Raw genomic sequence first — 60,948 nt, 5'->3', positions numbered from 1 at the left:
GTTTATGGCCCATGAGAGCAATGTGAGTGGGTGCACCACTGCGGGGAACGCGGTCACACTGTCTCTAGAGCCTGATGATGTGGTCTATGTCGTTCTGCCTGTTACCCGCAGACTGTACAACAACACGCATCACCACAACATGTTCATATGCCACCTGCTGTTCACAACTGAGTAACATATAGTACAGTGTAACAGTACTCTTACTTGTGTAACATATAGTACAGTGTAACAGTACTCTTACTTGTGTAACATATAGTACAGTGTAACAGTACTCTTACTTGAATAAAAGTTGGGGTTCCTCTTCTCACTGTGAGTGAGTCTAAAGTGACTTGAGTTTTATGTTACAATATGAATGATCTGAACATTTGTGTTTCTTGCAGCTCCTGCAGATATGATTTAGTTTATTTGATTTTTGTGTCTGTTTGAAAATACCAGATTTTGTGCTTTATTTATCATTGTGTTCACTTTAAATTATATATCAGATATTAAGTCCAGACAGTTACTCTTTAAGTTACTCTTACTTGAGTAGTAGTTGTCCCAAATACTTTATACACTTACTTCCACCAGTATTGTATTGGACCACTACCATATACTTCTACTTGAGCCCATATTTTTTGGCTGTTGTTTCCACCTCTGCGCTGATGACATGTCCCGCGCTCTCCTGCAGGGGGCAGTATCACACATATAAACTCTGCCACTTCCTCTTCAGACCGGAAAAACACCCCAAACCCGGAAGTAGCGTGGCTCCGATCTGGCTCTGGCTCGTGTTTATCTATTTTAGCTCGTTTTCTGCTAAATTAAACTGAAAATTAAACAGTGAAAGATGGCGATCGACAACGCGAAGCTCTCCAAAAACCTGCTCCGGATGAAGGTGAGAAATAATAAAACATCTACATTAGAACAACGCGCAATTTATCTGTGTTTACGTCTCTGCTCCACACCAGGAGAGCCTGGTATTTATGAACAAATGCCATTTTCAAGGTTTATATTAGATTTTATTTAGATTGTATTTTCTGTATTTTAATGTTTAAGGTTTTTGTCATTTAGTCCTCTAAATGCATGGGTAGGATTTATTTTTATTAAAAGCTTGCAATGCCAAAAGGGAAACAATTAGGTCATAAAGTTGATGTGGGTCAGAGGAGCAGAGGAGAGGGTCAGAGGAGCAGAGGAGAGGGTCAGAGGAGCAGAGGAGAGGGTCAAATGGAGCAGAGGAGAGGGTCAAATGGAGCAGAGGAGAGGGTCAGAGGAGGAGAGGATGCAGAGGAGAGGAGCAGAGGAGAGGGTCAGAGGATGCAGAGGAGAAGAAGATGCAGAGGAGAGGGTCAGATGGAGTGGGGGAGAGGGGTGGATGATGTAGAGCAGTGGTCCCCAACTTTTTTTGCACCACGGACCGGAACAATGTAGGTTTTATTTTCACGGACCGGCCTTTTCCACGTGACAGATAAATATGGCAAAAATAACTTAAGTGCATAAAAAAATACAACTCACCAAACCGCTGCATCAATGGGAGGTCTGCACTTGTTTCTTCTTTCCTTCTTGCTCATGTTTGTTTCTTTCAAAAAACTCAAAATCTTATCTTTTAATCCCAGGTGCTTAGTCTCCATGTGCCAAAGCAGTTTGGGATTTTTATTATATATCTACTGTTAAACCTTTCCTGCTTTGGTCCCTTGACCGTGGTCGGGGGACACAGGGGAGATCCTTCTTCTCCAGGGCCGAAGGGTCACTCTTCCTCTGGGGTTTAACTCCCTATTCTTAACCTTCAAGTTGTTTGGAGTGTGGTGCGAGCTCAAAGACCACCCCAGTCTGTTGCTCAGGAGTTGGTGGCTTTATTATCTGTACTGCACTGTAATAACGCATCACTTCTGCTCTAACTCTCACACTGTCTTTTTCCAAATGTAACTGTAGACTCTCACACTCGCCGCTTCTCCGTGGGTTGAACCACACTACGCTCCACATGCACGCGCATGTCAGCTCTCACTCACGCACCACACTGAACTAAAGCACATAAGAGCTAGACACACATCTCACAACACTACGGACGAGCTTATTAGCGCGTCATGAGGGACGGGCGAAAGTTACGTCGGAGAAGATGCGGTCGCTGATAAATTATTTACTGTTTTTTTGCTGCCCGGTAGCAAATGCGTAACGGCCCGGTACCGGTCCCCGGCCCGGTGATTGGGGACCACTGGTGTAGAGGACTGACTCTAGTCTTGTTTCAGTTCATGCAGAGGGGACTTGACGCAGAGACAAAGAAACAGCTGGAGGAGGACGAAAGGAGGATCATCAGTGACGAGCACTGGTACCTGGACCTGCCCGAACTCAAGACCAAAGAGTAAGTCACTGTTCTTCACAAGGGTGAAGAAAAAAATACAAGAATCCCACACATTTCAGAACATGTTTGTAGAGGTCTAAACTTTTACACAGAATAAGACCCCATGGAGACACAGGGAGGGCATCTGGCACACAGGTCTGAACTAGTTTCGAGTTTTGATTACACGATTAATCGCCATTGAATTTGAACTGTCACAATCAGAAAATACAACAACAAAATATTCTCTTATTCTATCTAAAATCTGCAACCTTTACAAACGTGCTGTTAAATGGGATTCTTGGATTAGTCCGTATTTTCCTGGACGGCATTATTTTTGCTACCGTATCCCTAATACAGAATAATCTTTGTGTAATGTGGAAAAATAATGAAAAGATCAAATGTTCAGTAGATAAAATTGAGCTTTGACGCTGAGGATGAAAGATGAAAGCTGCATAATAATCTGTATGTGGGCTCTTGTTTATGGGTGCCATTTTGAGGACTTTTGACTATACAAATACTACTTTTTCATAACGCAGAAATTCCTGATTATTTGTGTTTTCAGAAACCTGATTGCTGAGGAGAAGAGCATCGTTCCCTGTGAGGATCTGAGATACGGGCGGGTCTCATTTATGGGGTTTAACCCAGAAGTCGAGGTCTGTCCAGGGTAGTTGTTTTATTTTTGATTTTCTGTTACATTTTTATAATTTATTTTACCATTATGTTGTGTTTGCAGAAGTTGATGGCTGTGATGAATCCTAAAGAGGAGACTGAGGAGGACGAGGAGGAGGAAGACTTCAGGAAAATGCAAACAGACGTCACAGATGAAGACATGGCCCTCAGGTAACACACAGGGACTGGAGACGGATGGATTTTACAGTGCATTTATTTATGAGAGCAAATGAATTAGTTTAGGTCACGTTTGTTTATTTTCAACTGGTTAAAAAATGTTAAGAATAAAACATTATAGTAAAGATTTGAGGGAGTTTAACATGTGGTAACCTCGATATAAAATGCATACAGTCTCTGAAAAGATGCAAACACATGTATTTGTATGTGTGAAAATACAAGTCAAGATTGTGATACGCGAGTTACAATTTTCTATTTTGCCCATAGACCAGGCATGTCAAACATACGGCATAAATTTCTGAGTATGTCAAAAAAGAAGAGAGTCTCTAGCTCATTTCTATCAAAAGTTGTGATTTTTTAAAAATAAATACAAACCAAATGCTCCCTCCGGCCGCTAGAGGGCAGTAAATGTGTAAAAGCGCTCACATCCAGCATGCGGCACTGACACGAGTAAAAATAAACCGGGAATCTTGCTTCACCATTCACCACTACTAAACAAGTCAACACACCCTTCCCAAAATGGCACTGTCAAAAATAAGAAAAGTAGACACGGAGTGCAGAGTTTTCCAGGAAAAATGGACTGAAGTATTTATTCACAGAAGTGAATGCAAAACCAGTGTGCTTGGTATGTAAGCAGCAAGTTGCAGTGTTCAAAGAGTTTAATATTCACTATGAGACTCATCATAAAGACAAGTATGACCACTTGAAAGGACAAATAAGGAAAGACGAGATAAACAAATTGGTCGCTGGTCTGAAGAAACAGCAGTCTACAACAGTCTACTTTTATGCGCAGCCGCGATATCGCTGATGGGGCTGTAAGAGCCAGCTGCATTATTGCCAACGAGCTGGTGCAGGCATCCAAGCCATTTTCTGATGGGGAGTTTGTAAAAACATGCATGCTGAAGGCTGCAGAAGTCGTGTGCCCTGAAAAGCGACCTGCCTTTGCCGATATTAATCTAACGAGGAACACTGTCGCAGATCGGGTGACAGAACTCTCAAGCGACTTGAGCAGCCAACTCAAAGAGAAAATCAAGTCATTTATCGCATTTTCAATTGCAATAGATGAGAGCTCCGATGTCACAGATATTGCTCAACTGGCCATATTCATTAGAGGTGTTGATGAAACTATGACCATCACCGAGGAGCTGCTTGAATTGGTGCCCATGAATGACACCACAACAGCAGATGACATTTTCAGGGCTCTCGGTGGAGCGCTGGACAAGGTGGGAGCGGACTGGTCCCGTGCCGTGAGCCTGGCTACCAATGGTGCGCCATCAATGGTTGGGAGGAAGGTAGACGTTGCCACAAAATTCCGTGACAAAGTACAGACCGCAAATGGAGGACAAGAGTTTTGGGCATTTCACTGTATTTTGCATCAGGAGGCGTTATGTTGCAAAACACTGCAAATGGACCATGTTATGAGTGTGGTTGTGAAAACTGTCAATTTCATCAGAGCGTGCGGTCTAAATCACCGTCAGTTTGACACATTTCTCAGTGATAATGACATTCATGCTGGCCTACCATACCACACTGACGTGCGGTGGTTAAGCAGAGGGGCAGTACTCAAGCCCTTCTTTGAGCTATGAGGGGAAATTGGAGAGTTCATGGAGAAGACGCCCAGTGAAGGAACTTAAATGCAAGGAATGGGTGCAAGGATCTTGCGTTTATGGTTGATATTACACAACACTTGAATACACTTAACACTACATTGCAGGGCCGTAACAGAGTTGTCAATCAATATTACGACAGCGTAAGTGTGTTCAAGATGAAACTGTCACTGTGGGGGACGCAGCTATCCAACGGTGACACCGCGCATTTCTCTTGTCTCACAGCTGTGCGTCCGAGGGCACCGGACCATCCCGATAATGATTTGGATAAATATACAGACAACATAACAGATTTGCTGTGAGAGTTTGAGCAGAGGTTTCAGGTATTCAGCGAACTTGAGAACAAATTTGGCTTTTTTCGCTCGCCATTTACAGTGAAGCCTTCTGATATGCCAGCTGACATTCAACTCGAGCTTATTGACTTGCAGTGTGATTCCGCTATGAAGGATAAATTTGGGTCCATGGGATTGTACACGTTTTATCAATATCTCGTGCCAGGTTACCCCAAATTAACAGCCATGGCTGCAAAGGTTCTATCCATGTTTGGGACTACTTATCTTTGTGAACAGGTGTTCTCCGTAATGAACAATAATAAAACAAAGCAGCACTCAAGGTTAACAAATAAACACTTGAATGACATTGTTAAATGTGCTGCTACTCAGGATTTGACACCTAATATTGATGCACTTGTGAAGGCAAAAAGATGCCAAGTTTCAGGAGCCAGCAGCAGCAAGTAGACTGCAGGAGTGCAGTGAGAGAGAGAAAAAAAGTGTGTTGCATTCATGAATACAGATCATTAAAAATAAGATTAATCTGGTTTCATATTAAAGACAGTTAATATTGTGCAGTATATTCTCAGCTTCAGTAGGCCCAGCCTAGTAGTTTGATCTGATGTAGTCTAATCTTATTGCCCATGCACTGCTATAACTTTTTATTTTATTTATTTATTTTATTTTTTATTTCTTTTTTTTATTTATTTCAAAGCAGTATGACAATTAAGGCGAAAATATTTTTTTCATAGCTCCCACTTGAGTTTGTTTAGTGTGGTGAGTTGGTTCAGGTGTAAAACTGCATTCACTCAAATGTTAAAATAAACCAGTTGTTAACACATTCACCGCCAAACATGAAAATCATTTTTTTTCCCATTGTTTGTGAATAAATGTGTTGTGCTTAGAAAAGATCCCTTGTCATCCGTGATTATAATATGTAGGGTAAGCTACAAATGCAGGCTGAATGATAAAGCATAGTACTGAAAAACAAAGCTAAATATTTGGAGTTGACATTCTTTTACTGATCCGGCCCACCTGAGAACAGAAAGTCTGGATCCGGCCCCAGAGCCAAACTGAGTTTGACATGCCTGCCATAGACTGTATATATAAATGGACATAGCTAACCCACTAACTGCCACTTTCCAAATAGGATGTGAGCGTGGGCCCACTTTGGCTCCATCGACTCTGGCTCCAATTAATTTTCTATTGAAAAACCCTGGCCGCTCCCTCTGTAGCTGCTGTTTTCAAGCTCGACATTTTAGTCCGTTCATGTTAACCTGCTCGACATGATCCTGTTGTTTTATTTGGCTATTGTGACCATAAATCAAGATATGAATATTAATGACAAACAAATCAGGCACCTTCTTTCCCCGTGACCGCTCCCACTAGCGTTAGCAACAGGTTTGAATGACATCGTTGCTAAGCGCTTGCTCCCTGCTAAACCAGTGGTGTGAGTGGGAAGAGACGTTACTCGCTCTGGATTGGCCCTTTGTCGAAATTCCAAAATACAACTTTGCTGCAAATTGGCCCCTGCCTGCCTTGATGAGCTTCATTTGACTGGAGCTCAACACTGTGGCTGACATCATACTCACTTAGTCCTCGTCTTTATACAGTCTATGATTCTACCCCTTTTGCACATCTTTTGATCAGTTTCATCTTGCGATATCATCAAGTGATAATTCAAAAAATGTGTATATAAATGTGCATTATATTTGTTGTCTAACTAGGGCTGCCCAATTTGGGGACAACTTGTAATTGTGATTTTATTTATTTATTTTTTGGTACAAGCATTGCAACTGAGATCACATTAGATTAGATTTGCAATTTATGTGTCAATAATATAAAGAATTAACAACACCACAGAAGTATGAACTGACAAACTAAGACAAGAATCACCTTTCAGAACATGTTTGTACAGATCTAAACTACAGGGTTAACAGTTTTTATGCAGAATAAGCCCCCATGGAGACACCTGGAGGGCAGCTAACACACAGGAACATTTCAGAACATGTTTGTGCAGACGTAAGCAGTAGGCCTGTCAAGATAACTAATTCTGAATTACTCTGCGATAAACGATAATATTTAAACTCCTTCATGCCACTGACACAATAACAATAGTGCAAGATGATACCAGTGAACCATTTTCAATGGACCGTGTCATTCAAAAGGCATAAGCTGTAACAAATAAACTGTAAAATGAACCAATAATTAGCCATAAAAGGGACTTATTCACCCCTCTACAGCTCAGATCTTATCGTCTTACAACAAAAACACCCAAAACGTCCCCACTTTGTACACACGGTAAGTTTGAGCCCCAAAATATGTTGTTCCAACTTTGATATACTGAAAGATAAGTCGATATAGTGTTTTTCGTGACAGGCCTAGTTAGCAGTTTTGTGCACAATAACTCAGGACATGTTGTCGTTCATAGATAAAATTATGGTGAAAATAGGATGTGTTCAAATGGAGCTGATCTGTTGCCTTACACCTGACTCGTACAGTCATTATGTTTGCCTTTACATGTATTAAAACATTATTCCAGCAGAAGTGCCTAAATACCCACGTCTGTGCTACGTCTGTTTCAGGTACGAGAGTTTGGTGAGCAGCATGAAGAAAAAGTTTGCAAAGAAAAGAGAGAGAGCCGCCATTGATGAGGATTTAAACCAGAACGTCACAAGCACAAAGAGAGTCTTTTTGAAACCTCAGGACTGAACCAAAAACATGATTTTTTTTATGTGAAACTGAAAATAAGTTTTTTTAAGGACTGTGATTGTACAGTTTATGAATGGGTATTATATATCCCCATTTTTAAAAGATGTGGATGAACTGCAGTGTTTCTGTGATGGACACATTAAATGAACATAGGACACTTTTCTCATTGAGTTTTGAGCAGATCTTTGGTTTGGGCTTTGGCATCAAGTTGAGTTTTAAAGGTAAAAGCTCCAGGATTCCTTTTTATTCTCTTAAGTAAATTTACAAGTTGGGAAGGGGAATGTGTTTCTCTATAGGATCCAGAATACACAATGCTTTCTGAAGAAGTGAGTCTGGTCTCCCTGAGTTCAGATGGGCGTGATCGACAGGTGGATCAGTCAATCGAGGACACACATGGTCCATTCATATCAAAACAAAAATGGCTGCTTACGAGGAAAAAACAAAGGACAAAAATCTCCCGCTGGACTGAAAAACGTGGAGGATTTCTGCAGAATGAATGAGAGAAGCATTAAACTGATGAATGACCAATGAGCTCCTTTGTTTCACATGTGACACTGAAATGAACAAATCTGATTGGACGGTCATGCTTGGTTCTGTTTTGAGACGTGACAGAGGGAGTGGGGACCAAACTGATGTCTCCCTATATTTTACACAAACAGATATGAGTCTGGATTTACCAGGTGAACTAGCTCCACTTCTGGTTTTCTTAAATACTCGATTATTTCCTTTGAGCTCGAACTAAAGCCAAACCTTTACCAGCTTATCTATGGAGCTATCCTAAACTACTAAGTTAGTCCCAGCGTTCATATTTATGCTGATCTAAAGCCTGCACAGATGACAAGGCTTTAAAGCAGAGCGATGTTTAAATAATCTTTAATTTCTTATTTTCAAGACGCCATTGTGCCAATCAACTCCCATTTTCATGTCCACTAGTACACACTTCCTTCTCCAGTTTATTTTCTTAATCAGTGATACTCGTAGGATTCAGTAGCATTGCGTACTCATTTTGGTACAAATGGAAAAAAAAGTGTTGCTAGTGTGATCTGCAGCTATCCAGAATGCGTGTTGTGATGATGTTTATGGCCACGTCAGCTCCCATTGGGCACCGCAGTTTGTTTTTTCATGAATATTGCGATTTAAACAAACATTTGTACATAATGGTACTATAGAGACACAGACACAAGCACAATAGGACTGGTTTAAAAATGAAATTTATATTAAAATACCAGAAAAAAAAAACTGACATGTTTTTACCTTTATTTGATCTTTTTACAGTGAAGTCGTTGAGTTCAGTTTCAGAAATACAAAAACAGGCACTTCATAATAACTACGTGGTTCATAATAAAATAGCTTTAAATCTCTATATCTTACACATATTTACAGTCTACACACATGAAGAACACTGGTGACGGGGTTTTACACAGGACAGGAGTGATGGAATTAAAGCAAAGTGCATACAACAGATTCATATGCTTATAATTCTGACTCTGATGGATAGAATCTGCTAGATCTACAGTTTTACTTCAGTTAAGTGGGAGATTGTGGAGAAAAGTACAAAAATACAGGAAGTGGTGTTGATTTTTAAAATAGAATCCCCCCAAAATATAGATACAATTTACCCACAAAGAAGGTGGTTTTCTGACAGTTTAAACCTTCATTTACTCCATAAAGGTGTTGTCATTCATTTTTATTAGTCTAATTATAACTATTATGTAATTTAGTCAAGTTTTGGACTTTGTTCACATTATGGTTGCTAGGTAACATACCTCTACAATGTCCAACCAGGACATAAAAGCTTAAATATAATGATGCTAACTATATTTTAGATAAATGAGCAGTCTAAACTGGCATATATGCACTTAAAAGGTTTTACATCACACAAAACTGACTCTTGTGAACTTTAAGTTGTGTTATAATGTTGTTTTGTTTCCTCCTCAAGAACAGACCTGGAGTTGTGTTTTGTTTCATTCACATGTTTGAGTAACACTTTATTATTAGTCTGTCTACATCTCCAAAGCTCAAAATGCTCTGTTCCACCTTGTGATATCATGAAGCGGTAGTTTTCCAAGTTAACACCTCCTTTTACCTTTTAGTTCATTAGAGTTTTGCAATTACAGGACTGAAATCATCCAAATGATTCAAGTGAAGGTGTGTGGACTTTAAAAACACAGTGGAGCACTTCCTGTATTACCACTTGATGATATCACAAGGTGGAACAGAGTGTTTTCTGTTTGAGAGAACTCAGCCTAAATCTGCAGGGTTTGTGTGTTAAACATGTGAATGCAACGAAACACAACTCCAGGTCTGTGTGTGATGAGGAAACAACATTAAAACTGAGATCAGAGAATACAGTCATACAGTCCCTTTAAGTTGTGATTAAATATAGTTATTATACCTTTAACCTTTTATGACTTTGATGCTTAAATGTTTAAGCATCAAAGTCAGGTGGTAATACAAAACATATGGCTAAAACTAATTTGGTAGACGAGAAGTCGGCAAATACTACTTTTTGATTGGCTAGCTAGTCAAACCATTATTTGTGCTGGAGATATTAAGGGTGCACTATGTAACTTTTCAGACTACAGACATTTTCGATGCCCTAAAAATATTCTTACTCTGAGTGGGCTTGCTTTTACACAGATCTGACCTGTTACTTGGCCTAGTCTCATCACCATGGAGATAGATGTTTGATACTTTGCAACTCATGTCATCAGCATTCCAGGACCATGAACGCTCGAGTCACAGGCTCCTGAAAATGTGCTGTTTAATTCAATTTTGTATTTTTCTTGAGTTTTCAAACAATCTTAAACCTTTCTTGACAGTGTTTGCTAATGTGTCATGTCTCCATGGTTACTGCTGAACATTTCATTATATAGACATACATGTAGAACAGCCCCAGTGTGATGCCACTGCAAAGTATCAATACCAAACTGCCACTGTGGAACATTCCACGCAAAGCAATAACATCTCCATGGAGGCAAGCAGATGACAGATCTTCCATCAGAAAGGTTACATAGTGTGCCTTTATGGCTAAAATAAGCCCAGTGCAGGTTTCTTGTTGGTGAATACAGATGACAGGTATGGTTGTGTAACATTGCAGCTCTATAAAAATGAAACATGATTAAAACTTCATTAAACGGATTTCAGTCAAAATTTAAAAACTAATGTAATTTTAAAATTACGGCTTTGTTCCAAAGTTAGAATAAGTTAAAGGTGCACTATGTAACTTTTCTGCTGGGACTTCCACTACCTTGTTTTCTCCATGGAGATGTTGATTTGAATGGCATGTTCCACAGACTAGCATTAAACACATCTAGCATTTATTAGGTGTTATTGGCACTAAAGAAACACCTTGAAAAATGATACAGGCTCCCCACTGCACGGATATGACCTGTAACTAGACACCACCTACTTCTTCATGGCAATAGATAAGTTTAATGCCATACTGTGGAACATTGTAGGCAAAGCAATTGTATCTCCATGGAGATAAAGAGGGGGCAGGCACTCCCTACCAGACAAGTTAACAGTGCACTTTAATGTTGTTTCAAAGATGTAAACGTGAGTTATTTTGTTTAAAACATTAAGTGCTAGAATTATTTTAAATGATAAATCTTTTACTGAAGGTTTGTACTAAAACTGATTGTCTCATAAGAATAAACCAAACACATGTGATTATTATAAGACACATTCTACAGTGTTTTCTTTACAAAATGGTAAAAATTAGGGATTAAAACAAGATTTAATATAGCACTAAATCAGGACTAAACCAGGACTAAACCAGGACTAAACCAGGACCAAACCAGGTCTAGACCAGATCCACCTGTATGTTCCTATTGCTTAGAAAAAGGTGGTACTCAGTAATGTATGTCCGGGTTCAGTCTGGGTATAGATCTAGTTTAGTCTTAGCTTGATGCTTTTTTAGATTTCTGGGTAGAAGTACTTTATTTAAAATATTAATATTATTTTGACTTGATTTAGTTCATTTAAGGTGGTATTTGTAAAGCCACATATTTTTAAGGTGGTATTTGAATTTCCCACTTTGATTTGCTGTGTTGTCCTGCTCCACGGCGCCCCTCAGTGGTTGGAGCTGCGATCGTTGGCCACATCCTGGAGCCTTCGGAGCAGAGCAGAGCTGTCTGGACATAGGCGTTTGGGCGCAGTCTCCTCCTCTGCACACAGGGGGCGCTTTCTATTTGGACTCTCTCCAGACCGGATCAGAGTGTTTATCTCCTGTAAGCGCTGAGGACACAAACGCAGAGAGATTAGAACCAGGACTGAACCAAGACTGAACCAGGACTAACCTAAACAAGATCAAATATTTTCAAACTACTGGAAAATGTATATAAAACAAATGGGTGGATTCAACACAGGTTAGACAAACCCCATGAGGACCAAGAAAAATATGTTTGAGGGACAAATTTGGCCCCTGAGCCACAGTTTGGACACGTCTGGTCTAAACTTTAAAACATGGTAACCTTACATGAGGCGGGCTGGTGCCGATGTAGTAGCACAGCTTGTCTTTAGGTGGAGCTGTGGAGCTGAGGTTGTGAGGTGAGATGTAGATGGAGTGTTTGGAAGACAGAAGCATCCTGCGGGGGGAGCCACTCCTTAGACTGGGGTACGGCACCACAGGAGGAGAGTTCTGAGGAGAGAAACAGGGTTAGGGTGTAAGGGAGTGTGATATCACCTAGCTCATCGAGGCTAGCAATTAAAGGGGCGAATCTGGAGCAGAGTTCCATATTTGCAATCACAACTACGAGCATCATAGCAACCAAAGAGCCAATCAGGAGCCAGGTGGTTGACGGTGACGCTCTTACCCTTAGATTAGTACATGTGTCATTCAAACATGTGGCTAACACTAGTAGGAGTGACCTCAGCACAGCTCATTGCTCTGTTATTAATGTTCATATATTGATTTAGAGACAAAATGGATAAACAAAAACCCCAGGATCATGTAGAGCGGGTTAATACAATCATTTTAAGACCAAAATGACGAGCCTGACAGCAGCAGTTACGACGACAGGGCCAAGGTTTCCTTAATGTAAAGAGAATTGGAGCCAGAGTCGATAGAGCCGGAAGTACGCCCATGCTCACTTCCCATTTGGAACGCAGTGGCTAGCAGGTTAGCTATGTCTATATATATATATATATATATACAGTCTATGGTTCTAGTTTGGAGTCATTCATTTGTGCACCCTCTTGTGGTAATTGGTGAGTCTGAAGTTTGAGTAACCTGCTTTGAGTTGATTTGTAAACTATATCATATCATATTTATCTTAGCTTACTTAAATAAACATAAAAGTATAAACATGAGTGAACTCACCACAGCCGAGCCAGAGCTGGGCGAGAATCGTAGAGCAAAGTGTCTCATCTGTTTAATGTACACGTTATTGTAAAAGTGAATCAGGTCTCCTCTCTCCTCCTCCTCAGAATTAGGAGTAGTAGAGGAAATAATCATAGTAGTAGTAGTAGAAGTACTAGTAGTAGTAGAAGTATTTAAATCAGTTGGAGATGAGATGGGTTGGGTGTTGTTGCTTGGGGAAAGAGTGGCCACAGGTCCCTCTTCTGTGCCTGGAAAAACAGAAAAAATTGCCCACATTTAAATTACACATACCATGCATTATTTTCATAAGCAGACATATTTGTTTTGATACGGACGACGCATGTCTCTGATTGGCTAATCCACCTGTCAATCACACCGGTCTGAACTCTGGGAGATTCACCAGTGACCACACTCACATCTTCAGAAAGTATTAGAGAAATGTGTGTTCAGGATTATAGTTGTTTCCTTCTCAATTTATATTTGAAGTGATTTATGCATGTTTCATTGTTCCGATCTACCCCTGTTTTCACCTCCACTGGTACACGCCCACTTCCTTCTCCAGTTTTATTTTCTTTATCAGTGATGCAAGTAGGGTTCAGCTGCGTCGCATTCTGTATTATAATCTTTACAGTGGAGACATCTGTCTGTGTCAAAACCGCCCTATAGAGATACCAAAGTCTCTATTTCTATGGCAAGATATGTCCGCAACCTTGGGCCTCAATAAACCAGACTCTTTGACTCAAGACAACTTCTTTGTTTAGTTTATATTTTAAAGGCTTTGTTGTGATGTTTACGGTGATGTCAGCTTCCATTGGGCACCGCAGTTTTCTAACACAGAAGTCAGCAGTTTGTTTTATTAACAAATTATAACATAATGATCCATGAGTGTCATAGATTATAACTATAGAGCACATACAAGCACAATGGGGCTGATTTAATTTTTAAGCGTTCTCACCGGTCTGGTCCTGGCTGGTTTCATTAGAGTTTGTTTTGGTGCTCGTTGGCCTCGTCCTTTCTGATATCAGCACATTTCTGTAAACCTGAAAAAGAACATTATTATTCAATCATTTCATAGACGGTAGAATTAGACATAGTTAGTTTAGCCATAGTTAGCTTAGCTGTAGTTAGCTTAGCCTTACGTTGCTGTTAGCTTGTGGCTGTGTCCGGTAGCACTTCATGATGTTCTGGAAAGACTTGTCCTCCTTTGTCACCTGCACAAACAAATGTGTCATATTTCCAAATGCCCCAAGCCCATCTCCAGGACTGGTTTCATAAGTTTTCCCAATTTAGATCTAGTTGAGTCCTGGTTCCGTCCTGGTTTAGTCCAAGTTCAGTCCTGGTCCAGTCCTGGTGTTTATACTTATCTTCCTTCTTTGAGCTATAACTTAAATGCATTTTTTTTTTTTTTTTTTTTTTACAGGTGACAGTATTTGTGTAGCTACCTTGGCGATGACGTAGATGGCGCACATGAGTAGCTGGTCCAGGTTTCGATCCATGAGGAGCTGAGTGCAGTGGACCAGTGAAAACTCAAAACATGCCCAGATCCTCCTCCTCAGGTCTGACCCAATGTCCAGCTTTACACATAGGTCCCTCAGACGGACAGATGCCAAATGGTACACCTGAGAACACACAGAAGTCCTGGTTCAGTTCTGGTTCAGTCCTGGTTCAGTCCTAGTTCAGTCCTGGTTTAGTCCTGGTTCAGCTCTTGTTTAGACCTGGTTTACTTCTGGTTCAGTCCTGGTTCAGTTCAGGTTCTGATCTCATCTTGGATTTTGTCTGGGTTTAGTCCTAGTTTAGATCAAGCTCAATGCTGGTTTAGTCCAGATTAAGTTCATGCCTAGTTCAGTCTCGGTTCAGATAGTCCTGGTTTAGTCCAACATTCTAAAATATCAGATGGAGGGCGGATTTGTATAACTCTATGGGAGATTCACCATTTTTAAAGAACCCTCCAAACCTCCGATGTTGAACCTACAACTGGTCGTATTAACCTTATAGCTTCAAGTCCTTTCAGCTGTCAACACTCACGTCTTTGGGGTTGAATAATGGCTCCACTTTCACTTTTGTTTATTTATGCTGACAGAGAAGACGCTGAACTTTGTGCCAGTTTTCGTTTCATGTGGACAGGCTCAGTGATTACAGAGATTTAACCATAAACCAGGTCCACACATCTATATATCGAACTGTACCTTCCTGAAGAACAGAGAGAGAGACCCCTTCTTCACGGCGTTGGGGGCGGGGCTAGCGTTGGGTTTTGGTGATGTTTTGGCGGCCGGTTTGGCCACGGCAGATTGGACGGTGAAGGGCCCGGTTAAAGCCTGCGCTGTGATTGGCTGAAGAGTGGCTCCTCCCTGTGGTGTTACATTCACTGGAGCGGGGAGAATGAATGTAATACCTCCGCTCTGATTGGCTATCCCTGAAAGATCAACAAGAGTTTTTTGAATAACAGTGGAGACTGCGGTGCCCCATATTCACTAAATTACTACTCTGCATTCTCTGGTTGATCTGCACCTCTAATTTGCATCCTCTGCTCTCTCTCTGCGCCATCTGATGACCCTCTCCTCTGCATCCTCTGCTCCATCTGACCCTCTCCTCTGCATCCTCTGCTCCCTCTGACCCTCTCTTCTACATCCTCTGCTCCCTCTGACCCTCTCCTCTGCATCACCTCCTCCCTCTGACCCTCTCCTCTGCATCACCTCCTCCATCTGACCCTCTCCTCTGCATCCTCTGCTCCCTCTGACCCTCTCTTCTGCATCCTCTGCTCCATCTGACCCTCTCCTCTGCATCCTCTGCTCCCTCTGACCCTCTCCTCTGCATCACCTCCTCCCTCTGACCCTCTCCTCTGCATCACCTCCTCCCTCTGACCCTCTCCTCTGCATCACCTCCTCCATCTGACCCTCTCCTCTGCATCCTCTGCTCCATCTGACCCTCTCCTCTGCATCCTCTGCTCCATCTTATGATCTTCTCTGCTCCCTCTGACCCTCTCCTTTGTGTCCTTACCTGGCACGGGTATGGTGAGGGTCTGGCCGTTGTTGGCTGAGTAAGTTGCTGTAGCCACCACAGTTTGTCCGGAGGGGATGGAGCTCACGATGGTTGTCTTTCCTGGGGCAGAGGGGGAGAGAGAGGGGAGAGAAGGGGGCAGAGAGGCCACAGTTCTGGGTGGCACCGGGGAGGAGGAGGGGGCTTTGGGGCTGGTCTCTGGAGGATCCACAAACAGACGCCGTTTAAATGAGGCCGGAGGAGAGCTGTAGCGATCCATAAGAGTCGTGGGAGAGGGGGATACTCCTGCAACAAAAATAAAAACTTCTGATAACTCAAAACAGGATTAACATTCTGAATACTAGTCACTGAAATTCTACCATTTATTTTGAACAGGAATACTGAGAGTTCATTTGGTCAACAATGAGTTAAAGGGCTAGTACCCAAATTTTTTCCCCATTGATCTCAGTAAAATGTGTTTTGCTCCAGTGCAGATATATTGTAAACGCTGCTCTTAAGGTCAAAATAAGTCCGCTGTGTAATGTCTGCATCAAAATATTTTTAGATGCACATTTAAGTGCGCTGTTAACTTTAAAATGAACTAGTTCTGTTTTTCAAGTTTTAAGACAGAAAAAAGAAGGGCGAGGGCCTTTAAAACAACATTTTAGACGCTTTCAGTAAGTTATGCACAGCAGAGATGGAACAAGATCTCACAAGATAAAAATTGCAAATTTTTTTAAAGTTGTACTGCTACAACAGGAAAATAAAAAATAAAATAAGTACAACTATATACAGTATAACTGTATATATAAATGGATATAGCTAAGCTGTGATTTACAGCGTTGCTAAGCGCCCACTCCCTGCTAAACCAGCGGTTTGGCGAGAAGTTACCTTCAACAGCCTCACTCTGGGTTGGCTCTTTGTTTGCTATGAGACTCGCGGTCAGAATTCCAAATATGGAATTCGGCTCTAAATTGGCCCCTATAACTGCTCTAGCCTCAATGAGCTTCATTTGACTGGAGCCGAACACTGTCGGTGACGTCACACTCACATAGTCCACTTCTTTATACAGTCTGCAGTTGTGAGGCCAAAATTGTGAACTGAACCACAAAATGTATATAAATTATGTCAAAATCTCATCCTCTTGTGGATCCCATCTTGTCTGAATGTCCTGTCCCTATCCATTGTTGTTTATAACTTTTCCAGATGCATTGTGGGATGTTTTGAGAGCATTGCCTTGTTTTAGTTTTTTTAATAAAGATTGTATTTGTAAAGACTTGTATGTGTGCTGTACCTTTGCTGGTGCTGTTTGAGTTCAGGTCTGGTCCCTGGTTCACGGGGGTCAGAGGGAGGGTCATGGAGCTGCCCTCGTCGCTCTGCTCCAGGTACTGAGGAGGCATCACCTGAAACAACACTAAATATGTGAGGAGCAGTGTGAGGCAGTGATGACTTACAAAGTATAGGATTACTCTGGTTGAATCACTTTTAAGTAATAGTAATATTATGAGTTGACTGATTGATTATAATTACTAGCCTAGTAATTTAAGTACCGATAACTTCCCAGCCCAAAATGTGTGTAATCCACAGACTGTATAAAGAAGTGAGTGTGATGTCACCCACAGCGTTCAGCTCCAGTCAAAGGAAGCTCACTGAGGGCGCCTATAATCACTTCCTATTTGGAACACAGTAGCTAGCAGGTTAGCTACGTCCATTTATATATACAGTCTATGGTTTGATTCAAAGAACTGTGTCGAAAAACTGTACAAAGATAAGCAGGTATTGTAACGTATTGTAATATTTGAAGATAGATAAGATATTTTATTCATCATGAAGAAAATTTGCCAGTAGCAGCATAAAACCAGTGAAACAACTATTTATGTCTTTTGAAGCCAAGTTAACACTTTTTACACAGATAAATAAAAGTTGTACCTCTTTGCAAGACGGCACTTGGTCCCTGTTGGCCTTCAGACTGTCCCACAGAGGAGAGTCCCGGGTCCAGGCCAGATTGTCCAGGACCTGCTCCTCGACCTGGTTCAAATGTTTGACCACCTCCCGAAATAGGCTCTGCTCTGACCGCACCAAGACCTCTATCACCTGCAGCACACACAGAGAAGACACATTTATAAAAGAAAATAGAGAAGTTCAGTTCAGAACAAATGAATTAATAAAGTGCCGTCCTGTAGTGTTCAGAGGCACATATCTGCAGTCGCACTTCCCTCAGTCTACCACAGAAGTGAATCCAGTGCTTGGATTTGTAGGTTTTTGTATAGTTCTGTAGTTTTTATGCTTGTATCCTTGTACCTTACAGAAGTGTACATGTTTTGATAGTTCCTTTTACCTTATAGAAGTGGAACGCTGGAAGGCTGAAGATGTTGATGACTTTGGGGAAGTCTCCTGGAGGTCTGTATGAGAAGAGGACGATCTCAACACAACAGGCGACGAGGGAGCGTTGGAAAAGGTCTTGCTCAAACACACTCTGGAATACAAATATGAGCTTTTAATCATGTTACAATGACCTGAGTTGTATTTTGATTGGTTCATACATGTTTGAGTAATCCTGCATTCACAAAGCGCTTGCTTTAACAACCTTCCATCAACCTACAGCCCTAATACAAACAAACTAGTCCAAACTAACCTAAATAACTGAATTAATTAGAACTCCCGTACATATACTCATCTTCTTCAGTGCTATATATATGAATACAGCACATGCAGAAATGAACTATATGGAGTTAATGAACCACAGCTCACGTCAACCACACCTCCAGCTACCCAGAAGCCCTATTTATACAAGCCTATCCCAGCAACACGGTCTGTCTCCACTCTCTCGACCCCTCCGTCCCACACTGTGTCGCTTTTAGCGCCTGAGCCAGAGCCCCCATCCTGAGTCTTTACCCAACCCCCACATCTATTCATATCATCAATAAATATCTTTATCGTATACCATTGTTGTGGCATGGCCCTTGCTAGTGAATTATATGTGTATTCCTGTGTTGTACTCACAGACAGATCAGCCTCTCCCAGAATCCCCTTTTCTCTGTCGATGATGGACTCCAGTATTCTGTAGTACAGCGTCTCTGCCAGGCCAAAGTACTTCACCGCCATGTCTGAAACGTTTATTTAGACAGAGGAATTTTAACAGCAGTTTGAATTTACTTAATAAAAGGTAAATAAATGCTGTTCATTAAGCAACACTTAATGTTAAATATACAGTATATTTACAAAGTAGGTAATGAAGAAAAAGTAGTAAAGTACATTATACATTTTAGGTATCGGTATTTTACAATGGATACTTTTTACTTTTACTTCATTTCATTTGAGAGCAGGTATCTGTACATTCTACTCCACTACAGTTTTCAACTGGACTAAAAAGTAAAAAAATACTTTTCATATGATTTGAGAGGATATTTTGACCATGTTTGTGGTAACATCCTGACTAAAGTTTCCGAGTTCAAGCTTCGACTTTGAGCAAACTAAAATAAATACACAAAATTCATAAGATAAATTAAGACATTGATTTGTATTGTTACCGCTGAACAAAATATGTATAATTTTAATCAGTATCACTACATTTAAACTTTAACAAATGAACAACACTTGTGTGAAATACTTTTGCTTTTTACTGTCAAAGTACATTTTTAGACGGGTACTTTAATACTATTACTTGAGTAGATTTTTTCATGTGTTACTTTACTTGAGTAACTTTTTTACCTCTGTATCTGTATTTTTTCTTATGTACTTCTTGGCCACGGCTGATTGTCCCTAGTGGCTTAGATCAGATCTCAGAGCAGCGTAGTAAAAGCCAATATGAGTGTAAGGCATTATTATTATTTATGGAGAATATAATAAAGCTTTAGTCTTATATAGTGCATTCCTGGACACTCAAAGTCGCTTTAAATTTTTGTGCAATATTCTTTCACTCCAAACTCGGTGGTGGTAAAATACTATTGTAGCCACTGAGGTAGCCTGATGGAAGTGAGGCTGCCAAACTGCGTCATGGCCCCTCAGACCACTTTGTTTGCACACATTTGTCCATGCCCATGCCTTTGTTTACCTTTGCCCATGCCTCTGCTCTCCTCTGCGCTGCTCTCAAAATGCTGATAGAAAGTTTGAGACATCTCCTTCAAACGCAGAGTGATGCCTTCAGTGGGGTCTCTGGCACATGCTCTAAAACACAAGAATATGGTCTATATATGTCATTTATTATTGATTTATTTGATGATAAAACAGTGAAATATGCAGTTTACTTGAGTATGGTGGAGAGCTGGTGGCTGGGTCCCTGTTTGGTCCCTGACAGAAGCGTATGCAGACGCCCCACACTCTTCAGAGCAGAGGAGATGGGGGAGCAGAGGCTGTTCTCCTGTACGTACTTCCTCCCTGTGAGTGGAGTGGACACCTTCAGAGCAGACGCCTGGAAATAAACACAAGATCTTATTTAAGCTAGAGGGGGAAAAAAACAAGTAATTATTCGGGAAAAAGATTTAATAATTTTTTTTCTGACCAACACTTCAATTAGATTTGTGATTCATTTTTTAATAATAAGATTCTGTTCAAAGTTCACATTTTAAACTCATCCAGAAGAACTGACAAAAAGACTGAAATCTGAACTGACAAATAAACCTGTCTGATTACTGTATCGATATGGAGACACAGGGAGGGCATCTGGCACACAGGGAGGGCATCTGACACACTGAGACATTTCAGAACATGCATGCAAAGATCTAAACTACAGGGTTAGCAGTTTATATGCAGAATAAGTCAGAACATTTTGTTTGTGGAGGAAATTATGGTACTACAAGAATTCCAGGCTTTGAGGTTTTCTCATTGCGTCTGTTGAAATTGTTGACTTGCGATTAATCTTGCAGCCCTGACTGTGTGGCAGTAAATGAGTGACTTGTGTGTATCATGTATATTCATCAAATGAGCTGTGTGTATCCTGCCTCTTACAGTTTAAAAAAGGTCCTACAGTCACATCTGACCCTATGTGTCCAGAGCCTTAACCTGCAGATAGAGACACATACAAGTGTGTCAATAAAAGTTATATTTGATTTGAACATGTTTACCTCGTATCTGGGGACACAATTCAGTCATGTTTATGAAATTTAAAATAAAAATGTTACATACTGTTCCTTTAACATGCACTGTCCCACCAAATAAACCAATAATAATAATAAAGAGATTTTGCTAATTTTTCCCTCTGTGTGGTGTCTTACAGTGAGACTGGAGTGCAGCCTGTAGGTGGCGCTGTCCTGGTTCTCCTCGCCCTCACACAGACACGGCCCTGGGGTCCCAATGTCCTCTCTTGCTCCATCTCCAGTGAAGATCCTCTCATCCAGACCTCCAGACGCCAAAACATGCTCCTCATAAGTGCGATTCAACCCTGTGCTGTGGAGGAAAAAGGGCTGTCAAAAGTATCGAAAATCAGATACTAATTGATACTAAAACTAGTATCGAAACTAGATACTAATTTGAGCAGGTATCGATAATAAAAAAGTCACATTGACAGAACACAAATGAACCTTTTCTGAACATCTTTAAAATGATTTTGAGCTGTATCAGAACAAGTGACTAAGTTGTGTGCTTCCGTCAAATGAAGCTCATTGAGGCGAACAGTTATAGGGGAGAATTTGGAGCCATATTAGCTATGTCCATTTATATATACAGTCTATGGTATACGCCAATGGACCACTGTGGAACCTGCCTGGAGAATGAGGGATTACACAAATATGAGGCCACATGGGAATATAAAACCAAGTACAGTACTACAATTTAATTCTATCATCTAAATAAACTGTTTTTATTATCATCGTGGTATTGGAATCAGTATTGAAAATTAAGTCTATTCCTTAGTATCGAAATAGAGTTTGAAATTTTAGTATCCTAACAACAGTAGTTTTAGCACATCTGTAATGTTTTCAATGGAGTTATCGTAGCTAACTCCATTTAGCCAACAGTTCTTGAATACATTGCAGTGATAGGTCCTGAACATGTTTCTATGAATATTGGGAAAACATTAGAGACGCCTTAGACTGCCTTTATTTATGGTAGAAAAGTGTCCTCCCTCACTCTCCCTCCCTCACTATGCCCTCTCTACTCTGTCCTCCTGGAGCACTGCAGGGCCTCCCTCTCCCACATTCTGACTGTAGTTCTGAAGTTGTTAAATCAATTAATCTGACAATGATGTCTACTCCACATTTTTATCAATGGGTTTCACAATAATAGGGGTTTTTGGTGAGATTCTAATCAGCGCCATGCCATGTTCTATTTTAGAGCATTTTGTTTGTAGACCAAGAATTTCTTTAGTCCAAAACAGTTGTACCCTCTCCCACAACAGTCCTCAAAAACCTAAGAACCATGAAGAACTTTGCTTCTTTCTAGATGTTTCTCTTAAAGATCCTGTTGAAGAACCATAGACTGTATATATAAATGGACATAGCTATCCTTCTAGCTCCATCGACTCTGGCTCCAATTCACCTTATATTGAAAAACTGTCACTCCCCTCTCTGTAACTGGTGCTGTCCGGCTCGTCATTTTGGTTTTATAAATAAATAAATAAATACTTTTTTTTTTTTCAGCATTACAATATAGGAATCACAAATTGCAAAATAGTGACCTCTACAGGCCTACAAAAAGAATGCAGTTAATAAAACATTTCACACACCCATCAGTGGTACTCACAAACTGTCTCCAAAGTTCATAGGATCCAGAAACCCGGTCAGTGTGTCCTCTTTACCCCTGAGGATCTGGACAGAATAAAAAACAGTTGTTAGCATAGTTGTATAAGACAGAACATTTATATTGATACTTTGCGGTGGCATCATGTTTGGAGGGTTCTACATGTATGTCTATAGTGGAATGTTCAGCAGTTACCATGGTGGCACAATGCACACATCAGCAAACGCTGTCAAGAAAGTTTTAGACTGTGTGAAAACTCTCAAAAACACAAAATGGATTTAAAGAGCACATTTTCAGGAGCCTGTGATCAGTCTGAGTGTTCATGGACCTGTTTAGGAGTTAGATTTTCAACAAAAAGGTGAGAGTGAGTAACTGAAAAACTGTTGGCTAATGCTCGCTTGTAACTGTAATATTGATTAAGAGGGACTTAACAGCACAAATCAGCTCACCTGTTGTAGTTACAGTTAACTCAGTTCTTTATGGTCAGATTGTGCTAAAATGAAGCTCAGATTAAAGTCTAACTTGAGTAACAGACCTTCCAATATTATTGATATCAGATATTTTACAGTGCACTATGTAACTTTTCTGATGGAGGGCATGCCACATTCTTGTCTCCATGGAGTAAGGCAAGAAAGACATTATTATAATATTTATTCAGCTAGAGGTGTTTTTATTGCTAAACAAAGTACCTTGAAAAGCACACATTTGTTTGTAAGCAGGTTGGCCTCTCGACAGATCTGACCTGTAATTTGGCTTAATGTTGTTACTGTCATGTCTCCCTAGAGCACATACGTCAAACTCAAGCAATAACATCTCTATGGAGACACGCAGACAGGCTAAATCCACTTTTTTCTGTACTAAACTGTGTATATAATGTTTGAATAGCATTATCTACTGTTCCTATTAATTTATTGGCAACTTTAGTGCAAGCTAGGTACATTTGCAGCTTTCTGGTTAAAAATGCCTAAATCTAAGTTTGTGCTGCATCTAGTGACCTCTGTAGTTTCAAATACTATGTGACATTACACAAGACTGCCCTGATTACAACCTGATTTTTGATTACAACCATCTGAGCACAGAGGTTTGCAATGTGGATATCTGTTAGGCCAATCACACTGTTCCTTATACCTCCAGACCACTCCCCTCTTCCCCCCTCACTCTCCCCTTTGGTCCTCCACTCCCCTCCTCCCCCCTCTCGCTCACCTTTGGTCTTCCAGACCCCTCCCCTCCTCCCCCCTCACTCTCCCCTTTAGTCCTCCAGACTCCTCCCCTCTTCCTATTTATTTATTTTACCCTTTTGTGCATCAGCTTCTTGATGAACGGCTTCCAGAAGTGCTCTTTGACGCCTTTAGCCTCGAGGATCAGGCCATGGTGGAGGTCACACAAAGGCTGCAGGAAACATAGCGGAGCCGAGGGCCGGAAGTCCTTAGAGCTGAAGTCCTCTGGGAGACCTGAGGGGGCGCCACAGAGCAGAGGTAAAATCAGGTTTGGTGTTAGGGCTGTAGTTTAGCCGATTAGTCAGTCGATGGTAGGGGTGTGCTAAAATATCAAAACATCGATGTATCGTGATCATTTTGTTACTTAAGTAAAAGTACAGATACCAGAGTAAAGAAATACTAACTTTTTTACTAATAAGTAAAAGTATCACATGAAAAAATCTACTTAAGTAAAAGTATTGTAAAGTAATTGTCATGATCCACACCGTCTGTTCCACATTCTACCTCCTGTCCTGCTCCTTCCCTCCCTCACCTGCCGGAGCTGGGCTGAGCTCCTGGCTCCTCCTGCGCGCACCTGCAGCTTATTAGTGCAATCACCACCACCTGCCATGTATAAGAGGAGCCAGGACCAGAGACTCGGTGTGAGACCTGGCAACCCGACAACACGGTCTGGGGTGAGCTCGGTGGAGCGTCGCAGCGAGGAAGCGGGAAATTTGAATTTGTTTGGGTAGTTGGTTAATCGCCGTCGGCTTTAATAGTTTCTTGAGCTTGAATAAACTCAAATACCAGTAGGTGCTGGGTGGAGGAAGGTTGGATGGCCACTCTTTCTTGGGAAAGGGGAGGCAGAATGGCTGGAAAAAGGGAAAGAGCAGATACCTCACTTGAAAAAGACTCTGATCGGTCAATGAAAATTGTAAAAGCTACAGAGGATTTTAAAGTTATTTTCAAGCTAAAGGATCAAATTGGGGGAGGCTTTAGAGGTGTAAATCCGATTAAGGTTGTTGAATCTCTTAAAAAATATGGTGATGGGCTGGATGCCCGAGTCTTATCAAGTGGGGCACTGCTGGTTACCTGTAAAGATAAGGATCAAAGTGGGAAAGTGAGGAAAATCAGAAAGATTGCAGGACACAAAGTTGACGCTACAGTAGTTGAAAGTGAGGAGGTTATCAAAGGAGTAATCTATGGAGTGTGTGCAGAAGTGACTGAGAAGGAAATACAGAATAATGTAAAGGGTGGAAGTATGGACAGTGTTAAAAGGTTTAACATTCGTGAGGGTGGGAACCCCAATGCCCCAGTTTTGATATCTTTCCTAGGCAAAGTGTTGCCTGATAGAGTTTTTATAGGATGCCTGTCATTTCAGTTAAAGGCGTACCAGAGACCACCCTTGCGATGCTGCAAATGTCAGCGTTTTGGGGACATGGCAGCTTCTTGTAATGGAGGGAGGTGATGTGCTAAATGCGGAGGGGATCATGATCTAGTGGCATGTGAAGTTGAAAGGCCTATGTGTTGTAATTGTGGGGAAAACCACATGGCTTCTTCTAGAGAGTGTCGCCAATTTGTGAAAGCTAAACAAGTGCAGGAGGTCAGAAATCAGCAGAGAATTTCATATGCTGAAGCTTTAAAAAGAGTTGAGGGAAAATCTGGCATCCAAGGCGCAGCAAGTGCATCTCGAGTGGAGCCAGCAGGGGGCAGCAGTGTTAATCCTAACAGCCAAGATATTCTTGTAAATAAAGAGGCACTATTGGCGTTTATTGTTGATGTAATGTGTGGCGCCCAAGACAAAAAATCAAGGTCTGATATCATTAAATCTGTGTGTGAAGCGGCTGCCAGATTCTTGGGGCTAAAAAATTACTCTCCCCAGACGCTGTATGACTCAATGAGAGCTATCCAGATGGGAGCGAACCAGCATGTGAGCCAGCTCGAGAGCGAGCCAGGGAGCGAGGTATGGAGCCAGGCGACAAGCAAGGAAAACTCAGGTGAGAGAGGGCAGGAGTCAAGGGAAGAGGAGGAAGAAGGGTGTGACATAGAAGATTGGGATGATGAGGACAATATTGATGATGTTTAGTCTCCTTTTTATGGTCTGTATTCTGCAGTGGAATGCAAGAAGTTTAATTGCTAATGGGCAAGAGTTTAAGAAAGTTGTTAGAGATTTTGACGTCAAGCCAGACATATTATGTGTTCAGGAGACGTGGTTGAAACCATGTCTTGATTTCTCCATTCCAGGATATATGTGCCTTCGTAAGGACCGAGTAGATAGACCTGGGGGTGGGTGTGCAATTTTTATAAAAACAGGGATTCAGTATAAACAATGTGAGTGTGAAGTAACTTTTGAATGTTTGATGATAGAGGTATGGACAACCGAGGGGAAAATGCATATTATTAATGGTTATAACCCGTGTGAGTCATTAGTACTAGAGGAACTTGAGGAGGTTTCCAGTAAAACAGGGACTTTAACAGTGTGGGTGATTTTAATGCCCATAATCCTCTCTGGGGGAGTCAAGATAGGGACTCAAATGGGATAGTTTTGGAGGAATTTTTAGATAGAGAAAATCTTGTTATTTTAAATGATGGTAGTCCTACACGTATTGATTGTAACGTGAATAAAACGTCTTGTCTTGATCTGACCTTTGCTTCCCCGGCATTGGCTAGAGTAGGAGAATGGAAAGTGTGGAAAGATACAATTGGTAGTGACCATTATCCAGTGGTCACCAGGTTGCAAAAAGCTCTAGTAATAGATAATGGAGAAAGAGTGGCACGTTTTGATTTTTCCCGGGCTGATTGGGATAAGTTTAGGGAGGGCACATTAAAGAGATTAGATGAAGTGAACAGTGAAGGGTCCATTGATCAAATGAGTGAGTCCTTAATAGCAATGATCATTAATGTAGCTCTGGAGTCAATCCCATGCAGGAAAAGCCCTAAGAATCGAGTTATTATCCCCTGGTGGAACAGAGAGTGCAGTGAGGCAGTTAAAAAGAGAAAAGAAGCTTTTAAAAAACTAAGAAAATATCCTACTCAGGAAAATGTAACTGAATACAAAAAGTGCCGTGCAGTGGCAAGAAAAGTAATTAAGGCAGAAAAAAAGAAGAGTGGGGGGGGTTTTTTGTGGTACGCTTAGGCCCAAAACGCCAGTTAAACAGATTTGGTCAAGGATCCATAAAATGTCAGGTAAGGTTGTTAACTCAGAAATCCCAGTGTTAAAGGGTGGGAGCAGAGAGGCTGTGTCTAACAAAGAAAAAGCAGATATGTGCGTGAAAGCTTTCCAGAGTGTGCATCATTCGCATTCTTTAAGCTTAGAAAGTCTCAAATTGTCTTGCGGGAAGAAGGATGGAAATTAACAGGTAGGCCAGACCCGGAGAGTTCTTCAAGTTCTTCTCATTTAAGGAGCTGCAAGAGGCCATTCAAGCTGGAGCCAACACCTCACCGGGCCAAGATAGATTGTCCTATACACTTTTACAGCATTTGGATGAGGAGGTACTGGAGGAGGTCTTGGTACTTTTTAATTACATCTGGGAGACAGGGACATTACCAAAGAGCTGGAAGCATGCCATTGTAATACCAATAGTTAAGCCCGGTAAGGATCCCTCCTCTCCTTCATCTTACAGACCCATAGCTTTAACGTCGGTGCTGTGTAAGGTGATGGAGAGAATGGTAACAAATAGACTTGTCTATACTTTAGAAGTTGGCGTTTTTTTTTTGCAAATTATCAAAATGGTTTTAGAGTAGGTAGAAACACAATGGATTCCATAGGAGTGCTTGATCAAGACATAAGGCGCGCTATAATAAATAAGGAGGCAGTAGTGTCAGTGTTTCTGGATATAGAAAAGGCCTATGATAGTATGTGGAGAGAGGGTTTACTGATAAAGCTGTATAATGCGGGTATTTGGGGCAGGATGTTTCTGTGGATTAAAGACTTTTTAAGCAATAGGTCAATTCAAGTTAGAATAAAAGGGGATCTTTCTGAAGTTGCCGACATAATGAATGGTACTCCTCAGGGTTCTGTAATCAGTCCAGTTCTATTTAATATTATGGTAAATGATATTTTTCAGAAAGTTGACCCTAGATTTGGCAGGTCCTTGTTTGTGGACGAAAGTGCCATCTGGAGGCGGGGAAAGAATATAGAATATTTAATGAATTGTACCCAGGAGGCTTTAGATCATATAGTGCAATGGGCCAACAAGTGGGGGTTTAAAATATCAGTGGCAAAGAGTAATTTCATGATCTTTGGGTTGAAGAAGGCAAAAGTGGTGCAGTCTGTGAGTATGTATGGTAGTCCGTTAGAAAGAGTGAAAGTTTTTAAATTTTTAGGGATGTGGATGGATGAAAAATTAACATGGAATAAGCATATTGAAAAAACAGTGCGTAAGTGTGAAAAGATACATAATTTACTCCGGAGTCTAACAGGTAGCGACTGGGGAGCAGACAGATCCACAATGCTCATGATATATAGAGCAATGATTAGATCCACTTTAGATTATGGCTGTTTTGTTTATGGGGCGGCAGCCAAAACAAATCTCCAAAAACTTGATAAAGCCCAGACTAGAGCCCTGAGAATTTGTAGCAGAGCTTTTAGGACTACTCCTATTCTGGCACTTTTGGTTGGGAATGGATAAGTGTATAACAAGCAGACAAGTAAGTGAGTTTATTGCTGAAAACAAAGAGAATATAGTTCATGTCTTCACAGATGGGTCAAAAGACCCAGGCTCTAAGCAGGCAGGATTTGGAGTATATGTCATGAATACTGAGTACAGTTATAGCTGTCGAGTGAGTGATTATCTTTCTATTTTTTCGGCTGAGCTTCTCTCCATTTGGTGGGCTCTGATATGGATTGAGGAGAACAAACCTAGGGCTGTTCATATATATTCAGATTCAGCAGCAGCACTTCAAGCCATAACGAAAAAACTCACGAAAGGAGCCCGTCCAGACCTGGTGTTAGAGGTACTGTCCTCTCTACAACGGATACAGTCAGAAGGGATGGAAGTAAGCTTTATATGGGTACCTGGGCACTGTGGCATTCTTGGCAATGAGATGGCAAATAAGTTAGCCAAAGAAGCTCTTAGTAGGGAAGCAATAGATGTTAATGTTCCTTTGGGTAAGCAAGAGGGCATTAGCATATTCAAAAGCGTTGGGGATCATATGTGGCAGCGTGAGTGGGAAAGTGACCCAAGGGGTAGGCACTATTTTAGCTTAGGAACAAAAGGCTCTCACTAATGGGTAACCACAAAGACCAAGTAATTATAACAAGACTCAGGCTGGGGCATTGTGGGCTGGCAGAGTACCTTAAAGTTATTAAGAAACATCCTAGTGGAATGTGTAGTTGTGGGCAGCCAGAGATGGTTAAACATGTGCTTATTTTGCCAGGTTCATGCAAGAGAAAGAAGAAGCCTGTTCATTAAATTGACAGGACAAAACATTTTCAATAGCTACTATTTTCTCTGAATCGAAAGTTTCGTACTTAATCGATAAGGCAATAAGTTTCCTGCTCTCCACCGGGCTCTACCATAAAATTTAATTACAACTAATGTGAACTGATCCAACCTGGAGGTGGCAGCATTACGCTCTGGTTGCATACAGCCTGCCGGAAATAATTAGAAGAAGAAGACTCGGTGTGAGATCATCTGCGTATCACACCCTGTTCTGTGTCGGATCGTATGTGCATCTACACCCAGCTTGCTGGACCGTCTCAGCTCCAACCCTGCTTCCCAGCCCTGGTACTGTCTTGTTTTGTCTCTGCACTCCACGACCCCGGACCCTGGTTTGCACTCTGCGCCCTGCCCTGGTGCTGCTAGTGATGGTAAAACCGAAACCTCATGAAACATTGAACCACTTTGAGACAACTACACTGAAAATGACACACTGCTTCGAATCATTTGACACAGTCAGAAGAGCGACATCTGCTGGATTTGTCTGTGTAATGCATTTGTGTGGATGTGACGTAAAGCTTTTGTGAACCTCTACCACCCATTCCCCTTTTCTGTGACTTTTATCTGAATGAATTTTATCACTTCCATTTTATTTTTATTCTCTTATAACTTATTCTCCTGTTTAGTATAAAATTGTTTTACATTATTTTGTGTCAACTTGTGTTTAAATTAAGTTGCTTTTTCCTCTTTGGTGCAACTCACGTTTTTAAATGTGCTATACCAATAAAATGGCTACTTTCTAATAAAAAAATGTACTTTTCAAACTGGTGTCTTTGTGTCCTATACTTATATGTATGTATTAGTTTTACTCTGACTTGGCCAACTAAAGAGTTTGCAGCAACAGAGGCATTTTAAACTGGAAAAATTGGAGAATAAAATTATGTGGTTAAGCAACTGGGATAGTGATTGTGCAACTGTAGTTTTTCTGAAATTGGAACATTCACAAATCAAACACTTGTCTTTATTCGGGCTTATTAAGTCAAAGTGCTCCCGTGCATATGACCGTGCTCTTTTTGGTGGCAATAGCTGTCCCTCCATATCTGTTCCTTACTGTCTCACTCACACTCTCTTTCTACCACTCAAACTCACTCTCAAGACTTACCTACCACTTACCGATATATCACTGACCTAAAACTATGACTATGTGTATTATATAGGTCTAGGTGTATATTGATGTGAATCTGTGTATGTGGTAGAGTGTATCTTGTGTTATGTAATATGTCTGTGTATAGAAATGTATCTGTACCAGGTGTAATCTGTTCTTACCTGTTGTATCTTACTTGCTTTAATATAAACTTTCTCTTATTGAATAACTAGTATAGTGTTAGAAATGCTGTCAACAAAATCTCCTCCTCTCAAAACCCACAATTCTTAGGGGGATTCAGACTCTTTTAAAGCTCTGACACAATTATAAGCCACCCCCATCAAAATTCCCACAAAGCAGCTTGAAACCGGAGCTCGACACGTATCTCTGACACTTCTGACGTAACGAGGCCTCGGTTTGACTGGTCACGTGATTTTTGGCGTGGTGAAGCGCGTATCGAAACAACGCTCGGCAACACTTCCGCTTCATAGAGTCGGTACAGTGTCGAGCTGAGAGGCTCGAGCGTAACATCTCTACTAATCTTCCGCTCATCGGTGAGTCACGATATCATGTTAAGTTGCCGTTGTTTTAGTTAAACACACACGCTACTTTACCGCTATCTTGCGTTTGAGTATTCAAAATTCCTTGGAGGCCGCAGCTAATTCGGCTAATGCTAGCGCGTTATTAGCGCGACATATTAGCGTGTTTATTGATTAAATATGGACATTATTTGATTTATTATTCCTGCCGAATTAAAGGCCAAACCTTTAGCATTTAAAGGACACTTTCATTTATGTTATGTGGGCCCGTTTTAGTGTCCGTTTTTGTTATTTTGAGTTACTCTTTTGGCGGCCATGATAGTTTTCTACTGTGATGCATTATGAATGAATGTAGCTACATATTTTGATTTTTTTTTTTTTGCGCAAATGATATCTAAGTGAATTTGATTTGAAAATATTTGATAAGCTTTTAAAGCTATTGATGAACTGTAAGCTTTACAGCTAATTTTGATTTAAAGGTGCACTTTGACTTGTTATTGAACTCAGTGTTGTTAATATAACAATCTAGGAATTTAATTTCTAAATTTATTGAACATTTAAATTTATGGCATTTCAAAATAATTGCTAATTTATATGTATGTCATTAGTTCGGAGGCTTACAGCTCTAATTAATGATGTGAATTTAATTTGTTTTTTTCCTTTGACCATGTGCAGGTCAGGTTTTTCTTTTCCCCTCTTCAACTTCTGGTAAAAGGATATTCCACTCTTCAGTCCCGTGATGGCGAGCTAGAAACACCACATTGTGGTAGGAAATCGAACTTTATTTATTCTTGGATTAAACTTTGAACTTTGAAACACGGTTCAAAAGACATGGACATATTGCAAAGGAATGGACATTCAGTAGTTTCACGGGACTAGAAATATTCTGCACTCCTGAAGTTGTCCTTTTGGTTTGATTTTCATTTCATTCATTGCATATCTTCCTGTCTATAATATATATTAATATACATGTCTATCATATACACATATTGTTGTATCTATTGAATATTATTGCATACCTGGTTATATGTATATGCACATTGAATTATCTATAATATATTCATATTTTCATTTTACCCTGTGTCTGCTTTTCATTCATACAGTTTAAGGCTCTTTTCCGAATTTAGTTTTCTGATCACCTCTACAGTAATACAACGTTACTTAACTTAAGCAGTCAGTCCGCCTAGCCTACTTAGCGTTACACTCACACATTTGCAGTAGGCACTTCAAAAAGTGCCATCATTGGGTCCATTACAGAGCGCTTATGTCCCTCAAGCGTGACGCCCTTGACTGACAATGTCAAACGATGATGTGCATATCTGTTTTTGCAAACGATGTCATGTTTGCAAAAAACAAATGTGCGTGTTGCTTGGATACTGTAGTAAAAACGGGGGCCAAGTCTTCCTCAAGAGAGTTGGCAACTTTTATCGTGGTGAAAGCAATCGTCCCTACACACTGTAGGCCAGGGGTGTCAAACAAAAAATTCACAGAGGGCCAAAATTAAAATCTGGAACTAAGTCTCGGGCCAAACAAAGCATTTGTTGAAAAATTTTAACACATCTGCATGTTTTTCAGAAAGGGTGGATTAAACTTGATTGAGGCGACAGGTAGCAGATGCTAATGCGTGTCAGCAGAAGTCATGGGAACTGGCGCCAATGTATTTGCAAAGCATTCTGGGATTTTTAGTATTAGAGGTGCATGAGCTATACTGGCCAGCGGGCCAGCTCTAGTACATATCTGATATGATCTTGAGGCCAAATATACTTATATCAAGGGCCAAATTTGGCCCGCGGGCCTGAGTCTGACATGTCTGACCTACTGTGAGTATGACCTTAGAATGATGAGTAATTAGAACTGTTGCTATAGCGATGAACAATTTAAAACTCAACCAGTATCTTTTGAATGGGATTAAGTCCTCAAAATGTTGCACAGAACAGAAAACCTATGACTATGATTATTTTTATAACCAACTAGTCACGATTAGTCAATTATACATTTTTACTTATTTATTTTTATTTATTTATTTTCCAGGTTTTGCCTTGAACCTTATAATACCACATTCTAGGGTCCACGTATTTAAATTCTAATGTTGTCATGGCAACAGTCACTCCAGGCAACACAAAGGCTTTGTGATGTCACACAGTTCAAAGTAAAGAAAACAGTAACCTCCTATGTACCAATCTTACAGACGTCAGTATAGTTCATACTTCAACAGAGACACAGACAGGCGCATTTCAACAGAGACAAAATATTCTCTTGAGTATTTAAAAAAACAAAAACAAAACACTATATAACAAGATGTCGTGGTCAAATGTGCAGGAAGAAATTGATTTGACAGTAGACAATATAATTTCTGGCAATTTTGGCTCCTTCCAGATAAAGGAGATGAAAGGAGAAGGCGTCTTTGGGCGTATAGCCCGGTGCACCGACCTTTCAACAAACATAGATGTGGCCATGAAAATATCTAAAGTTAAGCGGTCTAGAGCAACCAAACATGAGGCCAATCTTCTCCGGGACCTTCGCCATTTGAGCAAAGACAAAAACGTGGTTGAGTTTATTACATCGTTCCAATACCAGGGCCATTACTGTCTGGTCATGGAATATTTAGATCAAAGTCTGCACGATTTCATGGAAAGCAGAGATTACAAACCTTTGCCCATTTCAGACATCTGCTACATTGCCAAGCAGCTGCTGGTAACATTCACAGAACTGGCCAAATGCCAACTTATTCACGCCGATCTCAAACCAGACAATATAATGCTGGTTAACCACGAGCTTAAACCATTCAAAATCAAGCTAATTGATTTTGGTATTTCTACTACGGTGAGAGGCCTGGTTCCTGGTTTTGAAATCCAGCCTATTGGATACCGGGCCCCGGAAGTGTCTTTGGGAGCAGAATTGAATGAGGCTGTCGATATGTGGGGTCTTGGCTGTGTGCTGGCATTTTTATATCAAGGCTCACATCTCTTTCCTATTAATTGCGAGTATGAAATGATGAGAATTATCACACAGATCCTAGGCATGCCTTATATCCAGCAAATCGTAGAAGGGCTTTTCACACACTATTACTTTGCTAAAAAATGTGGCCGATATGAGCTGTGCTCTCCACAGGAGTACACAGCCCAAACAGGCAAGTTGGTCCTACGCTGTCAGACCTGGTCCAGAAACTTCACCTGTTTGGAGGACATGATGCGGGTCTACCCCGAGCCAGTCCTCGAAGCAGAAAAGGAAGAGACCAGGCATTTTTTGGACCTTTTGAACCAACTTCTGCAAGTAAATCCGGCAAAAAGGATTACCCCGGAAAAAGCACTGACACACCCCTTTATCGTGCAGAAGGCCCATACACAGAAGAAAGAAACGTCTTTCAACAGATGGATCAAATCCGGTAGCTTGTCTGTTACTCCCAACGGAGATGGAGACGCATCATCTGTTTCAAATTTTGAGGGAAAACTCTACACTGTTGAGACTAGCACCAACAAAATGAAGGCATTTAGTATAAAACGGCCCAAAGCTACTAGGGAAAATAAAGGCGACTTGGGTTTCACTTTTGAAGATGAGGGCACTCTGGCAACCTCCAGCTTGGTAAAAACTCGAAAGATTCAAAAGCGAGTGTCCCATGTAGAAAAGGAAAACAAAGACAGTGACAAAAGCAAAGCCAAAGGGTCAACAAAAACAAAGGGGGGAAAAAAAAATGACACGCCACACCCTTCAGTTCTTGGTAGAACGGAGGCTAGTTGCTCTTTGCCAAGTTCTGAAGATGAGTGTGAAAGTTGTCCAATAGTTGACACAAAACAAAATACAGAAAATATAGTTCAAACAAGAGGGGACAAAACAGGGGGGAAAGAAAGCAGACCAGGAAAACTATACAGTATCAAACCTGTTGTACAAAATGAATCGGCCCAAAAAACAACAGGTACAAATGTGGACACAAGCAAAAGACGCAAGAAGAAATCACTACTTGACAGAATTAACAGCTTCTTTTCTAACATATTTATCTATGGTGGGTCCTGGCAGGATCCCCCTTGTGGGCAGAAAAGTGAGGTAAACATATTGCCTCCTTTCTTACTGTAATACTCACTGTTGAAATTCCTAATATTCCTCATACACAATTCAGAACTCCAAATCCCTTCATTTAGACTTTCTACAGTCTAGTTGAGGGATAAATGAAAGGCGTTCCTGTTGGGGGGTGTGAGTACTGGTCATACCTCACAACAGGAGGGTTGTGTGGACCCAGGCAGACTAGTTTGTGTGAGCTGACTTCAGATATTGATAGGCAAAACAAGGTAGATATAAATGGGTAACCAACCAGCACTGGAACCGACAACCCATGATGTGGAGCAATGTGAAAGCTCTGGTCTGGTATGTACATGTACATATATATATATATATATATATATATATATATATATATATATATATATATATATATATGCATGCATACTGTCGTAACAGGTGAGTGTAGCGGACCAAAGGATGCAGACTCGGGGAATATTTACAGGATTTATTGTAGAAAAAGGACAATGTACAACCAGTGGGTGATCCTGCAGGTGCGCGCAGGAGCCAGGAGCCCAGCCCAGATCTGGCAGGTGAGGGAGGGAAAGAGCAGGACAGGAGGAAAACCAGGAGTGGACAGTGCGGATCATGACACATACATACATACATACATACATACATACATACATACATACATACATACATACATACATACATACATACATACATACATACATACATACATACATACATACATACATACATACATACATACATACATACATACATACATACATACATACATACATATATATATATATATATGGCTGTCTCAATCTATTATTAAAAAAATCAATAAAAAGCTGCCAGATTGTATAAAAAGCCTGTGTTTGTTTCTCAGTGTCAATATATATATTTTTTTCTAGTTGTAAGTATTGCATTATGTCTCTCAGAAAGTTTTGGTTGGTTGGGGGTTTTTGCTTTTCCACTTCAATAAAAATTAGCGTCTGGCCAACAATGTAACATAACTCAAGTCTAACCCACGTGACTTAGCGGCCCCCATCTCTGCTTCCTGTTCCGGTGAGCCCCTTCAATATTACCTGGGCTGGCCGCGTCACTTTCTGTTTGCTGCTCCCTGCTGCTGCTCACTGTGGTGCTGGTTGCTGCTGTTTGTGCTCTGGAGTTGGCGTCCTAACCTTTCCGTGGCTCATTCTTCCTCAACTTACCGTCCATCTAATCTTTAGTGATGGTAAAACCGAAACCTCATGAAACATTGAACCACTTTGAGACAACTGCACTGAAGCTTTTGTGAACCTCGCTTTCCCCCTTCCTCTACCACCCATTCCCCTTTTCTGTGACTTTTATCTGAATGAATTTTATCACTTCCATTTTATTTTTATTCTCTTATAACTTATTCTCCTGTTTAGTATAAAATTGTTTTACATTATTTTGTGTCAACTTGTGTTTAAATTAAGTTGCTTTTTCCTCTTTGGTGCAACTCACGTTTTTAAATGTGCTATACCAATAAAATGGCTACTTTCTAATAAAAAAAATTACTTTTCAAACTGGTGTCTTTGTGTCCTATACTTATATGTATGTATTAGTTTTACTCTGACTTGGCCAACTAAAGAGTTTGCACCTACAGAGGCATTTTAAACTGGAAAAATTGGAGAATAAAATGTATCTGTAGTAGGTGTAATCTGTTCTTACCTGTTGTATCTTACTTGCTTTAATATAAACTTTCTCTTATTGAATAACTAGTATAGTGTTAGAAATGCTGTCAACAAAATCTCCTCCTCTCACAACCCACAATTCTTAGGGGGATTCAGACTCTTTTAAAGCTCTGACACAATTATAAGCCACCCCCATCAAAATTCCCACAAAGCAGCTTGAAACCGGAGCTCGACACGTATCTCTGACACTTCTGACGTAACGAGGCCTCGGTTTGACTGGTCACGTGATTTTTGGCGTGGTGAAGCGCGTATCGAAACAACGCTCGGCAACACTTCCGCTTCATAGAGTCGGTACAGTGTCGAGCTGAGAGGCTCGAGCGTAACATCTCTAGGTGCTGCCCGCATTGTCATCTCCGCTACGTTCCACGTTCCGCTCCTGGATCCTGGCCCGCGCCTCAGCTCTTGCTCACCGCCGGATCTCCCCTCGAACTGTACTATTTGTCATTTCTATAATAAATACTGTAAATATTCCCCGAGTCTGCACTCTTTGGTCCGCTACACCCACCGTTACAACAGTAATGTACTTAAAGTAAAAAGTAAAAGTATTTCACACAGAGAGGAGCACAAAAACACAATTAGTTAACTTCCTGTAGTGTAGATCAAATTGAAAATTCCCATAATTATATTTTTATAATATTATATTTTTTGTCCTTATATGACCTGAAGAACAACAGTTATCGATTAACCGAAGAATCTTTGGATCATTTTTATACTGTGACAAAACAGAATTAGTTAAATATTTTGTAATATTAACGTTCTCCCGGAGAAGACTAAAACATAAACTGTACCCAGAGTTACACTGCGGAACATTTGTCCAGCACACTGTCGACAACAGGAAGCCGCGGGTTTAACAGGAACACTCAAAGATTTATACAGGACTGACACTTTGAATAGTTTAGTTTAAGACATGAACAGGAGCAAGAGGAGAATTTATTAAACTAATATGATTTAGAGCAAACCGAGATAAGCAGACTTCCTAAAACTGTTGAGGTAAATCAGGAAGAATAGTTTGTAAACCACTGCTCTGTACCACACTATAGAGGTAACACTCACTATGTTTACATTAGAGTTTAGACCAGGTCCACAGACTGTATAAAGAAGTGGACTTAGTGTGACATAGTCTTCAGCTCCAGTCATATGAAGCTCATCGAGGCTAGAGCAGTTATAGGGGCCAATTTGGAGACAAGTTCTATATTTGGAATTCCGGCCGTGAGTATCATAGCAACCAAAGAGCCAATCGAGAGTGAGGCTATTAAATGTAACATCCCTTCCCTCCCACATTGCTGTTTAGGCAGGGAGCGGGTGCTTAGCAACGCTGTCAATCAAACCTGTTGCTAATACTAGTTGGAGTGACCTCGGGGAAAGAAGGCGCCTGATTTGTCTGTTATTAATGTTCATATCTTGAGTTACGGACTCAACAGTGAAATAACAACACCAGGATCATATAGAGCGGGTTAATATAAACATTTTAAGAGCAAAATGACGAGGCTCATTGCAGCAGTTACAAAGAGAGGGGTGACAGTTTTCCAGTGTAAAGTGAATTGGAGCCAGAGTTGATGGAGCCGGAAGTGCCCAAGATCACTTCCTATTTGGAATGCAGCGGCTAGCAGGTTAGCCATGTCCATTTATATACAGTCTATGACGGCTCCCAGTCTGAGCTCCTCTCATTACTTTCATTATACAGAATACTCTTGGCCACCGGTGCTGCACCTTTTGCTGTCTGAGCCCGGAGGGAGTATGCCTGATAGAGCTTCACTCTTTCAACTGCGTCTCCCTCCTCTCCTCCTTTTCTCTTCTTCACCTCTTCTACTTTCTCCTTCTTTTCTTCTACTCCTCTTCTCTTCTTCTCTCCTTTCTTCTTCTCCTCCTCTCCTCTTTTTTTCTTTTTCTCTTTTCTTCTTCTCTTCTTTTATTCTTCTCCTCCTCTCCTTCTCCTCTTCTCTCCTTTCTCCTTCTACTCTGCTCCTTTCTCCTCCTCTCCTCTTTTTTCTTTTTCTCATTTCTTCTTCTCTTCTCTTTTCTCCTCTTCTACTCCTCTTCTCTTCTTCTCCTCCTCTCCTCATCTCCTTTCTTCTCCTCTTCTCTTTTCTTCTTCTCCCCCTCTCCTTTCTCCTTCTCTTTTCTTCTTCTCTCCCTCTCCTCTTCTCCTCCTCTTCTTCTCCTGTTCTCCTTTAATTAAACTTGTGTAAACTCAGTGAGAGAGCTGCAGTACCTCTGAAGTTGGGGTTGAGCAGCTCCTTCCTGCAGGGGCAGTAGAGAGCGCAGCAGAGCACTAGGTCCACAGCACACAGCAGTAGGTGGTATGAGTTCACCAGGTCGTCACTGATCATGGGGAAGTTTCCTAAAACCAGATAAGAATATAAATCAGATACAGTGCCTTTAAGTCAGGTCTAGTCCTGAAAATGCCAAATATGTTCTGAGTTATGAACATAATACAAATATATTGTGACAAGCTGCTAGTGTAAAATTCTCTTTCCCCAATAAACATGTGACTCTTTAGACTGAAAAAGATTTATGCAGAAGGTCCAAAGGAACAGGAGCTAAACCCAGGTCTTAAATAATGAGTCCACCCTGAGGCCTCGGGGTCCAGCCGAACAGGTCTGGACTTGTCTCGGTCTAAATCGGTCCTTTTGTTATCCGCAGCCGGAGGCGCTCTCTGATTGGACGAGAAATCACCATGACAACAGCAGCCTAACTGGAGTTTTCACTGCAGCTCAAAGCTTCAAACGTATGAACTGTGCTAGTGTCACAATACAAACTTTTCAAACTCTTAAAGGCACTGTACCTGGTTTTTACTGCTCTTAAAAACATGAAAAACAGAGCTAGTTCTTTTTAAACAGTTTGCAGTGGCCCAAAGTTACTCCTCACTTACCTTATGCATTCAGAACATCCTAATTGTTCATCATGATGAGTTTATAAGTGCTTTTCTCAACTCTCAGCATCCAGAGTGGAGGTTTTCAGTCACAGTAAAGCTAACAACAACTAGTATGCTAACTGTGCCCTTCCTGATATTTTGATAATAACCTGCTTTTATTCACTCCACATTTTTCATGAACAAAATAGGACTGAAGTATGTCTGTCTGTGATTGGCGGGGTTCTATGGCTCCAGTGGGAGTATATAAAGATGGATTCTTGTGAATGTGGTTCTGACCTTTGGCATGGACAAACAGGACCCAGCAGAAGTGGAAGAGCTCGGGCACAGTGCAGGGGTGTCGTCTGAAAAACACATAGTCTGATCAGTCATTAAGATTCAACTGTTCCACACTTTCATTTTATTTATTTTTGAAAGGCCACGTATTATATTTATTATAAATAACAACATTAATCGACTAAATGTGACTAGTCAACCATCAAAATTGTAGTTGTATTTTGATCATAATCGTTATTTGGACTATGACACAGACTCTAAAGCACACAAAAAGAGCTTTTATAACAAACACAGAGGCGTTATTAAATCAAAATGTCAAAAAGAATAAACCATGTTTTCAGTATATTATATATAATAATATTCTCTCTCTAGAAGCTTTCAGTCACCATATTTTCGAGGTGGTGCTACTGAGTCGTCTTTCAATATTTTTTATCTGGATCTTCAATCAAAATTTGAGCTCACTGAACTCTAATTTTTAATACTAGTTACTTGTCTATACATTATTGTTTACTGCTTGATTTTTTCAAATGTTCTCAAAATTGTACAAATACAATATAGTCAGTGCCATCACACATGAATGAGGTGCTCCTCAGGGCTGGGGGAGCCCTGTCCTGTTCTGTCCTGTTCTCTGTTCTCTCCTGCTGCACCAACTGCTCCTCCAGTTACGACTCAACATGAATGAAGATAGAACCATCAACTTTTTGTTGGTTGGATTGTTCTTGGTTCTAACCACTGAGCCACACTGGGCATAACTCTGTTAATTTTAGTTTTTTTCTGATAAAGCTGTGGACAAGTGTTCTACCCAATGAGCCACTGCTGGCCAACTTATACAAACTTTAGCAACTGTACTGTATAAAACATGTATCTCTATGGTGAAATGTTCAGCAGTTACCATGGAGACACAATGCACACATTAGCAAATGCTGACAAAAAAGTTTTAATAGTGTGAAAATAAATAAATAAATAAATACAAAATAATAATAAAATAAATTTAAACAATGGTCCTGTTTAGGAGTTTGATTTTCAACAAAAAGGTGAGAGTGACTAATTGAAACACTTGTGACTGTAATGTTACTTGTTTAACAGCACGAATCAGCTCACCTGTTCCTAAAGTGTCTAATGTTAGCATCACACCCACAGAGAATGCACAAATCAGTAACCTTCTTTCCCCGAAGTCACCCTCTAGCATTAGCAACAGGTTTGATTGACAGCCTTGGTAAGTGCCTGCCCCCCACTAAACCACCAGTGCGGGCGGGAAGGGACATTACCTTCCACAGCTTCACTCCGGATTGGCTCTTTCGTTGCTATGATACCCATGGTCAGAATTCCAAATTTGGAACATGGCTCCAAATTCAGCCCTATAACTGCTCTAGCCTTGGTGAGCTTCATTTGAGTGGAGCCGAATGCTAGTCCACTTCTTTACACAGTCTATGGGTCAGAGTCAGTTGTATTGATTACATTGTACTTTGCCAGGAAATATCCAAAAGGTGATCCAAAAACATGATTGGCCTAAATAGTGATGTCATGTGTAGTGATGTCATGTGTAACTCAACGAGATAAGTGAAAACACATAGTTTCCATTGCACATTATGAAGAAAGAGGAAGTTGAGCAGACCTCAGAGGTTACACATCCTGCAAATACTGGAGAAACTGAAGAAGATTTATAGAACAACACTTAACCACATTATTTTAGGATAAAGCTGCACATGTCAGTGTGAAAGAAAAATGAAGAGAGACGATCCAGGCTATGTCAACGATCCAGCCACGGAGAGACACACGGGTGAGACTTCTATGTTATCCAAGGGGTTCAACAATTGGGAAAAAATATCCTCAACTAGATTTATGCAATACTCAATTTTGTTACCAAACATATAGATAATACAACAAAAAATACTCAAGTAGTAATAAAAGTATCACATGAAAAAATTTACTTAAGTAACAGCATTAAAGTACATGTTTAAAAATGTACTTAAAGAGTAAAAAGTAAAAGTATTTCTTGCAGATTTTCAGGTCTTATAAAACTTCAAATGTTGAGTGTTGTCAAATCTGAATTTTGTTCAACAGAAACAACTGAATTGATCATTTTTTTCTAGCTGTTTTTATTTGTATATTTTAGTCTGTTCATGTTAAAAATAAACCCTCAACCTTTTCATCAGGTCTCAAACAAAAAAAATAAAAAATTACTTTTCAGTCTAGTTCAAAAATATAGTGGAGTAGAAAGTACAGATATCTGCTTGCAAAAGTAGTGGAGTAAAAGTATCCATTTAAAAAGTACAGTACTCTACTACTTTTACTTTGTTATGTTCCACCACTGGATTTGTGATTTATGTTCACAACACGTATTAATTATAACATATATAGACTGAAATATGAACTGACAAGAACCTGATCCCCCTCTGTATAAAAACACAGAGGCAAACTGTCTTAAAGAGCCCATATTACAGTAATTTCTCATCTTTATCACATCTTATGTTTTTTCCTCATCACAAAGAGACCTGGAGTTGTGTTTTGTTTCATTCACACATGTTTAACACACAGACCCTGCATATTTAGGCTTATTTCTTCTCTCAAACAGAAAACACCTGGAATTGCCAATCTCTACTGAACTAAAAGTAAAAGGAGCTGTTAACTTGGAAACATGACATCACAAGAAGCATTTGAGCTTTGGAGATATAGACAGACTAATAATAAAGGGTTATTCAAACTTGTGTGAATGAAACAAAACACAACTCCAGGTCTGTTTTTGAGGAGGTAACGACATTATAACATGGTGTAAAGCTCACACTAGTCAACTCTGAGTAATATAAGACCTGTAATATTCTCTGTGCTCCACCCATTTCACACCAGGCACATAAAGTACTAATATTAGTTATAAGTACAAGAGTTTATTATAGAGTTATTTGTGTTGTTTTGCAGTGGTGCATTGTGGGAAGAGGGTGAAGGTGACAGTGCTTAGAGTGGCCATGGTTTTGGCTGTGGTTCTCATCATTGCTTATGTCTTTGATGGAGTCGCTCTCCTCTGTGAGTAGTTTCACGTTTTTGTTTGTTCTGCATAAAACTAGCAGAGGAAAAACAACATCTTTATTCATACCCAGATTTTTTCATTCATATACTGACAGAACTACAAAAACCCATAAACATTTTATATAGACAATAAGAAAAAACACTAAAAGCTGTTTTGAGCAGATGCTCTTTTGACTTCCTGTCTGAGGCCATGATGAATAATGTCAGATGTATCACCCGATGCGTGCTCATGTGGCAAAAGCTCAGAGGTCAAAGGTCACATATTAGGCTATTATCTGATCTATTTTATAATGTTGTGTCTTCATCACAAACAGACCTGGAGTTGTGTTTTGATTCACTCACACATATTTAACACACAAACCCTGCATATTTAGACAGAGCCCATCCATCCATTTTCTTCCGCTTATCCGGGGCCGGGTCGCGGGGGCAGCAGTCTAAGTAGGGACTCTCAGAGTTCCCTCACCCCAGACACGTCCTCCAGCTCCTCCGGTGGGACCCCGAGGCGTTCCCAGGTCAGCCAAGAGACATAGTCCCTCTACCGTGTCCTGGGTCTTCCCTGGGGCCTCCTCCCAGTGGGACATGCCCAGAACACCTCCCAGGGAGGCGTCTAGGAGGCATCCTGAGCAGATGCCCGAGCCACCTCAACTGGCTACTCTTGACATGTAGGAGCAGCGGCTCTACTCTGAGCTCCTCCCGTGTGACTGAGCTCCTCACCCTATCTCTAAGGCCACCTTGCGGACAAAGCACATTTTAGCTGCTTGTATCCGCGACCTTGTCCTTTCGGTCATTACCTGAAGGTCATGACCATAGGTGAGGGTAGGAACGTGGATTGACCGGTAAACCTTCTTCACTACGACGGACCGATACAGCGACCGCATCACTGCAGACGCTGCACCGATCCGCCTGTCAGTCTCACGCTCCATCCTTCCCTCACTTGTGAACAAGACCCTGAGATACTTGAACTCCTCCACTTGAGGCAGAGACTCACCACCCACCCGGAGAGGGCAAACCACCTTTTTCCGGTCAAGAATCATGGGCTTGGATTTGGAGGAGCTGATTCTCATCCCAACCGCTTCACACTTTCCCTGTTCTGCAAAATGGACTGTTCAGAACTTTTCACCATGTTCTAGTTGTTTCTTCTCATTGAGCCTCTGAAGCTGTATTTGAAGTGTTTCATGTTTGAGTAATCTTTCAAGACACCATTTTGCCAATCAACTCCTTTTCCTCCCCACCACCAGTACACACCCACTGTAACATACTTACCTTGTTGTTCAATTTTACTTTCTTAAATCGGTGATACTCGTAGGATTCTGCTGCATTATGTAGCCATTTTGGTACAAATGAAAAAAAATCTACCATAATCACTTCCTCTTTGGAACGAGGCAGCTAGCAGGTTAGCTATGTCCATTTATATATACAGTCTATGCTACAGAGCAGACTCAAGTACGAGGGTCATTCAATAAATAAGGTGAATTTTTCGGTATAAGGACTTTTAATAAAGATAGAAGCTTACTTTTTGTTTTGTTTTTTGTTTTACTTGTTTTTCACATGGATTTAATTTCTTTTGCAGATTAGAAAAAAACTTTGAGAGTTTTGGCAATTAATAAAGATGGCCGATCAAGAAGCATGCTCCAGGATTGAACCAAAAACTTGATAACTGACTGCAGTTATCAAGTTTTTGGTTGCTGAAGGTGAAAACCCGTTGAAATTCATAGGAGAATGTCAACTGTGTATGGTACCACATGTTTCAGCCAAAAAAATGTCTACAAGTGGGCTAAATTCTTTAAAGATCAGAGCAGTGTTGAGGATGAAGGCAGAAGGCAGATGAAGGCTTCCTACAGAAGTGAGGTCTCCTGAGGTGATCGAACTATACACAGTTGACATTCTCCTATGAATTTCAACGGGTTTGCACCTTCACCAACCAAAAATGTGAAAACTAACCGCTGTTCAAGCCTGGAGCATGCTTCTTGGTTGGCCATCTTTATGAATCGCCACAACTCTCGAAGTTTTTTTTTTTTATCTGCAAAAGAAATTAAATCCATGTGAAAAACAAGTACAAAAAAAAAAAAAAAAAAAAGAAAAGAAAAGTAAGTCCTTATACTGAAAAATTCACCTTATTTATTGAATGACCCTCGTACAATAGGTTTGCTTTAAACAAATAGTAAATGTTTTTCTTTGTTTTTTTCCCATCAGTGTCCGCCGGGGGAAAGAATAAAGTACCAGAAGCAGCCCCAACCAGCCCAAGTAAGTCTACATTTTAAACAGCTGCCTTTCCTTCTGCTCTGAAAACTATCAACCGACATGAGATTGTTCTCATTTTATTAATCCAGTGGCCAAACTCCAGTGTGACGAGGGCTGGCAGCTCAATGGGGAGGAGTGCTATTATTTTGTCACAACTAAAGCATCGTGGGACATGAGTCTAATCTTATGTCAGGCGATAGGAGGCGCCCTGGTGAAGATAGATACCATTGAGAAACAGGTACACACTTTAAATAAATAAATATTTTAAAATTTGAGTAGTTTCCTCAAATACTCTTCAATTTAATTTTATTCATATAGCACATTTGAAAACAACTTCAGCTGAACAAAGTGCTTTATGCAGAAAAGTCAGATATGCCAATACACAGAAGTTTGACTTTCCTCAGTGGTTTGAATGATTTTTCTTAGTTCAAGTGAAATTCTCTAAAAGCAGAATGCCAAAAAAATAAAACTGTTCTTAATAAATAAATAAACATGGCCATTTACTGCAGAATTTTTCAAGAATTTCAAGCAGGTAAAACAGTGGACACTAGAGATCTGCCCATCCCGCACAGAAGAGTCTATTTATACAGCCCGACCAGCACCTGCAATCATTAAAAACACTGTAAAAATACGTCAATAAATGCAGCTCAATTTTAGCGAAAAACGTGCTTGATACGGGAGTGAATCCGTCAATATGATGAGCCAGCTGCAGTTTTCTTTCAAAACAAAATAATACTTCATCTCCCATCTCCAAATCATTTCTTTTTGGCTTCGTTTACTGTGGCAAATGGTTGTAACTGGCTAATGTGGTGCGTGGATCATTCAGTCAAAATTCAAAACAATTTTAAAGCCTAATTACATTTTTTCTTATTTGCCTTTTCTGTAGCAGTGCCCATACCACGGAGCAGCGCCCTCTGCCTGTCAGATCCTCTCAGTCTGTAGCGCAGTTTAAGTCGACGAAAAACCCACCTCTTCTCCCTGTTGTTTGGTTCTAGCTCGGCAGTATATCTGGGCGTTTTTGCCTATGTGTGAAGTACTTTGGGCATCTTAAGTTGTATTTTAACTGTGCTACATGAATGAAACTGAATTGTTCTTTTATTATTATTATTATTATTATTATTATTATTATTATTATTATTATTATTATTATTTCTTTTTTTTTTTAGGAATTTCTATTTGCGAAAATGAGGGAGTCATATACAGGGGAAATTTGGTTCTGGATCGGGCTAACGGACTCAGAGACAGAGGGCGAGTGGAAGTGGACAGATGGGTCTTCACTGAACCAAAGGTCAGATGAACTCATTTATGTTCGTTTATTTTTATGTAATCACACAAATATTTCATGTATTCATTCATTTTTATTTTTTATTTTTTATGTTCTAACTGACGTGTGTGGCTTGCGTTTTAAAATATAATGATACTATTTCACAATCACGTGGATTTTGACTCATCATCATGTAATAACTACATAAATGAATACTCTTCTGGCTGATTGGCACACTAAGCACTTTTTAAACTTTTAAACTTGTATATTTTTAGTTTAATAATTTGGGATTTTGACTCACTAAAAAGTGCAGTGTTTACAGTTCTGTTGGCACTCACTGTTAGCGTCACTGCTTCCTGTCCAGTTTTATATCTATGAGGTTTTTGCCAAGTCAAACTAAAATGAATAAGCATTTAAAGATCAGGCAGTGGACATGGAGCTGTGGGTGGATGCCACTGACAGCATGTTAAACATCCACCCATGCATTTTCTTACGCTTTATCCGGGGCCGAGTTGCGGAGGCAGCTGTTTCAGCTGGGAGGCCAAGAGATCCCTCTCCACACACACATGTCCTCCAGCTCTTCCAGGAGGATTCCAAGCCCTTCCCAGGCCAGTTGAGAGACATAGTCCCTCCAGCGTGTCCTGGGTCCTCACCCTATCTCTAAGAGGGCGCCCAGTCACCCTGCAGAGGAAACCCATTTCGACCGCTTGTATCTGCGATCTTGCCCTTTCAGTCATTACCCAGAGCTCATGACCATAGGTGAGGGTAGGAACGTAAACTGACCAGTTAGTCGAGAGCTTTGCCTTTCGTCTCAGCTCCTTTATCACAACTGTCCGATACAGCAACCGCATCACTGCTTCCCCCTCCTAAGGCGTTGGACGGTTTGGCAGAATTGCTTTGAGGCCAACCAATAGTCCTCTTCTATGGCCTCCCCAAACTCAGCCCTGAGTTTTTGCCTCCACAACTGTGGGGGCTGCGGCACGCTTGGCCTAATGGTACCTGTCAGCTGCCTCAGTAGTCCCACAAGCTAAAACGGCCTGATAGGACTCATTCTTCAACCTGGTGGCATCCCTTACCTCTGGCGTTCACCACCAGCTTCGGGGATTTCTGCTGCGACAAGCACCAGAGACCTTGCGACCACAGCTACGAGCAGCCACATCGACAATGGAGCAATGGAGGTTGAGAACATTGCCCACTCGGACTCCATGTCCCCAACCTGTCCCAACCTCCCCCGGGATGTGGGAGAAGCTCTCCCTAGACGTTCCCAACAGACCCTCACCATACACTTGGGTCTGCAAAGTCTGTCCGGCTTCCTCCTCTGCCAGCGGGTCCAATTCACAACCAGGTGGTGATAGGTTGACAGCTCTGCCCCTCTGGCTGAAGATCAGATGATACAACGACAAAGTCAATCATCGACCTCCGCCGTAGGGTGTCCTGGTGCCTGGTGTTTGTTATGGATAAACTGTGGCTAGCACAGAAGTCCAAAAAAAAAAAAAAAACCCCACTCGGGTTCAGATAAGGGAGGCCTTTCTTCCCAATCACCCCTCTCCAGATGTCACTGGCATTGCCCACATGGGTGTTGACATCCCCCAGTAGAACAACCTGGCCCTGGCTGGTGCATTGTCTAGTACCGTTCCCAGGGACTCCAAGAAGGCTGGGTACTCTGCACTGCTGTTTGGCCAATTGGCCAACACAGTGAGGCGCAGGGACACGACCCTCTTGTTCACCGGGGTGAACTTCAACATGTGGTGGCTGAGCTGTGGCGCTATAAACAAGCCCACACCAGCTCGCCGCCTCTCCCCATGGGCAACGCCAGAAAAGTAGAGGGTTGAACCCCTTTCGAGGAGTTGGGTACCAAAGCCCAAGCTGTGCATGGAGGTGAGTCGGACTATATCTAGCTGGTACCTTTCAACCTCCTGCACGAGCTCATGCTCCACCCACCAGCAAGGTGACATTCCACTTCGCTACAGCCAGATGCTGTGCTGTGGACCCCTATGAACCCCTCTGCAGGTGATGAACCCACAAGAGGGTGGATCCACACATTGTCCTTTTGACTGAGCCCGGCCCGCGACCCCAGGCCTGGCTCCAGAGTGGGGCGCCGGCTGGACCATGCCAGGCAATGTCACGGTCCTTGTTTTACTACTCTTCATGTGTTAAACACTACACAAATAAAATGACCAGAGGACACTTCTGTGTTTAGAAAGATGTTTGTGTCTCTATGCTAATGCTAGTGCTAATTTTGAGGCATAATAAATATTAAAAACAACAGCACAAACTGAAGCATTCTACATATCAAATAATTGGGTAGTGTTTATTTTAATTAATTAGAATTTTAATAGGTTGTTTATTTTTAGTTTTCATGATTATAATAAAAGCGACTGTTGTATGTTTAAGTCAAACTCCTAAACAGGACCATGAACTCTCCGACTGATCACAGGCTGAAAATGTGCTGTTTAAATCCATTTTGTATTTTTTCTTGAGTTCTTGACAATCTTAAAACTTTTTGGTCAGTGTTTGCTAATGTATGCACTGTGTCTCCATAGTAACAGCTGAACATTTCACCATAGAGACACGTGTAGAGCACCCCCAGCGTGATGTCACTGCAATGTATCAATTATCATATATTTAAAATGTTATTCTTTCTTCTGTTTTCTTCTTTAGTTTGGCATTTTGGTATGTGTTTAGAACTGCGCATGAACCAGACAACTGGACAACGTCTCATTACCCATTGGGAGAGGACTGCGCGCAGCTGGGAATGAGGGCAGGGGCATCAGAGCACCTGTCCTGGTTTGATCGTCCCTGCAGCTTCATGACAGGGTTCATATGTGAAAAACAACCAAGACGATCTACAGCCTGTCAATAGGAACTAGACCTTTATTGATACTTTGCAGCGACATCACACTGGGGGTGTCCTACATGTATCTCTATAGTGGAATGTTCAGCTGTTTTAAGACAAGTTTTAAGATTGTCTCAAAACCTAAGAAAAAACAAAATTACCGGTAGTTTAAATCACATTTTCAGGAGCCTGTGATCAGTAGGAGCGTTCATGCTCCTGTTTAGGAGTTTGACATTTTGCTTCACACCCCCAGGGAATGTTTATGACATCAGCTGTAAAGTATCAATAGGTCTGAGTCTTTTATGCATGTAAAGGTTTATACTATCTAATAAATGAATTGATACTACTACTTTTATTTCAGTATATATTTTTTTGCTCCAGTATTTGTACTTTTACTTAAGTAATAAAACTGAGTACTCCTTCCACCAGTGAAACACCAAAAGTCAGATTTAAGTATTAGGTCAGACCGGTATCGATATTTTGGTAAAAGCTTTGACTGATAACAGATATTATGCAGATATTTTTTTATATTTTAAAAATTTTAAACAACACAAAGTTAGATTTTTATAATGTATAAATCCCTGTTTGGAGATAGGCCTATAAGCAAATATATATTATTCTTTATAGTGAAGTTTTTATCGCATATTTATTTAATCTTTAATTCTCTAAAACTTTCCTAGAGCCTTTAAAAGTCCATAACTTTGTCCTTACTGGGTCTTTTTTGAATACATTTCATTAAGACTGGACAGTTTACAGTCTGCTCTGTTAGAATACAGCAGCAGCACGTCTCTCTCTCGATCCCTGCTCTCTCCGTGGAGCTGCTTCCTTCCTGCATCTGCGAAAAGTTAATGCTGCATTCCAGTCATCCTCATATCTTGGAACTCCAATCTCGAAATGACATAATCTCCGAGTTGAACATCGGCTGCATGTTTCAGCTGTCAAATCGGAAAAACGATGACCAGAATATTACAGTAAAGATTCTATAAAGTAATAAAAACTAGGAAAGTGTTCAAAGCCAGAATGAGGATCCAGGTCAGCTACTTCAGTCACCTGCACATGGTTACTACAGTTACAGTTTATAAAGCGACGTTTGAGAGGAGCAACTAAAGGGAAAATAACACAAGTATGGTCAATATTTTAACTGTCGGATATAAAAACATGTCCAAAAGCAGGGAGCCACCATGTTGGATTTTCTAACTTGGACTCTGAAATGTTCTCTGAGTACAAATTCTGAGATCGCGGCGCGTTCCAGTCACCATGTACAAGTCGGAATTCGGAAAATCCAACCTCCAAGGTAGACTGGAACATGCAGCAATCTCAGAATTTGAACTTGGAAAACATTTCATAGTCCTAGTTGGCCAATATTGCATTCTGGTAATGAGAGGGTTATGGTGCATCCAGTCGCCATGTACAAGTCGAAACTCGGAAAGTCAAAATTGGCCAACTGGTATTGCTGCTTTTTCATCATTCTAGTGACATGATTTTTACTGGCCATGTAAACGTCCCCACTTGTTATGCTAATAGCTAAGTGCATGTGTCCCTCTCACCTCTGCTTCCTGCTGCGGTGCACTCGGGCTGGCTCTTCACTCGGAGCTTTGAAAATGGCTTTGAAAATGGGCACGTATTTCCTGAAGATGACAGCGGAGACGGTGAAGTTTCTCTCCAGTTTGTCTGTGCTCCGGCAGAAGTCCTCAGGCAGGTTCACCATGTCCTGCCACTTCTTCATCTTATTAAAAAACTCAATCAGGCTGAAGGAGAGGAGGGAGGAGGGGGGAAAAGCAGATGAAAACAACTTGTAATTCAGTTATTACACACATTTGTTATATTGAGTGCATTTGAGGTCAGACAACTAATTTCACTAAAACATTAAAACCTAAACAAAATGTACTTGTTTTGGCTAGTTTTTATTTTTACTTCCTGGTTGGGCATGAGCAGCAGATGTGACATACGTAAAGGTAATGCATAACTGTTACCTAGCAACCATAATGTAAACAAATGCCTTAACTTGTATAATTTACAAAATAGTATTAAATTACGCTCATCCATCCATTTTCTTCTGCTTTATCCGGGTCCGGGTCGCAGAGGCAGCAGTCTAAGTAGGCATACCCACACTCCAGCTCTTCTATTGGGATTCCAAGATGTTCCCAGGCCAGCCGAGAGAAACTAACCTCCAGTGTGTCCTTGGTTTTCCTTGGGGCCTCCACCCGATGGGATGTGCCCGGAATACGTTTTAGAACTTGGCGTTACTTCCTGTATTTTTGTACTTTTCTTCCCAATTTTTTCCACACAATTTCCCACTTAACTAATGTAAAACTATGATAAATATTGGCCACAGGTACTATCCAGCAAACCATGTAATTATAAGAAAAACATAAAAACCTGTCAAATGCACTTTAACTGATAAGATAAGTAAAGCCCTCTGCTTCTTCTAAGAGTTTGTGCCACACTGTGATTGATTAAATCCAACTGTCCCTCACTCAGAGCCTTATAGAGGCTGACTAATAGGATGAGTGGATGGTTACAGATTGACACCAGATCATAGACAGGGGAGGCTGTCGTTTGGTTGTATAGTGCAGTGCTTATACTGACCTCATGGGGGCGCTGCGCAGGATCCTGGTCAGAGACACGTAGTTTCCTTCAGATGTGCCTTTGCTGACAGTGGGGACCGAAGAGCGGCAGGCGACATACAGAGCACAGACCAACCAGTGTCTCTCATCTCCCTGAAACAAAAACAACAAAACATCATAAACCAGAAAAAAATGGAATGTTCCGCAGTATGGCATTAAACGTATCTAGGATCAAAACAAATCTACAAACTGGGCCTAAACCAGGACCAAAGGACACCCTATCTCCATGGAGACCCCCCCCCCCCCCCCCACACACACACAGCCTGTGCACAGCAATAAAAACGGCTCTAAATGGAAAAAAAAGACAAAGTAGTAGTTTTGAATACAATACTGTGGAACATTCTGCAAAGCAAATGTTCAATGGGGATGCGAAAACAACCCAGTAAACACATTTTCCAAACAAAAATATCGCTGTTAAATTAGAGCAAAATCTTAAAACCGTCATCCGGGGACTTTAGGTGTACCTTTTGTATTGCAGCAGTTTTATCAAATATAAGACAAACACATCCAGAAATAAACACCAGCACAACACTACTACTTTAACCCTGCAAAAACAAGTTAATCAACACATCTTCTAAACTAAAATATGGAGTTAATCGCTGTTAAATAATTGCAAAAGGTTTAAAGTGTAGTAGAGGTGTAACTTTAGCACATTAGACACAGTTGTAGTGTGTGTGTGTGTGTGTGTGTGTGTGTGTGTGTGCGTGTGTGTGTGGATGTGCAGGAGGCGTAGCTAGCTGTCAAACACTGGCGTACACATAAAGAAAAATGCAAACAAAACACCTTAAATATTCACAAAACTTCGCAACGCTCTTTGTACCTCCAGAGTGAAATTCCTGCTGATATTTTCGTAAGTCTTCCACGCCTCGGTGCTCGCCTCTTCGTCCATGTTCACAGCCCGACACAGGTCCTCAAACCCGGCTTTAGCCTTCTGCAAAAACGCCTCCTCTTCGCTCATTTCGGCTAAAGCCACGTACAAAACCCGTCACTGATATAAAGACGAACAAGCTACTGAACGCCTGCGATAGTTTTACACGCGTATTTCCTCATAAATTGCCGTAAATGTGTTATTAACGCGCTATAAGGTTCACGGTCCTGAGTGGAGCCATTTAAACGTCCTGTTTGGACTGACAGCTACGGCGCTGTTTGAGCGTAACGGCCGCTCTCCTTAAATGGAGAGACGTCATTTATGAGCGTAACCACAATAGAGAATAGAAAAACAGGCGTATCGTAACTGGGCTTTACAGAAGTGTCACGGAGGGGCGGGGCGCGGAGAGCAACGTGTTTTACGTCACATAATAAAAATAAAACAAGACTTTATGTAATTATCACGCATTACTTGCATATTAAAGATCCCATATTACACAAAAGGAATTCTTATGAGCTTTAAACCATGTTATAATGTTACCTCCTGAAAAACACACCTGGTTTCACTGTTTCATTCACACTTGTTAAGTTTATTATTAGTCTATCTACATCAACAATCTATCTTTTATCAAAATTACCTTGAAAAAACATGCATTACTGTGGGCGGGTTTGCCTCTGCACAGATCTGGACCTGTAAATTGGCGTAAATAACTTGTCTCCATGGAGATAGACAAAGTTTAATACCATACTTGAAACATCGCAGACAAAGCAACATATCAATGGAGACATCAAATGCAGGTTGTCTTTTTAGTTTAATAAGAAATACAATACTATTAACAAAAAAAAAAAAAAAAAAAAAAAAAAAAAAAAAAAAAAAATTCTGGTGAGGGGTCTGTGTCTGTCACCTGGTTGTCTCTATGGGGATAGTGCTATTCTCACCTTCACACTGATCTGGACAGGTAAACTGACATAACATACTAGCTGTCTCCATAGAGATAGACAAGTTTAATGCCATACTAACAACATCTCCATGGAGACAAACAGGCGGCAGACTGTCCATAAGACCTTTAAAGTTCCCACATTACACTGTTTTCTGATCTATGTTATAATGTTGTTTCCTCATCACAAACAGACCTGGAGTTGTGTTTTGTTTCAGTCACACATGACTGAAACACAAACCTGTACATTTAGAGTGAGTTCTTCTCTCAACAGAAAACACTCTGTTCTACCTTGTGATGTAATGTGGAAGTGCACACCTTTATTTTTAAACTCCACACGCCTTCACTAGAATCATTTGGATGATTTCAGCCCTATAATTGCCAATCTTTACAGTTACTCTTTTTATCAACATTACCCATATTTTTTCTTACACTTTTAGCAGGTTACATTATCATTAGCTCTTACTTAAACAACACTTGTAACTCTTCAAATAGAAATGAGGTCTATCTTTTATCTTTTTTTATTCAGCCCATTCAAAAAAAATAAAAATAAAAAATCCAGTCTTTATCCCACACTGGTTGAGTTTAAATACTTAATGTTTTTGTTGTAATCCTCTTTTCTGCACCTGTAAGGGTTAAACTTGATAAAACCACTAGATGGCAGCAGTTCATAACACTTAAAGCTCTTCTGCTCATCAAATTGAATACATTTAAAGCTTTTAAACTGTGTCAATACTGTCATTTACTCATGCCAGAAGTTCACAAAATGATAAATAAAAAACATATAAAAGCTATAATAAAAAATGTGAGCTAATTATACTTGTGGTTGGAACAGTTCTACTTTTACAATTCTTCTAAAACATTTTAAAGGTTCACTATGCAACCTGCTTGTCTACATTGAGATGCTATTGCTTTTACTGGAATGTTTTGTAGTATGGCATTAAACTAATTGCATATATAGTGTTTTTATTGCTCAAAAATACCTAAACAACAACTATTCTTAAAGAGGAGGTATGTTATGGGGTATTAACTGCTAACACATATTTAGATCACCATGTTACCCCCCCTTCAGAGCGCTATCACAACACAATCAGTGTGCATCCCTTTAATGAAACTACTGCACATCACATCAGGTTTGTGAAGTTGTAGTGTACAGTTTTGTATCATGTTTTGATATATTTATGGAGAATTGTCATGCAGGAGCCTGGATGATATAGACTTGTGGGCGGAGTCAGAATCTTACAGCTCACCAGCTAACCATAAGGAGGGTTTATATAGGACCCGGGAGAGATCACTAAATTGCTCAAACATGCATGGATGACATCTAAAACCTCTGTGTGTTTTTGCACCACATGTTTGTTTCTATGGTGAAAGATAAGTCTCAATACTGTGGAATATTGCAGGCAAAATAATAACATGAAGACATAAAGCAGGTTGCAGTCCAGTTACACAGCACCTTACAATCAGGTTCAACATCTTATTATTTCTACTGACGACTCCTACAACCACGGGGTCCAGTGAATTTCTCACATCAGACCAGTTTGAGTTTGAGTTTTGTCTTTTCTATTAACACGTTTCTCTGTGGGGACACTTCACATTTTAATAATCTGACCAGGAATTCTTCACATATATTTTCCCCATAGCCTTTTGGTGGGTCAGAGGAGCAGAGGAGCAGAGGAGAGGGTCAGAGGAGGAGAGGGTCAGAGGAGCAGAGGAGAGGGTCAGAGGAGCAGAGGAGCAGAGGAGAGGGTCAGATGGAGCAGAGGAGAGGGTCAGAGGAGCAGAGGATGCAGAGGAGAGGGTCAGAGGAGCAGAGGAGAGGGTCAGAGGAGCAGAGGAGCAGAGGAGAGGGTCAGATGGAGCAGAGGAGCAGAGGAGAGGGTCAGATGGAGCAGAGGATGCAGAGGAGAGGGTCAGAGGAGCAGAGGAGAGGGTCAGAGGAGCAGAGGATGCAGAGGAGAGGGTCAGAGGAACAGAGGATGCATAAAATCAGATGGTGACTGGGTTTGTATTGAAGGTGTGATGTTTCATGTGGAGGTGATAAACTGCATCAGACTGAGCAAGTTCACAGGTTTCATAAGTGCCAAACTCCCCTGACCCCAAACCTCCTCTTATTCCAAACCTTCTCTGACCCTCATTTCTTCTGACTGCAAAACGCCCCTGACCCCAAAACTCCTCTGACCCCAAACCTCCCCTAACTCTAAACTCCTCTGACCCCCCCAAAAACACAACCTGTGAAGACAAGGTCAAAGGGCAAATGTAAAGAATATGAACCTACATAAAAAATATACTATTTACCAAAGTCCCACACTGAATCATGACTCTCTCAAAAAAAAAAAAAAGTGAGTAAAAAACTAGAAAAAAAAGAGAGTAGAGGGTCCACTGCTTGTCTCCATGGAGTAAGAGAGAGAAGGATGCAGATAGAGAGAGGTGTGGTAGAGAGAGAAGTGGAGGAGCAGGTGCAATAGCTCTTGTTAATGGCATTACATTTACACTTCAGAGGGAGAAAAGGAAATAGAGTGAAAGAGAGAAGGCAGGGAGAGAAAGAGAAGAGAGAACGAGAGAGGAGCATAGACTGTATATATAAATGGACATAGCTGCTAGCTGATGCGTTCCAAATAGGAAGTGATCATGGGCACACTTCTGGCTCCATGGGCTCCAATTCACTTTAGATTAGAAAACAGTGGCCCCTCTCTCTGTAACTGCTGCTGTCAGACTTGTCATTTTGGTCTTAAAATGTTTGTATTAACCCGCTCTACATGATCCTGATATTTTAATTTAGCTATTTTCCCCGAAGTCGATCCCACTAGTGTTAGCAACAGGTTTGATTGATATCGTATACATATATATATATATATATATATATAGAAGAACTGAAAGAAGACTTAAAGGTATATATATATATATATATATATATATATATATATATATATATATATATATATATATATATATATATATATATATATATACCTTTAAGTCTTCTTTCAGTTCTTCTTCATTAGCAGCTATGGTTTGTGACACCCCCAAACGGGCAGGTGGGCGGTTGTATCCCTGTCCTTTGGCAGCACACTTCTCCCTGTTTGAATGCGTGATTGGTTCCATGTGATGTGATCCGAGCAGTCGTGAGCGAAGTGAATGAAGTGTAAACACGATCCAAACGAGAGCATCATCCATGGCCGGATTTCATGACTTGATCTGGGGTTGGGTTAAATAAATGTGTTCTTTTCACAGATTTAAACATGAGCAGCTTCAGTCACCAGAGTCTCTCTGCTCCAACAGCTCCTCACGCACAAGAGAACACAGCGAGAGGCTCTGGGAATTTGCTGCAGGTTTGAGAAATACACAGTTATGAAATTAAAGGCCCAGTAGTACATAATAGTACATAATTATGTGAGTTTTAGGCCATGTTATAATGTTGTTACCTCCTCAAAAACAGACCTGGAGTTGTGTTTTGTTTCATTCACATGTTTGAGTAACACTTTATTATTAGTCTGTAACATCTCCAAAGCTCATAATGCTCTGTTCCACCTTGTGATGCAGTAGTTTTAAAATTAGCTACTACCTTTTACCTTTAGTTCAGTAGTGATTGGCAATTCCGGGGCTGAAATTATCCAAATGATTCTAGTGAAGGTATGTGGAGTTTAAAAACACAGTGGAGCACTTCCTGTGTTACCGCATGACATCACAAGATGGAACAAAGTTTTTTTCAGTTTGAGAAATCTTTGTACAGATGTAAACTGCAGGGTTAGCAGTCTTTATGCAGAATAAGACTTCATGGACTCACAGAGAGGGCATCTGACACATAGAACATATTTGTACAGATCGAAACCACAGGATTAGCAGCTTTTACACAGAACAAGACAGGAGACACAGGGAAGATAGATGAAGTGTCTTGCTTAGGACACAACAACAGTTTGCACTAAAACCACTGCTGCTCCACTGTGGCCCCTAGTATTCCCCATGGTCTCCCATCCCAGGACTGTCCAGAGCAGGCTTAGGCAAATTTGTCTTCTACATTTGACCTATTGTTGAGTGAATATGGCAAAGCGCCCAGGTCCCATGTCCAGATGTGGTGGGTTCAGACAGGTGGGCTCAGGTGCGGTGAGACCAGCTCATATTATCATTTAAATCAACATAAACAGCTGATCAGGATTCTACAGAGAAACACAACGATTGGAAATTTAGAATTCACAGAAGAAGCATTCAGATAGTACAGGTTGTATTTACTCACACCAGAAAAATACACACAACAATCACTTTGCTCCTGTCGCCATGTTGGATCTAGCTCCTAATGTGAACAAATGCACTCCCTAATGGAAATTCTCAATAAAAATACAAAAAAATATGATAGAAAACTGCACACTACAACTTCACAAACCTGATGTGATGTGCAGTAGTTTGATTAGTGGGATGCAGCTGATTGTGTTGTGATAGCGCTCTGCAGGAGAGGTGTCTTAGTATGAAGAGTAAAGGGAGGGGAGACTCAGAGAATGTATTTTTTGCTTTTATTCTCTAGAAATACAGAATAATGGTTGTGTTTATTGACAAACACGTTCTTACTCTGAGTGGGCTCGCACCTCCACAAACCTGACGCTTAAAAATACCTTGAACAACATTCTTACTGTGACCGGTGTGGCCTTTCTAGTTAAATAATGGTCAATATATAAAAAAAATAAACACAAACTATTATCTATTTCCATGGAGACAAGCAAGTTACTCCAAGTTACTGGTCAGATCCATTTTTTATGACAATAGAAACAACAGAGATTGAATAAATGCAAAAAAGAATTAATGCCAAACAATGTAGCAATGTGGATTACTCTAGACAAAGCAATAACATCTCCATCTCCATCTCCATCTCCAAGTAATTTATAAATCTCCCAGCTTTAAAGACTGAGAATTCCCGTCATTTTAATGATGTCAGAGTCTTGCTCTCAGAGCTCTGGTCTTGGTTTGAGCGTGGAAGATGAATCTGATCTGAATAAATGGTCTTAACCCACACACTCTCCAGTTTGTGTCTATGGAGCGCTGATGCATTTGAACGGCTCCTGATGCATTCGAGGAAATGAGAGTTTTGGCTTTGACCTTTGAAGAAGAACATCACAGATCATCTCCATAACCTGATCTACAGCACATGATGGAGCAGTGAGGAGAGGAGCTTAAAGACCAAGACTAAAACCAGGACTAGACCAGGACTAGACCAGGACTAAAACCAGGACTAGACCAGGACTAGACAAGGACTAGACCAGGACTAAAATGAGGAGTAGAAAAAGTCTTACATATTATTAAGGTTTGGTGTTCTTTATTAGTCCCTCAAGAGAGAGTTAAATTAGTCTTCTGCATTTGACCCATCCTTCAGTGTCTCTGAGGTAAACCTTGTCTGCTTTAAAACGATACCCTACTGCTCAAGAGAGACACAAATATTTGAAAATGAAAACTCTAGACTTCAGAATATGTCGTTCATGAACAGACGGAGCTGAGTGCATTAGACTTGATGTGTTCAGATTTCATTCTGAAGCCCGAGCCTCAGATGCACACTGACTTTTAAAGAGTATTTTTATATACTCCATTTGAGAGTCCTGTGTGATAATGTGTGTTTAATATGTAAAGATATTCAGCTGTCAGACCAGTCCACAAATAAACCGGTTTATACTCAGACCGAGGAAGAGGAGGGAGCAGAGATGAAAAGGAGACAGCAGGAAGCCATTGGACGAGATGAGATTTCTGACCTGGGTAATATCACTGAGGAACCATATAAATGCTTTAATTCTCCAAGTGTCAAAAAGATTTACAGGCAGATTATTTAAAGAGGAGGTATTTTACTTCTATGGGGTATTAACTGTAACATATTTAGATCACCATATTAGATTTTGTGGTTTTAAAAATGCTATATTCACCCAAAACAACATGTTTTATAAATTGCACTTTCTTGTGTCATTTCTGACACTTGCCTCTCTCTTCTAAGTCACTCTCCCTTCAGAGCACTATCACAATCATGTTTTTGTAGGTTGTGGGCGGAGCTAGTCGTAAGGAGGGTTTGAATAGATCACTAGATTACTCAAACATGCATGGATGACATCTAAAAACTCTTCAGGCAGGTTTTTGATAAGGGAACATCCTTATAAAACGGGAAGAAACAAAAAAAATAAAGACAGATTTTAACCTCCAGTTAATTTTTCAGAGGAGTCATCATGTTGTAGAATACACTGTAGTATCCTTAGAATTAAAGAGAAGTTTATTTACATCTGTGCAGGACCCAGCACGTGGAGACATGGACCCTCAGGACACTGTGAGAGTATTGCCTTATTCAGTCCCTGCTTCTGTTGTAGGGAGTATTATACCTCCGATGATGTGCACATTTACAGATTTACAGCTAAATATGTAACCAGTCATAAATATTTTGAAACCAGTGAAATATCAACCTACTTAAAGCCCCAAGCATGTTTTTTATTGTGCTGAAAAACATGCGTTCTTACTGTGGGCAGGCTTGCATCTCCACAGACCTGACTGAGGAGGGGCCTTGTTCTGTTTATTTCCATGGAAATGTTGTCCACAGTATGTCATAAAAACGTATCTAACACATGGAGAGTGTTCCGAAGTATAACTTTAACTTTCTATTTACGCGGAATCATGCAGGTGACGTGCCAGCTCCAGAAAGTTACACAGTATTACTTTAAACACTTAAACCTACACCACTTTTTAATTACATGTCATTAATTTACTTATTCATCATTTATTTAGTTTTGTTATTGCCATGGAAACTATTGTTGTTATAAATTGTATATAGCGCTTTTCCACCTTCAAAGCGCTTTACATCAAAGAACCAAAGTGTCTTGCCCAAGGACACAACAACAGCATTCATCTGTGGGAGCTGGAATTGCACCGCCAACCTGTGGGTCAGTGGGTCAATGATGATTTTATGCCAAGAATGGGACTCGAACCGCCAACTGTCAGTGGACAAAGGCTCTATCAACTGAGCTACAGCTAAATATTTTGCAAAGGATGAACGGAAAAGAAATAAAAAGTATATTTAAAAAGAAAAAAAACTAAGCTTAGAGACCTGAACCTACCTTATTAAAATACCTGTATATGTGTATTTGCCTATCCCACAGGCCTCATTTACACCCCCTGTATCCCTGATCCAGTCCTCTCATATGTGCTTTAGTCCCTGGTCTTATCGTCAGGTCTTAGTCTGATCCTGGTCCAGTTTAATGAGACAAACCCAGAGCCAAAGAGCTGCTGCTGAAGCTATGAGGAAATCTGCTGGACTAAAGTTATGTGTTATCCTTGTGGTT

At 40.7% G+C, this 60,948-nt stretch overlaps 2 protein-coding genes across 2 annotated transcripts; one reads left to right on the top strand and one right to left on the bottom strand.

Moving 5' to 3' along the window:
• Positions 1–752: 752 nt before the first annotated feature.
• On the top strand, positions 753–8,065 carry mphosph6 (M-phase phosphoprotein 6). The gene is made up of 5 exons (XM_033968755.2): positions 753–871; positions 2,220–2,332; positions 2,874–2,964; positions 3,045–3,151; positions 7,619–8,065. The coding sequence occupies exons 1-5, from the start codon at positions 824–826 to the stop codon at positions 7,743–7,745; spliced, it is 486 nt and encodes a 161-aa protein (XP_033824646.1). The 5' UTR covers positions 753–823; the 3' UTR covers positions 7,746–8,065.
• An 884-nt stretch (positions 8,066–8,949) lies between these two features.
• On the bottom strand, positions 8,950–52,975 carry rbl2 (retinoblastoma-like 2 (p130)). Its single transcript, XM_033968746.2, has 22 exons — positions 52,666–52,975; positions 51,808–51,938; positions 50,766–50,966; positions 39,857–39,921; positions 38,918–39,046; positions 24,013–24,170; positions 22,723–22,787; positions 21,258–21,429; positions 20,292–20,455; positions 20,099–20,211; positions 19,048–19,151; positions 18,383–18,520; positions 17,974–18,138; positions 17,339–17,447; positions 16,066–16,350; positions 15,255–15,481; positions 14,511–14,687; positions 14,208–14,279; positions 14,024–14,108; positions 13,069–13,316; positions 12,226–12,387; positions 8,950–11,984 (listed from the first exon to the last, which is right to left on the bottom strand). Exons 1-22 carry the CDS (start codon positions 52,801–52,803, stop codon positions 11,820–11,822), a joined length of 3,273 nt encoding a protein of 1,090 aa, XP_033824637.1. The 5' UTR covers positions 52,804–52,975; the 3' UTR covers positions 8,950–11,819.
• Positions 52,976–60,948: the final 7,973 nt, after the last annotated feature.

Source organism: Periophthalmus magnuspinnatus, chromosome 6, assembly GCF_009829125.3.
Source record: "Periophthalmus magnuspinnatus isolate fPerMag1 chromosome 6, fPerMag1.2.pri, whole genome shotgun sequence".
Classification (NCBI taxonomy): domain Eukaryota; kingdom Metazoa; phylum Chordata; class Actinopteri; order Gobiiformes; family Gobiidae; genus Periophthalmus; species Periophthalmus magnuspinnatus.
Note: the sequence above shows the minus strand (reverse complement) of the source record. Positions and strands in the feature narration are given on the sequence as shown.

Excerpts from the sequence above, each read along its gene's own strand:
- mphosph6 (XM_033968755.2), top strand. The coding sequence starts at position 824 with ATGGCGATCGACAACGCGAAGCTCTCCAAAAACCTGCTCCGGATGAAG. Across the intron at positions 872-2,219 it reads AAAACCTGCTCCGGATGAAG|TTCATGCAGAGGGGACTTGA; the intron begins GTGAGAAATAAT and ends GTCTTGTTTCAG. Across the intron at positions 2,333-2,873 it reads CCCGAACTCAAGACCAAAGA|AAACCTGATTGCTGAGGAGA; the intron begins GTAAGTCACTGT and ends TTGTGTTTTCAG.
- rbl2 (XM_033968746.2), bottom strand. The coding sequence starts at position 52,803 with ATGAGCGAAGAGGAGGCGTTTTTGCAGAAGGCTAAAGCCGGGTTTGAG. Across the intron at positions 20,456-21,257 it reads GGCTGCACTCCAGTCTCACT|GCGTCTGCTCTGAAGGTGTC; the intron begins GTAAGACACCAC and ends GTTTATTTCCAG. Across the intron at positions 14,280-14,510 it reads CCATCTACGTCATCGCCAAG|GTGACAAAGGAGGACAAGTC; the intron begins GTAGCTACACAA and ends TTGTTTGTGCAG.